At 40.8% G+C, this 67,500-nt stretch overlaps 1 protein-coding gene and 1 long non-coding RNA gene across 3 annotated transcripts; both read left to right on the forward strand.

Annotated features, from left to right (window-relative positions):
• Nucleotides 1-32,842: 32,842 nt before the first annotated feature.
• Nucleotides 32,843-48,958, forward strand: LOC144513519 (uncharacterized). 2 transcript variants are annotated; one of them, XM_078244619.1, is made up of 5 exons: nucleotides 32,843-32,973; nucleotides 35,121-35,273; nucleotides 38,291-38,664; nucleotides 38,980-39,154; nucleotides 44,317-48,958. In XM_078244619.1, exons 2-5 carry the CDS (start codon nucleotides 35,181-35,183, stop codon nucleotides 45,346-45,348), a joined length of 1,674 nt encoding a protein of 557 aa, XP_078100745.1. In that variant the 5' UTR covers nucleotides 32,843-32,973; nucleotides 35,121-35,180; the 3' UTR covers nucleotides 45,349-48,958. The 2 variants fall into 2 exon arrangements, with proteins under 2 accessions (XP_078100745.1, XP_078100744.1); XM_078244618.1 differs by having other exon boundaries at nucleotides 32,843-32,953.
• A 3,160-nt stretch (nucleotides 48,959-52,118) lies between these two features.
• On the forward strand, nucleotides 52,119-52,960 carry LOC144513522 (uncharacterized). The gene is made up of 3 exons (XR_013501142.1): nucleotides 52,119-52,192; nucleotides 52,421-52,456; nucleotides 52,886-52,960. It is a non-coding gene; the product is annotated as an uncharacterized LOC144513522 (long non-coding RNA).
• Nucleotides 52,961-67,500: the final 14,540 nt, after the last annotated feature.

The following is a 67,500-nucleotide window of genomic DNA, read 5'->3' on the forward strand; positions in this document are numbered from 1 at the left end:
ACTTCATTTTATATTACCTGTGGCTAGGGTTGGGTACCGTTCACATTTTTACCGGTGCCGGTACCGATACCTGAAATTATACCCAACGGTACCCTTTTTTTGGTACTTTACCTTTGTAATAACAAAAACATTTTATTTCAGTTGTAAAACTATTTTTCAAAGCTATTTATCCTAGAGTAACTTTGCTGTGCCCGCACCTTTGTGTGCGTGTGTGTGTGTGTGTGTGTGTGTGTGTGTGTGTGTGTGTGTGTGTGTGTGTGTGTGTGTGTGTGTAGCTGAGCCCTGCTCTCTGTCAACATGCAGATGGCGTTTCTTCTATCGGGGTGAAAATGTTCCACCTAAACAAGTTCCTTCCTGAGACTATTTAACAGAGCCAAAGTCGTTGCGTCCAGAGCTTAGCGCCGCCCAGGACTATTGTGATTGGTTTAAAGAAATGCAAACAAGCCAGAGAGTTTTATTTCTCCTATCCCAGAATGCCTGTGTGGAGGAGCCAGACCTTACTCCGCAGTGCTGTGGAGATAGGTCTGGCAATGTACAGTAACATGCAGTTGTTTGCCTTTAACTATACTGATATGGCTGTATGCACAACGACAGACAAACAAAGGAACAAAACCTGTATCAAATCCCTGATAAAAGAATAAACAAGCCTGCCTGCCTTTAACTTCTAACAAAATCCACACACAGACCAACAGTGGATTTAATAGCAAGTCCTAGCTAAATGATAGTACCAACCCCCCTGCAGGTCTAGAGAAGGGCCACAAGGCAGACATTAGATCTGAAATGGACTGGGCTGCTGCTAAAGTTACAGCTTTACAGCTGAATCAACACAGTTGTTCCTTTAAAATAAATGAGTAGCATCTGTCCTCTACAACAGGAGGGGGGTGGTGTCTGTGCAATAAACACTAAATATAAAATTTAAATAATAATATATTATAATAAATAAGAAAGTGCAAAACAACATTCAAAATGTGCAAAGGTGATCACAGTCACTGCTTCTGGCAGAGCTGACGTCTAGCATCACTACAGGCTATCCTTGGTTTTAAAAAGATCAATTCAAGGGCCCTTTGAATTGATGCTTATTTTCATTACAAACACCGTACAAACTATACAACACTATACAAATAGTTACAAATATTTGTCCTTAACAACTGAAACAATTTTAACAAACTAACAAACAATACAACACTAAAGTGCAAAACAACATTGTCAAAATGTGCAAAGGTGATCACAGTCACTGCTTCTGGCAGAGCTGACATCTAGCATCGCTACAGGCTATGTAAATAATGCACATAAAATACAAACGTGAGCAATATATCGAATCAACAGCCACGTGCAGCCTAGCTAGCAGGTGAAGAACTCAAACAACTAAATCACCAGCTACCTTACTTTACATTTGCAAGAACTATAGACTAATACAATAACAGGCTTAAATAAACCCAAAACATAAGTTACACGACTTACAGTTCTCACGGACACACACGCGCGATATCAACTGACTAGTTATCCTCCAGACAGCGACGGACCACGTCTCGTTTTCTTTCTCTCCTTTCGGCCGTGTGGCGCGCGTGCCCGCTCGCGGTGTGAAGCGCGTCCCACGCTATTGTCCGAGATGCACTTGAAGGGCTTTTGTGCAGCGGATTTTTTTATTTGTTTTTGACTAGTTCAGCTTAGGCGGGCCGTCCGAACTGCAAAGTGTTGCAGGGAAACCCTGTACACAATAACGTTATGACACGTTTCACTAGACAGAAGGTCTGGTCTAGTTGTTCCCAAGATCTTGAAAGGAGTCAGGACAAATCCATGCACATCTACAGATTTGAGGGCATACATCACTTGCTGGATGTCTATTTGCATATTAATAAAGATTTTTTGAATACAATGCACATTGAATTTGTAATTTTTCCAACTTTCATAGCACTTCAATTGTAAAAATTGTGAGCCTGACATATTACATTTATTATTATTAACACTCCATGTTCAAAGATGTACTAGGTGTCAGTTCATTTCTTATAAGCTGCTGCCATCTAGTGGTTGTTAGTTGTAACTCAAAGTCTGGGGAACTTCTTAATTAATGTCTGTTTAGTCATTCATATTTGATCCTTTATTTTCTTTCCAGAAGCCATGTTTGAGCACACACACATACATGTGTTTGTGTGGGGGCGCTACTCTGTGTGAGCGACTCCTGACATGGCTCAGCGTTTGCGTGTTTTACCGTGAAGTTTTACTCTTCTACTGTATGTCATCTTTCACGTTTTGTTCGTCGGGATGTTGAGGGAAACAGCTCTTTATCTGGCCTAAACATCTACAAGAAATCCTTCATCCCCTCTGCCATAGCCATACTGAACAGCACCAAATGAACACCAGTCAGCTGATACCTCAACACCCCCCATGTCTTGTTTTATATGTCTGGGTGAATGTCTCTTTGTGACTGGAGCCTAGTCAAAGAACATGTTCTGTAACACTTGTGTAACAGACAATAAAGTATTATCTTATATATGTCATGTTTTAGGCCTATTGGCAGACATCCATTTAAAATGTAGCCAATGACATATAAAGAGCCTTTTTCTCCATGTCTACTCAAGTTTCTCAGCTTGCTCTCTAGTAACATTTGGGTGGTCCAGGTCATTCACAAGGCTACTTTTACTTGTATACTTTAAGTACATTTCCAAGCCTGTACTTTGTTACTTTTACTTGAGTAAAGAAGTTAAATCAGTACTTCTACTTGAGTACAGGAAGTGAGTACTTTTGCCCTTTCTGCTGAACACTGACCTGAACATGGCTGCTATCAGAGTCCCAGTCTGCTGCTTGTCTTCTGGGGACCTCGTTGCTCCGCTGCTCCGGGTTCTGGTTGTCCTCCTCCATTCCTCTCTGGTCCTGAAATCCAGCAGAGCTCCACTGGGGCTGCTGGACTCACTCTGGATTCTGTTCAGTACAAATCCAAGCAGCAGAGATATTCAGGAGCTGCTGTCTCCTCTCGTTCTCCTCACATCCACACACAACTACAACAACAGTCTGAACACTCAAAGCAGCGGCTGAGAAACGGTTCCATTTCCTTCCTAGCTACAACATGAACTCAGAGTAGTTTGGAGAAAACAGCATTATATTAAACTGGGAATGAATCTAAAGGTAAAAACAAACACTACCATAACGCTGGCTGGTGTCTCCCTTCACAATAAAAGCCCAACTTAAATTCACTCAGAGCATTTCACTAACAGGAAACTCAATAAAAAGGGATTCTGCCGACACTAGATATCAAACTAAAGCTCCACACTATATCTTCTTAAAGTGCTGCGAGCTGTAAGTTCACCAAAGATGACATCATCTCGGAGACAGCTGTCTTCCTGTCTCCCCGGGGGTCCCGGTTCAGGTGAGAACGCGATCCGACCCAAACACAGGAAGTGGACCAAGAACAGAGCATTTACTAGCCTGCACTTTCAACCTTTCACACAGTTCACAGACTTAAATATCTGGTTTAAGGGATGAGAACTTTCAGATCCATCTGTAATGCGTGTGCAGGTTAGTTCCCCCCAACAAATGTCAACGTCTGAAACTCGTTTCTCAGCAGGAGATTTATCCAATTCATAGATTTAAAAAAACATTCATCTTTTCTAGAGTCAGCTTACAATAAGATTACAGTTACCTCAAAACAGTGGCCTAGGTTTTAACAGACACTCTGCTCCAACTCCTCTTTAACACGACAACTGAATAAGACATTTAATGATACAGCCAACACTGTCAGCTGCTCACATTGTTCACCTTCTTCTAAAATATCAGAAACACTAAAGCACATTAAAGCATACTTTATATTTGTATTGTTCTCTGAGCATATTTACTTTAATATAACACAAATGAAATGAGAAAATCTGGTAACAGCAAAAAACAGCAGAGAATACATGACAATAACATCCTATACAAAAGGTATTGAGTGTGCAAATGTTTCAGTTTTGAACATTTTGAATGGGGAAATTTTGTCCGGAAATCTTTTGAATATTTAGGATGACTGATCACTGAACAATTTTATGTTTGAATGAAGTTTCTATGTTGAAAAATGGGGAAGTAGTTTGGTGCAAAAGAAATGCAACGTGGGATTAATAAAGAATATTCTTTAGCAGAAGAACAGAAGTCTACAGTGGGAACACTTGGTAAACTGTGGTATAACGTAATAATAGTCAACACTGAAGACAAAGAATGGACCAAACCGGTATACTGAATTTCACCACTAGGTGTCCCATTTGTCTCCGCCGAGTTAGCGCCCTTTATATAGAGAGTGTGGCCAACTCAAATCATGGGCGCCATATTGGAGACCAACGTCAGATGACTCTACAGTGTAACCCTATGGGGGTGAATGTGCTATCTTGAAATAAATTGCTTATTTTCACCATAAACAGGCATATACATGTTATTATCAACGGTTGTCAATATGTAAAAGGCCCTTAAGGAATTATTCCAGTTCCATTTACCTTCTATATCGTAAATGGGCCTCTAAAGAATGCCCATTGTAGTGAGTGACCACGTTGCCTAATAAGTCTCTGAGCAGTGTTTACCTTTCTAATGTCTGCTAGCATACAGGCTAACTATAACATAACATCATGAGAGAGTGAGGACTCCAGTCCACATGGTGGCGGTAATGTGCCTCTAAGCCAGGACTTTTTTAACCTGCAGCGAGCCTCCTACTGTAACCTCGTTGGTTTAACACACACTCAGCTTCAAATCTCAAATGTTTCCATATCGGCGGTGCACTTGTAGTTTTCTTTGAGACTAACTCTGCCATATATCATCTTGTCACTACAGAAACACATGATACTACTTTGTAGTTAACAAACACAACTTGGGCCGTTTCCCCTCACACTGCTACGGTGGCTGAGACGGTTCAACACAAACACAAAAGATACAACACAAAAGATACAACACAAAAGATACAACACAAACACAAACGATACAACACAACACAAAAGATACAACACAAAAGATACAACACAAAAGATACAACACAAAAGATACAACACAAAAGATACAACACAACAGATACAACACAAAAGATACAACACAAACACAAACACAAAAGATACAACACAAACACAAAAGATACAACACCAACACAAAGATACAACACACAACACAAAGATACAACACAAACACAAACACAAAAGATACAACACAAAACACAAAGATACAACACAAAGATACAACAAAAGATACAACACAAACACACAAAGATACAACACACAAAAGATACAACACAGATACAACAAAAGATACAACACACAAAGATACAACACAAAGATACAACACAAACACAAAGATACAACACAAAGATACAACACAAACACAAAAAGATACAACACAAAGATACAACACAAAAGATACAACACACAAAGATACAACACAGAACACAAAGATACAACACAAAGATACAACACAAACACAAAGATACAACACAAAAGATACAACACAAACACAAAAGATACAACACAAAAGATACAACACAAAGATGCAACACAAAGATACAACACAAAAGATACAACACAAAAGATACAACACAAACACAAAGATACAACACAAAGATACAACACAAAGATACAACACAAAAGATACAACACAAACACAAAGATACAACACAAACACAAAGATACAGCCACAAAGATACACACAAAGATACAACACAAAGATACAGCACAAAGCTACAACTAGATGCAACACAAAGATACAGCACAAACATAAAGTACAACTCAAAAGATACAGCACAAACACAAAGCAGATACAACACAAAAGATACAACACAAAGATACAGCGCAAACACAAAGATACAGACACTTTCAACCTTTCACACAGTTCACAGACTTAAATATCTGGTTTAAGGGATGAGAACTTTCAGATCCATCTGTAATGCGTGTGCAGGTTAGTTCCCCCAACAAATGTCAACGTCTGAAACTCGTTTCTCAGCAGGAGATTTATCCAATTCATAGATTTAAAAAACATTCATCTTTTCTAGAGTCAGCTTACAATAAGATTACAGTTACCTCAAAACAGTGGCCTAGGTTTTAACAGACACTCTGCTCCAACTCCTCTTTAACACGACAACTGAATAAGACATTTAATGATACAGCCAACACTGTCAGCTGCTCACATTGTTCACCTTCTTCTAAAATATCAGAAACACTAAAGCACATTAAAGCATACTTTATATTTGTATTGTTCTCTGAGCATATTTACTTTAATATAACACAAATGAAATGAGAAAATCTGGTAACAGCAAAAAACAGCAGAGAATACATGACAAGAACATCCTATACAAAAGGTATTGAGTGTTCAAATGTTTCAGTTTTGAACATTTTGAATGGGGAAATTTTGTCCGGAAATCTTTTGAATATTTAGGATGACTGATCACTGAACAATTTTATGTTTGAATGAAGTTTCTATGTTGAAAAATGGGGAAGTAGTTTGGTGCAAAAGAAATGCAACGTGGGATTAATAAAGAATATTCTTTAGCAGAAGAACAGAAGTCTACAGTGGGGAAACACTTGGTAAACTGTGGTATAACGTAATAATAGTCAACACTGAAGACAAAGAATGGACCAAACCGGTATACTGAATTTCACCACTAGGTGTCCCATTTGTCTCCGCCGAGTTAGCGCCCTTTATATAGAGAGTGTGGCCAACTCAAATCATGGGCGCCATATTGGAGACCAATGTCAGATGACTCTACAGTGTAACCCTATGGGGTGAATGTGCTATCTTGAAATAAATTGCTTATTTTCACCATAAACAGGCATATACATGTTATTATCAACGGTTGTCAATATGTAAAAGGCCCTTAAGGAATTATTCCAGTTCCATTTACCTTCTATATCGTAAATGGGCCTCTAAAGAATGCCCATTGTAGTGAGTGACCACGTTGCCTAATAAGTCTCTGAGCAGTGTTTACCTTTCTAATGTCTGCTAGCATACAGGCTAACTATAACATAACATCATGAGAGAGTGAGGACTCCAGTCCACATGGTGGCGGTAATGTGCCTCTAAGCCAGGACTTTTTTAACCTGCAGCGAGCCTCCTACTGTAACCTCGTTGGTTTAACACACACTCAGCTTCAAATCTCAAATGTTTCCATATCGGCGGTGCACTTGTAGTTTTCTTTGAGACTAACTCTGCCATATATCATCTTGTCACTGCAGAAACACATGATACTACTTTGTAGTTAACAAACACAACTTGGGCCGTTTCCCCTCACACTGCTACGGTGGCTGAGACGGTTCAACACAAACACAAAAGATACAACACAAACACAAAAGATACAACACAAAAGATACAACACAAACACAAAAGATACAACACAAACACAAAAGATACAACACAAACACAAAAGATACAACACAAAAGATACAACACAAACACAAAAGATACAACACAAACACAAAAGATACAACACAAAGATACAACACAAAGATACAACACAAACACAAAAGATACAACACAAAGATACAACACAAACACAAGATACAACACAAAAGATACAACACAAAAGATACAACACAAACACAAAGATACAACACAAAAGATACAACACAAACACAAAAGATACAACACAAAGATACAACACAAAGATACAACACAAACACAAAAGATACAACACAAAGATACAACACAAACACAAAGATACAACACAAAGATACAACAAAACACAAAGATACAACACAAAGATACAACACAAACACAAAAGATACAACACAAAAGATACAACACAAACACAAAAGATACAACACAAAAGATACAACACAAACACAAAAGATACAACACAAAAGATACAACACAAACACAAGATACAACACAAAAGATACAACACAAAGATACAACACAAAAGATACAACACAAAGATACAACACAAAGATACAACACAAAAGATACAACACAAAAGATACAACACAAACACAAAAGATACAACACAAACACAAAAGATACAACACAAAAGATACAACACAAAAGATGCAACACAAACACAAAAGATACAACACAAACACAAAGATACAACACAAACACAAAGATACAACACAAAAGATACAACACAAAGATACAACACAAAAGATACAACACAAAAGATACAACACAAAAGATACAACACAAACACAAAAGATACAACACAAGATACAACACAAAGATACAACACAAACACAAAAGATACAACACAAAGATACAACACAAAGATGCAACACAAACACAAAAGATACAACACAAACACAAAGATACAACACAAAGATACAACACAAAGATACAACACAAAAGATACAACACAAACACAAAAGATACAACACAAAGATACAACACAAAGATACAACACAAAGATACAACACAAACACAAAGATACAACACAAACACAGATACAGCACAAAGATACAACACAAACACAAAGATACAACACAAAAGATACAACACAAACACAAAAGATACAACACAACAGATACAACACAAACACAACAGATACAACACAAAAGATACAACACAAACACAAGATACAACAAAAGATACAACACAAAGATACAACACAAAGATACAACACAAAAGATACAACACAAAAGATACAACACAAACACAAAGATACAACACAAAGATACAACACAAAAGATACAACACAAACACAAAAGATACAACACAAAAGATACAACACAAAAGATACAACACAAAAGATACAACACAAAAGATACAACACAAAAGATACAACACAAACACAAAAGATACAACACAAAAGATACAACACAAACACAAAAGATACAACACAAACACAAAAGATACAACACAAAAGATACAACACAAACACAAAAGATACAACACAAAAGATACAACACAAACACAAAAGATACAACACAAAAGATACAACACAAAAGATACAACACAAAAGATACAACACAAACACAAAAGATACAACACAAACACAAAAGATACAACACAAAAGATGCAACACAAACACAAAAGATACAACACAAACACAAAAGATGCAACACAAACACAAAAGATACAACACAAACACAAAAGCTACAACACTAATGATTCTTGTATGTTTGAGAAGTAGACTAAGTGAAACATGGTTCCTGGTTAATTCTGATTACTGTCACTATGTGATTGACACAAATAAGTAATGTTGTTCAATATCTTTGTACGTATGTATACTCTGCCATTTAGGCTACGAAGTGTGTGTGTGTGTGTGTGTGTGTGTGTGTGTGTGTGTGTGTGTGTGTGTGTGTCTATTTGTAGGGTAAGACTGAGGACATAGACTGTACCAATGCTAACATCCAGTCTATGAACAAACCCTTTTACATGGCTTTAAATACAGTGGAAATATTCAGTCCACCGTCTGAGTTTTGATGAGAGGGAAACTCGGCCACACTTCTGCTCTCAGAAATAATGAAGCTACACTACATTTAGAACGGCTTGGCTTTCTAATATTTTAGAAGAAGGTCAACAATGGGAGCAGCTGACAGACAGACACATACTAATACTTTCTATCTTTTTTCTCTTTGTTAGAGAGAGAGAGACAACTAACGAAGGAAGGTTTCCCTCCAAAACAAACAGGGGGTCCCGGTTCCAGGCGGGTTAGGGTCGATGCAACAAAACATGAATATCAGCTACTAGCTAGCCTGCTACATTACATTACATTACATGTCATTTAGCTGACGCTTTTATCCAAAGAGACTTCCAATGAAGTACTTTCAACCCTGGAGGTGAAAACTCCAGACAACAAGTAGTAAGAGCAAGTACATTAGCTTTAAATAAGCTAAACCACAAAGAGCCATATGAAAGAGCTAGCTAGCTTCTGCTCAGCTCCGTTAGCATTAAGCAGCCGAATGGGAAGCTAACGCATGCGCAGCTCTGTCTTCTATTCTCTGTGACTGCCGTGTAAAAGAGCAGTTCTTAAAGTGTTTACCTGAGTGTGTGCAGGTTTACCTGGAGCTCTGTCTTCTTAAAACTCACTAATAACAAACAACACAGCTATCCCGCCGCCGGACACACATCACAGTGAAGACACCACACTTCCTGTTTCCTCCCAGTCAGGGTTTTTCAGAATAAAAGTTTAAAATGAAAGAACGCTGCCGCCCGGAGGTCAGGAGGGAAACAACAGATACACATTCAGTTAATGAATCAGTTAGTGGTGGCCTGGAACTGAGTACATTTACTCAAGTACTGGACTCGAGGTACTTTTCATTCATTTTGAGCATTTTAATTTATTTCCACCAGACTAGCTTGAATTAAAAACATAAATGTTATTGTGAAGTCCTTGTACGTTATTCTCTGGCGCTACCCGAGCTGGCTATGTACTCCGGTAAGAGAGTCGCTGCAACCTTCACTTTTAGTTCAACAGATTTATTAACATCCAGATCCAGCAGTGAATAAAGTGTGTGTGTGTGTGTGTGTGTGTGTGTGTGTGTGTGTGTGTGTGTGTGTGTGTGTGTGTGGTTTTCTGTAAAATAAGGAAATACAGAAAATGTAAATATAACCTATACATAATAAATGCACATTTATACAGATTAAAGAGCAATAAGCAACAAATCACTCTGCAATATACATAATTATATGTTTTATACATTATTGCTATGCAATAAAAAAGTTACTGTGCAAACAACCAAATAATTCTGGATCATAATGGGAGTCAGTAGAACCCAATGTAGTAAAGAATAGAGGTTTCATTGTGTCCTCATATCTATTGGCCACTAGATGGCGCTCTAAGACCACAAATGGAACATAGCAGTAGCATTCAGGTCCAACAGTCATGTTGACCACACAAACAAAGATACATGCAACACCAGCATGGACATAAAACTGTGCACTTACATTCTCAATAACGCACACGGCAACACAACAGAAGCTTATACAAGTGACACCTTTAGGAGCAGCTGTACTCACGTCAGCAGCAAACTACAAAAGGAAATGGCAAAGTTGGGCATGTGCACAAATGCATGAGTCCAAGGAGTGACGTAGGCTCATCAGTCCAGCAGGGAGTTTTCCACAGTTATGATTATTAAACACACTTATTTCAAAGAGGACAGAAACTAAATCAAACTATCAAAAGCCGTCTTGGTTCATCTTTCCACTGTTCCAACAATCACCACTCTGGTTTGGTTGAAATAAACCCTTAATTCACCCATTTACATGTGGAGATATGCTGGCTCTATACACGCTAAAAGTACTGATTATTTACATGGAGTCTGGTGGAGATATGCTGGCTCTATACACGCTAAAAGTCCTGATTATTTACATGGAGTCTGGTGGAAATATGCTGGCTCTATACACGCTAAAAGTCCTGATTATTTACATGGAGTCTGGTGGAAATATGCTGGCTCTATACACGCTAAAAGTCCTGATTATTTACATGGAGTCTGGTGGAGATATGCTGGCTCTATACACACTAAAAGTCCTGATTATTTACATGGAGTCTGGTGGAGATATGCTGGCTCTATACACGCTGAAAGGACAGTATTAATCAGGTGATGGAGACCGTGATGAAGGACAGTATTAATGAGGTGATGGAGACCGTGATGAAGGACAGTATTTATTAGGTGATGGAGACCGTGATGAGGACAGTATTAATCAGGTGATGGAGACCGTGATGAAGGACAGTATTAATTAGGTGATGGAGACCGTGATGATGAGGACGTGTGTGATATTGTGTTATTATTCAGGTTTTAGAGCCATTCTTTAGACATGTAGACAGACTCTGGGTCTCAGTCAGCTTTTACTGCAGTTTGAGACAGTTTACGGTAGAGCTGTTACTACTTCATAATGTGGAAGTGTCAGGAAAAGTCCAATATTAATACAACTTATTTTGTTTGCATCGCTCTCTCACGCACACACACACACACACACACACACACACACACACACACACACACACACACACACACTCTCCTGTACAGTAGGGGGCGCTATGCTCCTACAAGGTGTCTGTAATCCGCCATTAAAGAAGAGAAGAGGAGGAAGAGGAGCCGCAGCAGCTCAGTGGAGCTCTGCTGGATTTCAGAGAGGAATGGAGGAGAGACAACCAGAACCCGGGCAGCGGAGCAACAGAGGTCCCCAGAAGACAAGCAGCAGACTGGGACTCTGATAGCAGCCATGTTCAGGTCAGTGTTCTCCTATCATATCACGTTACTGGCTTCACCGAGGTTTCTGCCGCTGTCGCACCAAATGCTTGCTCGTGTGAAATGGTTGTCTCTTTGTAAAGTCTATAGTGTGGTGGAGACCTTCTAGATGTGTCCTGGAGAGAACTCCTGTTGGGATTTGACTCTATAAAGTAAATGTCACTGAGCGGAGGTTGATTCTGAGCAGTGGCGACATAGAGAGAAACAAACAATGGAGCGTTTTCCCTCCAAAACTAACTAACGTAGTGAACACAGGAAACACACCGCGGATACGGAGAGAGAAAGTGGGGACTTTTCATTTAATAATCTTCAGACTCCATGTAAATAAACAGGTCTTTCAGCGTGTATAGAGCCAGCATATCTCCACCAGACTCCATGTAAATAATCAGTACTTTTAGCGTGTATAGAGCCAGCATATCTCCACCAGACTCCATGTAAATAATCAGGACTTTAGCGTGTATAGAGCCAGCATATCTCCACCAGACTCCATGTAAATAATCAGGACTTTTTAGCGTGTATAGAGCCAGCATATTTCCACCAGACTCCATGTAAATAATCAGGACTTTTTAGCGTGTATAGAGCCAGCATATTTCCACCAGACTCCATGTAAATAATCAGGACTTTTAGCGTGTATAGAGCCAGCATATCTCCACCAGACTCCATGTAAATAATCAGGACTTTTAGCGTGTATAGAGCCAGCATATTTCCACCAGACTCCATGTAAATAATCAGGACTTTTAGCGCGTATAGAGCCAGCGTATCTCCACCAGACTCCATGTAAATAATCAGGACTTTTAGCGTGTATAGAGCCAGCATATCTCCACCAGACTCCATGTAAATAATCAGGACTTTTAGCGTGTATAGAGCCAGCATATCTCCACCAGACTCCATGTAAATAATCAGGACTTTTAGCGTGTATAGAGCCAGCATATCTCCACCAGACTCCATGTAAATAATCAGGACTTTTAGCGCGTATAGAGCCAGCGTATCTCCACCAGACTCCATGTAAATAATCAGGACTTTTAGCGTGTATAGAGCCAGCATATCTCCACCAGACTCCATGTAAATAATCAGGACTTTTAGCGTGTATAGAGCCAGCATATCTCCACATGTAAATGGGTGAATTAAGGGTTTATTTCAACCAAACCAGAGTGGTGATTGTTGGAACAGTGGAAAGATGAACCAAGACGGCTTTTGATAGTTTGATTTAGTTTCTGTCCACTTTGAATGAAGTGTGTTTAATAATCATAACATTTCTGTTTTAATTAAATGGAGTCTGATAAAAATTTTAACAGAAGAGGACGTTGAAGGCTGACTGTCATCTTTTCTGCCATGGCGAGCCTGCTTCATGTGTCTGTCCATCGTCCCCGTGTTTTTGCTGTCAATGCACTCGACAAAGCCAACACATCTGGTGTCACTGCCCACGACTTTAGTTTTTAAACTGTAGTTTAAAATGGTTCCATACCTCCGACTTTCCTCCAAACTTGCTCAAAGGTAGGCTAATCTTCAAGCTCCATGTTGCACTTAAGCTGCATCATACAGCCCAGCAGGCCCTGGTGTGATGCTCCACCATACAGCCCAGCAGGCCCTGGTGTGATGCTCCACCATACAGCCCAGCAGGCCCGGTGTGATGCTCCACCATACAGCCCAGCAGGGCCCCGGTGTGATGCTCCACCATACAGCCCAGCAGGCCCTGGTGTGATGCTCCACCATACAGCCCAGCAGGCCCTGGTGTGATGCTCCACCATACAGCCCAGCAGGGCCCCGGTGTGATGCATGAGAGTGGAGGAGCTGGTGAGCATGATTATGGCATAGCTTTGTCCCCACCCAGTTAGGTTAATAAAGTAATGATTAAAAAAACACAAATGCTTGATCAAGGGCCCGGCCTGAGGATAGTGGCGGGAAATGTCGGCCCGTTCGTCCAGCTGGGGCTCGGGCAGAGAATCTAACCTCTAACGCTTATCAATATCACTTCCCTATCAGTCATGCACACGATCTGACCAGAATTAGGGCCCGAGGTGAAGGCTCTATTGGAACTGAAGGAATTATTATTATTATTATTATTATTATTATTATTATTATTACACCAAATGAATTGGCTTTTTGAGGGCTTATCATATTCAAAAACTCACCAAAATTGACGGTTGCATCAAGCCTGGTGAAGATTTACGTATTTTAAGGGTTTCGGGAATAGGCGCACAAAAATGTCTCTCTAGCGCCCCCTACAAAGTTAAAATAATTGAGCCCATGCAGTGCGTTTAACGTAGACTCACGAAAGTTGGTAGACATATGTAACATGTCAAGATGTACAAAAAACGTCATTGGAGCCATACCCTAAACCCAACAGGAAGTCCGCCATTTTGATTTCAAAGTTCGATATTAGTGGGAGTGTCGTAGTTTAACGAACTCCTCCTAGAGATTTCATCTGATCAACTTCTAATTTGGTCTGAACCATCTTAAGACGTTAAAGATGAAAAGTGATTAAAAGAAAAACTTTTCGTTGTAGGGCGTGGCCATTGCGGGGCAGCCATTTTGTGCTTTTCGCCATCAAAACAGGAAGTGGGTGTAACTTGAGTGTACATCGTCCAATTGGCTCGAACCTTTTCAGGATTCATAAGAGTCCAACCCTGAGGACAAATAAAGGCCGATATTTACTTAGTCATAGCGCCCCCTAGTGGCAACAGGAAGTAGGGCTAAAAGTCAAGGTGCTATACTTTAACGAACTCCTCCTAGAGATTTCATCTGATGGACTTCAAACTTGGTCTGCACCATCTCAACACCTTAAAGATGAAAAGTTATTAAAAGAAAAACTTTTCGTCAAACGGTGTGGGCGTGGCAGCCATTTTGAGCATTTAGTGATGAACGAGAAAGTGGCTGTAACTACAGTGTACGTTGTCATATCTGCTTGAAATTTCCCACAATCAACAACAGTCCAAGCCTGAGGACATCTACAGGCCAATATTGACTTTTGGTCATAGCGCCTCCCGCTGGCAACAGGAAATCTGCCTTATATGACAGACATCATCCGATTTACATGAAACTTAGAATGTGTGGTCTACATGTGACTTCATTGAACTCAGCAGAGACTTCCTTATTTATTGCTTACGTTTGACCCACCCCCTATGTTTAAGCCCCACCCCTTTTCATAACTGGTGAACCATTTAAGGTAGAGTCTTGTGTGAGGTGTCATTGAACTCAGCAGAGACTTCCTTATTCATTGGTCATGGTTTGGCCCGCCCCCCTATGCTTAAGCCACGCCCCTTTCATAACTGGTGACCTGTTTAAGGTAGTGTTATGTGAGGTATCATTGAACTCAGCAGAAACTTTGCCCCGCCCCCTATACTTTCACAGCTAATGAAATGTATGACGTAGAGTCTTGTGTGAGGTATCGTTGAACTCAGCAGAGAGTTCCCTTTTCATTGGTGATGATTTGCAGTGTCTGAGTGCCGTGCAAATGCATGGTCGCGCGGCGTCGGCCAGTAACCCTGACGCACGCAGAGGCGCGAGGGCCCGTCCATCGCTGCTTGCAGCTTTAATTACACTTGTGCTTTCCATAAGCTGTCGTTGCTTTAGCCTGTTATTTCAGTTGCAACCCTGGCAGAGGTAAGCAAGAAAATGAAAAATATAAAAACATAATTCACCGATGTGTGGCATTGGCAACACAACTCAACAAGCCGACAAACTATATTTTATAGTATATATTTTTCATAAAAATACCTATCAGGGAATGTTAACAGGGTTGTCGGTCTCTAAATGTTTTAACTTTTATGAGCGCACCTCTTCCTCTCCGCGCACCGAGCTCCACCTGATCTTCTGATCGTACAGATCCACATGGCCGTGCGACACTTCTGTCACGCCGCTCTCCACTTTATTCCTATGGGTGACATCAAGTCACTTTAATGTGCCCTCAAAGCATCCTGGGAAGGCGGCGCTGCATTTGAAAAAAATGCTGCGCGTAAAAAAAGCTGGTCGATGCCCATCTTTATCTAATGGCAGTCTTTCACAGGTCCTCTCAAAATCTGACAAATCTTTCAAACTGACCTTTGTTGATTTGAAACGAAGACAGATTCAGCAACTGCACGGCCTATTTGTCACTTCAAATGTTTTCAGAAACACGTTTCAGTGAACATTTTTTGTAAAATACGAGATCGTATTCTGACCATCATGGTTGCTTGTGAAATGCAACAACAAACGCGACAGTCGTGAAAATGGATCTCCACCATAAGAACGGTGACGCTGTTATCAATTGAGGATTAATTGGTCAGTGGGCGGTGCTTTAACTCCGGTTGATCTCTAATCTCCAATTTAACCTGCTCCCGACCAGGTGAGGTGTTCAGCATAAATTATGTAACATAAACATGTAGGAGGCGATATTTCAATCCGCTCGGTCTGCACAGTCCACTCTTGGCCACGCAAACACAGCTCTATTCTACACAAACAAGCATTTTCCACCAATCAGGACGCTGCATACTACAACGATGTTTCAATAATCACAGACTTTAACCATCACTCCTCAGTGAACTGCCTCCTAATCTGAGATCATTTTCTAGTTAAAGAGCCAGTTATCATTAGGGAGTTTCCATGTTTTTTTAGGAGTTTGCTCACACTAATACATGTAAAAAATATAGCATAACTTCAGTTAGAAAGTGAAAATATTGAACAAGAATAGGTGTTTTAGGTATAAATACATTTTATTTTATTTAATTGGAAGTCCGCCCCGGAGTGTCTGCTTAGAATCTTAGGATCTGCTCTAAGGGGGAGTGAGTTAAGGCACAAGTTGTTTAGGCGTACTGGTTCCCTATGCGGGATTATCAAGGCACCCCTGTCTGGTAAAAAGTCACTGTGGCAGGTGGATTTAAAACTTCAGGCCCTGCCACTGGCACTAATGTTTGTAATGTAAGTATTGTTTTTAACTATGAAATGACTGAAAGGTTACTAAACACTTTGTTAAAGCACTTTTTTATTCTGAATGTATGGTATATTTTTGTAATATTTGTCTGTATGTATACAGCATAGTTACCTTCTATGTTGCATCTTCAAAAGTGCAATAAAATGTGACACAGAATTTGAAACAGCACATTGTAATTCTATTCTATTATATCTATTCTATCTATTATCAAAGTATTTATCAGTAATACAATGGAAATTAGTAGAAATGTGAACATTTGGTTAGCATGTTGATTTACGGTGTGTGCCCCTACATTTTCTGGTTGCGCCCCTAAAATTTTCAGTTTAGGGCCACTGTGCTCCTAGTGAGAACAGTTAGTCTGGAGCTCTGAGGAGTCAATTGTCATTTGCACAAACAGCTGTACTCTTTGCCTTAAAAGCTAGCAGTGAGAGTTAATATGTTGCTTAGGAAATGTATATTTTAGCCCATACGAGAGAGAAGAGACCGAGTGAGAGAGAGGTATGTAGGCTACGCATCATATTCTAGCGTTGTAGATAAGTGGTTGTAATTGATCTTCATGGTCAATTTCCTGAGTAACATTATCTTCTGCTCACCTTTTTAAGGCAAAGAGTAGGCTACAACTGTTAGACTACTAATCATATGCACAAACTAACTCCTTGAATGGTATGATTATGATGGTTTCAGAACAGTGGTCAGTAAATGTATATTTTTAGGCTGCTTACGCATTCATTACACTGTTTCATTACAGCGTTACAGTTGTTTCACAGGGATTAAAGTTCTCTGTCGCTATGACGGATTTCCGTCAATTTGAGTTTAGAAATGCCATATCTTATTGATCCAGCTCCAATGAGGGGAAAATTTTTTTTTTTCTTTTTGTAAGGCAACTACAAATATTAGGTCCATTGAATGAATTTGAATTTTGTGTCTCAATCAGTGACAGCTCAAGAAGATGCGTCAGCCATGAATTTCACAATGCCAAGCTACATGCTTGTCTACTTAGTTTGCTTAAAAAAACACACGACCATGGAGTACGCGCAGACGCGGGATGTGCAACACATGGATGTAGCTAGGCTATAGCAATAATAACGGCCGCAACATGGTGTTTTATCTTAAATCTGTGGACATGGTGAGAACGCTCTGGCCCTAAACATCCAAGCTCGGGAACAAATCAATCAGTTGTCAGGAAAGAAAACAAAACGTCTCACACCATGCTACTAACAAGCTAATGCTAGCTCGTCTGTTAGAATCATAGGTTAGAATGGCCAAGTGTCTGAAGGTCTGGCCAGATCTGCGGACAAGGCTGAGAGCAATGTGGCTGAGGTTAGCACAACAAGCGGATCGACGTGCGCGTCAGTCTAGCGCTAATGAAACGGGGGAGCTGGAAGACCCGCCTGCTGGTTCCTGATCAGCTAGCAACGGAGTGAGGGTTGTCAATAAGACGATGACGGTGTCGGCGGGGCTCCACCTTTGGTAGGGTATGTTTGAAACGCAGCCAACATGCTAACGGTATCACCCAGATGTGCCGATCACCAGGGTAAGAAAAAAAAACCCTGAGACCAACTCTTTATTCCCGCTGCTATTAAGCAGCCTTTAGACGCATAAGCAGAACGGGATGAAACAATCACTGAAGCAATTGGCATTTACATTGGCATATTATACTACATTATATATTATCTTATCTAGCCAAGGTGGAACAAATTGTGACGCCTCCATAATGCACTCGTTTTTATTTTTTATCATCATATCATCCATATGACTTGGCCTGAAAAAAGGTTTAGTCAAAAGATTTTTTTTCACATAACTTATAAAGATTATGAAGAGTACATTTTCTTCCATAATAACATATCTGCAACCGGCACGTATTTTCCTTCATTTTGTCATAAATTATTTTATAAAGAGTTAAAATTTAGAGTGAGAGCAAGTCTAGGGTTTAAAGAAGGTTGTTCACTAACTCTCTCTCTTTCTTTTTGTCTGTTGCTATAGAAACGGAGAGGCTTGGGACCCAAATGTCACTACTGTCAACACTGTGACAAATCCTTCACATCATCACAATATTTAAAGATTCATCAGAGAGTTCACACTGGAGAGAAGCCATACAGCTGTGATCAATGTGGGGCAGCTTTCACACGAAAGAGTTACCTAAAAGACCATCAACGCCTTCACACTGGACAGAATCTTCACAGCTGTGATCAATGTGGAGCAGCTTTCACACACAAAAGTAAACTAAAAATACATCAACTCATTCACACTGGAGAGAAGCCGTACAGCTGTGATCAATGTGGGGCAGCTTTCACTCTACAGAGTACCCTAAAAACCCATCAACGCATTCACACTGGAGAGAAGCCGTACAGCTGTGATCAATGTGGGGCAGCTTTCACACTACAGAGTACCTTAAAAAACCATCAACGCATTCACACTGGAGAGAAGCCGTACAGCTGTGATCAATGTGGGAAAACGTTTTCTCATGGTGGTAACCTTAAATCTCACCAGCGCATTCATACTGTAGAGAAGCCGTACAGCTGTGATCAATGTGGGAAAACTTTTTCTCATGGTAGTAACCTTAAAACCCATCAACGCATTCACACTGTAGAGAAACCGTACAGCTGTGATCAATGTGGGGCAGCTTTCACACTACAGAGTACCCTAAAAAGACATCAAAGCATTCACACTGGAAAGAAGCCGTACTGGTGTGAACAATGTGGGGAAACTTTTTCTCAGAGTAGTAACCTTAAAACCCACCAGCGCATTCACACTGGAGAAAAGCCGTACAGCTGTGATCAATGTGGGAAAACTTTTACTCAGAATAGTAACCTAGAAAGACACCGACGTGTTCACACTGGAGAGAAGCCGTACAGGTGTGATCAATGTGGGAAAACTTTTTCTAATAGTAGTAACCTTAAAAAACACCAGCGCATTCACACTGCCTCGTAGTGAACATAGCCAAGCTGTTTCCTCCTGCCTCCTCCTCATGCCCTGATCGGCTGAGTTGTTATATTCTGATCCCCTCACTGTTTACTAAGGTGACGTCAAATTGCTGAAATATTTAGTCTGTTGTCCCTTAAGACGAACAAAAGAAGCAAACATTCATAACTGGGAAGTTTTAATCAGAACATGTCTGCTGCTTAAAAAATGACTTGAACAGTTAATGTGTTTAAACTGGGTCATCTTGAGACAGACAACTGATCTTAAAGACTCAGAAAAAGATTTTTGTACCTCTTTTGGATGTTCATGTAAAAGAAATGCTAAACAAAGCAACATGGAATAACATTTCACAGATGAAAAAGATGTTTTACAATATTTAACTATTACGAAAGCTTTGAATTCAATATCACAAAAGTAACATTAATCCTTCTTTTAAAGGGATATTTCACTACTGGAAAGAGGAATATGTATTAAATTGCGTCATTCATGTTGTAGAAATGTGAAACAATTTTAGAAGTTGGTGCTTTCTAGACCGAGAAAAGCCAGAAAATTTAGTTTTGGCTCATGTGGATGAAAGACAACTCCCAGAATGCACTGTCTTCGCTTCCCGACGAGTCTACTCCCAAGCTACGCCTACTGTTTACAGACATAGACAGAGGCAGTCAACTCAAATGGGTTTTATTGTCATTTCAACCATATACACGAAACAGCGTTTCACAGAGGCTCAAGTGGTGTTACACATTTAAAATATAAAAACATATAAAAACGAGTGCTTGGTTGGATGTAGCTAAACACGAGTATAAACACATCCGTGAATTTGCATAGAATGGTCGGCGTTTAACAATCCCAAATTCCACCAGCGGTGAGCAGATACCAGCAGTAACGGCTATTTAAGTTTAGGAAAAAGATGGTTGTTGTAAGTGTTTGGATTAAAACACTACCAAAGAACACACTTTCTTCTTCTTCTTTGGATTAGGTAGACTAGTGACGGAAATAGCGTATTGCTGCCCTCTACTGTTTGTTACCGACATTGTCTTAAATTATTTTTTTATTATAAAGTCCACAACTGCCTATACTACAACACTATCTTTTCAACTCAGATCCAAAAATGTATCCGATCTGTGACTCCAAACCGTGATCCTGACTGGAGTTTTGTGATCCCTTGCACCCCTAGCTGTTACCATGGTATCTTATCTTATTTGTGTAAGATTAACGAGTAAAGGAACATATGGAAACTAGAAAATTTCTGAAAAAGTTGAGGTGGTGAATGCCAGAATCTTTGTGAAAACTGCGTAAGATGGGTTTAAAAACACATTAGTTCTTAAGAACGTTTAGTGAACGAGGCCCATCGTTCTCATCTTTAGAAACATATTACATATTTTTTATTTGTTTTACTTTTTTTGCCTGACAGGAAGTCAGTATACTTTTCAATTTATGAATACATGTTTAAGGACTTTAGGATGAACAGAAACTCAACATTTTGCAGCAATGTTTAAAATAGTAATTCTCCGGGCTGCTTTCTCATTGTCTAGAGTAACGCTGCACAATATGTTTTTTTTATTGTCATCACGATATCAACTAGGGCAAGTTACACATCGCAGAGGCTGTGATTTTGTACACTAATTTTTATTCTGTGAACACGTTTAAGGACTTTAGGGTGCACAAAAACTCTCAAACCTGTGCAGCCTTGTTCAAACAAGTAACTCTAACAGTGTTTCCTACAGGTGGTGGTGGGTGGAGCAGGATGTGAAGGCACGGTGCGTGATGGCTGGGTTCAGTAATAAACTAGTCAAACCAAGGTGAAAACAATGACTACATACCATCAGATCATTTAGAAATAAATATTTACATATTAAACAAATTAGACTAAACGATGATACAGATAGAAATGAAAATATTGCGACACTATGCAGCATGAGACACAATTTCAGGGTAGTTGTTAGGACGACATGATATGAGGAACATATGCGATATGCCCCAACGTTGTTGAATACCGCGATAAACATATTAAAATGTACTCAGTTCTGCCTTTCTGCTGCTTAGTATTCTGTTGAAATACAACAACTTGCTCGTTGAATTTAAAACAAATGAAAGGAAAGTGGAGCCATGGTGTGTTTTGTCAATTAAATTTTTTTGCCAAATGCTAACGGTTCAGCAGATAAAATACCCATAATACTATACTCCACTCCATACAGAAAACTACATGTTATTATTAATCTCAACACTGTTTCCTTCTATCTCCTGTTAAATCACATAAAACTAGGGTCTATCTAAAGTAAATTCTTGTTCATTGTGTTTGTTAGAGTAGAAATATTACTATTATTTAGACGTGTTATTCTCAGTATTAAAGTTCATATTATATAGTGCTGCTCATTGCTATGAGTTGTGTGTAGTCTTGAGACATTGGTCACTATTCTCTGTACGACGAATAGGCTCGGACGCACAGATGGGTTTAGTTTAAGCTTTAATTACAGTTTATTATCAGTTTAGGAATGTGAATGTATGTTAGAAACCGTGTAGTATCAGACAGAGAAGTAGAATAACAGGAAGTAGCTGGTGTGTGTGTGTTCGGGCGAGGAGAAAAGGTTATGAGGACAAGAAGAGGAAGTCACAACAGACAGAAGACTCACACCTGGCTGTGGTGTATGAAGATAGCAGCACACACACACACACACACACACACATATTCTGCCTGGCAACGAAGAAGACACCACCCTGAAAGGAGATGATCAGAAGAGAGGGACAGTTAGATTCGGGGCTCACAATTTGGAGAGAGACTTTGCTGACCTGAGCTCCGTACACTTGTGTCTGAAGTTAGGGAAAACTTCTCTTTTGTGAACCCACATGTGTTTGTAGACTTAACTGCTGGACTTAGTAAACTTTGCTTGACTTGAATCTATCGCCTCAGATTTGATCCTTGAGTTTTGGTATTCATAAGTGCCATCCCATAATATACTCACAAACTCAAATCAAAACCATGAAAACCTGTGAGCAATACGAGACTGGAGGGAGTTGTTTAATTCGTGTTTAGTGCCCTGTAATGGGTGGAAGGCCTTCATTTGGACACAGCTGCTCTGATATTCACGTACATTGGTACACACATTGCTTTCATTATTATGGACATATTTCCAATTTACTTTTAATAGCTCCACCCAACTGGAAGTTGGCCATTTTTAATTGTATGCTCTGAAGTTATTGTTGTTTTGTATTTTACCGTCATATTATCTTCCTTTGTGGACTTTCATTTAATAATCTTTGTCTGACATTTCATATTCACTGTTTGTATTTTCTGAGACTGAATGTGGTTTTAAATCTGTTGAGGTTTGTTCAGACTGAAAATAAAGACTCTGATGATGATGTCTTCCAGCCAACACTAAAGAATGATGGAGCAGCAGGGAACAGACCAAGTCAAATAGAAAACAGCTGATTTATTCATCTGACTTGTAAATTAATGTCAATTATTTCATTTTCAACTTCTTGAAATTTGAAACAAATGAATGCTTACTCATGCAAAGAAGCTTGTGCTCGGTCCTGGACGTAGCAGCAGCCCTGCAGGGATTTCTGGACCTCTTCAGTTCTCTGAACAGAATAAATGAAATAAAACGAGGCCTCATGCTGATTATTTGGGACTTGAGTTGGTGGATTTCTCCTTCCTGCCGTTTCTGTGTTTAAACTCCTTGATAAGAAAACGTTTCCATCCACTAAAAGTGCTGACAGACCAGAGATGTTCACAAGTCATTTTTTGCAAGTCCAAGTCAAGTCTCAAGTCTTTGAGCTCGAGTCCAAGTCAAGTCTCAAGTCTCTGGCCGTCTGATCTGTCCCTAACACTGTATTGTTAAATCTTATGAATTCATAGCATGTCCTGTAGCTCCATCCAGACAGTCCAGTATCATAGCATGTCCTGTAGCTCCATCCATACAGTCCAGTATCATAGCATGTCCTGTAGCTACTATCAGACAGTCCAGTATCATAGCATGTCCTGTAGCTCCATCCATACAGTCCAGTATCATAGCATGTCCTGTAGCTACCATCCATACAGTCCAGTATCATAGCATGTCCTGTAGCTACCATCCAGACAGTCCAGTATCATAGCATGTCCTGTAGCTCCATCCATACAGTCCAGTATCATAGCATGTCCTGTAGCTCCATCCAGACAGTCCAGTATCATAGCATGTCCTGTAGCTCCATCCATACAGTCCAGTATCATAGCATGTCCTGTAGCTACTATCAGACAGTCCAGTATCATAGCATGTCCTGTAGCTACATCCAGACAGTCCAGTATCATAGCATGTCCTGTAGCTACTATCAGACAGTCCAGTATCATAGCATGTCCTGTAGCTCCATCCATACAGTCCAGTATCATAGCATGTCCTGTAGCTACCATCAGACAGTCCAGTATCATAGCATGTCCTGTAGCTCCATCCATACAGTCCAGTATCAACATCAGTTGTAGGATAACGTTATGGGGTCTAACACGTCCCTCTAGCCCTCTGACCTGGTGAAATATTAACCGAAGGCTGTCACATCATATGGATACAACTATAAAGATACAATTTGCATGTTCCCAGCATTAGCACAACACTTTGCGATGGTTAGCTTGTTACCTGTGATTATATATGCTAAATGTAACGTCTTGTAGTATCTGAAGAGCCTATAAGGTTAAAGTTTGTATAAAGCTCAAATGTGCTGAGACATAATGAGCTCTGTGTTAGTGAAGTAAGTTTAATGATTTTCCTCTCAGTGGAGTGATGTGTTGAAGAGGATGTTTTATGTGATTCTGTGATTGGGGGATCAATGATTTTATGTGTAGTGTTGGAGCCCCCCAAAAAGACTCTGACCTCAAAGGGACTCAGACCTTTACTTGCCAACTCACATCTATTTACTTTATCTAACATGTTACCTAAACGTACCCCTTATAAGCCATGTTCTTGCTGCAGCACGACAGAGTGTTTATTGGCTTTGTACTCTCTGGGTTCTGCAGGATCCGTCATGATGCTGAAATCCTTGTTGTAATAAACCTTTTTATAATCAAGAACAGTGTCAACGAAGTTCCTTTTCCACACATCGGCAACGCAGTGCTGCAACTAAATATACAACAAACCTGGCGTCACGTGATTCGGCTTTATCGGCCACGGACGCATCGCTTGTGGGGCTTCGGTGTGCGACTTCTGCTTCAAAGGAGGGTGAGTGTTCCTCACATTTTTGGGGTGGCAGTCGTTCATGGGTGTCGTACACTAGGTGTGATTTCGGGGTCCACTCTTGGAATATGTAGCTTCCAAGACGCTGGGAGTTTGTAGAATTATATTCAGTGTATGCACTTACATGATTGACGAATCATGTCGGTGGCCTTACATTGGAATCTACATCTCAAAGGTAGCAAACATTTAGGAAATAATATAGGAAAAAGGAATAAGGAACAAAGAATACGGCGGAAAGCATGCTCTTTTTATGAATTGTAGAATGAATGATGTCGACTTTTTGCGTGTATGAGAGAGTGTGTGTGAACAGCGGTGTTTTTGATGTGTGTGATAGGCTGTACATGTGTGATTTATGTCGTGAGGATTTCCTATATTAGATATATGTATATATACATATGTTTTGGTTGAAAACAGGAGTTTTGGTTATCTATAAAGATATTCTGTTCATTATGACTAAAGAGTCTCATTTGAACGGAACGTTTTCAAATTGCTAAAAACTTATGAGCCCCCTTTGGAGGACGTGAAAACAGATTAGACGATAGTAAAATTAAGAAGCTTCAAATTAGAGTTTGTGTTTTATGTTTTGTGTTGGTTTGTTCATTTTGTTCCATGTCGTTGTTTTATAAATGTGGTCTGTTGGGAAAAATGGAGAGACAGCTGTTCTGTCTGCTGAGGATCATTAAGATGTCTTTGTGATCGCTTCAACTACTTTGTGATAGTGTATCGTTGTTTGTAATATCTGCCGTTTTGAAACGGGTAAGACTAAGAGATTCTATGCCGAAGTGGGCTTGGATTAGTCTTTAGTTATTGGTTGGTTAGTTGTGTGCTTCAGTGCTGTGGAGCTCTGCTCTCGACAGAATCACATTGGTGTATGGACTGCGCATGTCTAAGAATCCTAGGAACAGAAAGTTTAGGCTACTCCTTGCCTGCACTTGGGTGCAGAGGCAGAATGGTGAAAAAAGGAAGGGGGAGTTTTTGAGTGCAGCCCAGTAAAATATTCAGTGACTGTTGCTTGACTGTGAATTAAGATCCATTAAAAAATAAAGAGTTATGTTAACAGATAAATAAGAAAAATGTTATTATAGTGATTAAACGTGTTCTCGAGTTAAGTTGATTGATTATTTCCTAAGTTTGAAAGTAAACACAGGTATGTTTAAAAAGATAGGAAAATATATTGTGATTACTCAAATAGTTAACAATTTTTTTTTTTTTAAAGATATGGTTACATCTTAGTTGATGATATAGATAATTAATCAATATGCAAGGTTGAATAAGTTTGTATGAAGCAAGTGTGTTCAACAAGACATTGAATCTTTATTCTTTCATTTCTATCTGTACGTGAGTACTAAAGAGGCAGTTGGAACTGAGTCTGTGTAGTTCCTGAGGAGAACTGGTGTAGTTGCATAATAAAATCCTATAAGAGGTGATGGGAGTTTACAAGCCTATGTTGAAGTCAAATGAGGTGTTGAAACGTTTAAGGTTCTGCTGAAACCATTGAAGGAAAGGAAAAAGATAAAAGAAGAATAAAATAAAAAGAAAAGAGAACGATTAAAATAGGGACAATATATACACAAAAAGGATAACTAGAAATGTGGACTAAATATAAAAGAAGTAACTAAGAAAAGAATGCAAACTATATATTGGGTATACTATAAGAGTGTGCTGCTGGGGGCAGTAGGTGTCATAAAAGCCACCTGGCTGATCTGAAACACCCAAAGGATTTATGTGTATGATAAGATCAGACCATACTTGGTATGGAAGATCCGTGAGATTGGGAGTGGTGTGTTAACAATAAGTCTGTTGAAGTTAAAGGCAAACCAGTTCAAGTGAGTTTATGGTAGAAATAGGGATCAAATTGGAGAAATGAAATTACTTACTTTATTCTCTTAAAGACATTGCTGAAAGTTCAGAAGAAGTTAGAAACAATGTTGAATGATGGTGATTACATTTGATATTGTGTAATTAGATTAGTGTTATCTATCATAGACACACATAGAAGGGATTGTTTAAAGATGGTGTAAAGTAGTATTTGAAAGAGAGGATAAAAGTAGGATAAACAAGGCTCAGGCCTGAAGAAGAAAAAAATAATAACTAAATAAATGAAAAGGAAGGAAAGGAAAGAGATTAAAATCTGGCATAGGTGATTTGCTGGAACCCATACAGTGATTGATCACCCTGGATTAAGAAAAATCCAGCCTCTATACCTCTATTGAAAGTAAGAGATGAGAGGACTGATTGATGGGCTTCAGGATTGTCACCTCTGCCATTCTAAAATGTTGGACTACTTGTTTTGAGTGGCGAGGCATCTCTCAAAATTTTGTAATTTTATAAGGTTTTTGACTTTGCTAAGGTGCCCCACTGTCACATGTGGTCACGTCATTGTGTCAAGGAAATGAGTGACATTTGTGAAGGTGGGGGAAACCAAACGAATGAACAGCAAATTAATTCAATATAATAAAACAGACTGAGTTAATTCATATACGTTGTATATTAAATGGGTAACAATTGTTACAAAAGATAGTCAGGAAAGCTGAGAGAAGATTTTATGAGACAATGGGAAGAAAGAAAAAAAGGTATAACTTTAAGGGAAAGTTAAGTGTACAAGAATGTACTAAGTTGGTTAAAGACAGAAAGAGAGTGTTAAGTGACAGAAAGACAAAGAAAGATAAATGTACTTTTGAATTAGGATAATGGAGTTCATATTAATATTGTTGTTACAGAGACAACTGTAGCACTTGGGCTCCAATCTACAGGAGAGTAAACGTAGTAGTAAATAGTATACATAGAATAGTATATAGAATAGAACTGCTATACCACAAGCACCAAAACTTAGGAAAAAGAGACAAATTATGTAATTTTCAGGAATGACTAATGGTAATTTCCAAGATGAATTGCTTTTAGATATTATTGTGATCTGACATATAAATAAAAAAAATAAAAAATGAATTAGGATTTGTGTAGAATAAACATATGTTTATGAAATATGATGTTTTATTGTTGTTAAACTGCCCAACAAATATATAGGCCTACAAGTTTGGTTGAAATGATTAGCTGCTTAAATACTTAGTTGATTGATAGAACTACTGTGATCATTTCCAGTTTAAAATGTGGGGACTTTTCTGTGTTGTTACTTTTAGTATTTGAAGTACATAGTTTATGATATTTCCTTACTTATGTAATATTTTTGTATGGTTAAAGTACAAGTAATGCTTCTCGAAGGAGTTGTGTTTTGTGTTTATTCAGTGTGCCTCGATGGATGTCAGAGCGGACCTGTCTCACTCCCCTACCAGCTGATTCAGTGTTCCATTCTGTGGGCAACTTTGGCCCCATCCTACACACCTACACCGGAAACGCATCTGGAGCTGGAGCAGTCAGTTTTGCTAACCAAACTGCAGAAGGGGATGCCCCAACCAGTAAGGAGTAAGCTAGCAGAAGTGGTTGGACTTGGAAGCATGGAAAAAACTGTCTATACAGATCATATAGTCCATCAAGTGAAGCTATATAGAAATGAGCAGAAAGAACAAGACCGAGAAACTACCAGAAAACTCAATCAAATACGAGTGGAGAATAAGAAGAAGGAGAAAAAACAGGCTTTGGTTATGCAAAATCAGTGTTCACCAAATCAACAACCACCACCACAACTGCAGCCAAATCAGGTCCAACCTCAAGTGTCCCAATCACCATTAGTGATTCCAGTTGTTTTATATCCACAGCCAGTTTTTGGACAGATACAGAATTGGAGAAGAAGAGGAAGATTTGATCCATACTTTATGCAATCTCCACAAGCGTGTTATAATTGTGGACAGGATGGACACTTCGCCTGTAGTTGTAATAGGCCAGGAGGGAACTCCAGAGGAAATTACAGAGGAGGATACAGGGGCCAGTCGAGGTCGTCTGGAGGACTGGTGAACCCTTAGAGGAGCCTGGAGCCAGGATTCTAGAGGTGCCCAGAAGATCTGAAAGGGGGGTGTCAGCAGGTGTCATCAGGGCCGGAAAGAGATCAAGGACAAGGACAGTCACAAGTTGGTACAGATCTCCATAGATGAGTGTTGACATCAGCAGACTGACCAGAGAAGGAGGGGGGAGTGAGAAACCGGATTTGCTCTGACGCATCGACGCATTGACGCATAAAACGAGGTAATGCTCCGACAAACACACATTTTGAAAATACACAGACTCTAAAGAAGTAATTATTTCTACTTTTGAAATAGAGATACTCCTATGTGAACACACCTATATGAAGGGTTAAGACATGTCTCTAAATTAAGCAACTTGGTATGAAAACCTTACATTTAGTCAGTATTTGGTGATATACATTCTGTTAAATGTGTAATGACTTTCCTGTGATAGCTTCTAACAAGACTAGTGACAAATATGTTACTTTAGTTGGTGTGTCAGGAAATGTTAAACGAACATTTCACTGTTTTATTTTTGTGCTCCAATGACATAGGTAACTTTTGAAGATGTTTCTATTATTTGAGTGCTGCTCAGATAATTTATTGGGAAGTGATTTTATGTATGAATTTGAATTGGATTGATGTAAAGTTGTTACAAACAGCAGATTGAGAGTACTCTTCTCAGAATTTTGTTAAAAATAAGCTTAGAACAATTGGGTGACTATAAGTAAAATAGCCTGACATTAACATTAGTAAACTATTCTTGGATGTAATTTGTAAATGCACCTTTTATCTTTAACAAAAAAAGCAGGGCAAGGTGTATCATGAGTGTCATTAGGACCATATGGAATGCATGGAAACAGTAGCAGTGATAATGTGAGAAAAGATATGACAGATTTATTGTTTATAATGTACCATTCATCTGTTCATGACTTCTCTCTAAGTATAGATTTGCGAATGGAAATCAGTTATTACAGCCCAATGATGGATCAGCATCTTTTTTCATTTAGAAATCTGATTTGAATTTCACTACTCTGTATAAGTTGCAGTGGTGGTACTGAAGCCTGTAGGATTAGAAGGTAAAAACTTACAAAGACAGAGTGAAGCTGTACAATTCATTGAATTTTGATAGTGATTACAATTTTGGCCTATTAACTACAGAAACAGTAGTAGACAACAGTCTCTTTCACTCCAAAAAATGTCTAATGTTGAAGTGGAAATCAAGAGAATAGTGTCAGCGCCACACCAGTTACAGAACAACATGCATCTCAGGGTCAGTCCACATTACGCACAATAAGCAGTATGAACTCACTGATGTAATGCCATTTATTTATTTTCTAAGTGTTAGTAGGCTCAGTGAGACTGAGTCCAGCGTGAGGGAGACCCGACTCAGAGGAGGAGAGGTTAGTGAGGCCAGCGTCTCCACGGCAGGTGATCTGCTGCCACGCATGGATGAAATAATGAAATAGTAAACAGGACTACAGCAACAGAAATATGTGCCGAATGAAGACAGTGAAGACGGCCCAGTGTTTGGTGGACCGGGTACACCTTGTTCACTTAATAGCCTACAAATCATCCACGGGATCAATTACGCATCACATGAGTTTGCCCCCCCAACACAGCGTTTGTTCCTGGGGAGATGGATCCGTGCGTTCCGCCTCCTGTGCACCATGGATTTCTGAGCCTCAGCAACCACTAACTATAAGATACAATGATCCTGTTCCCAGCATTAGCACAACACTTAGCGATGGTTAGCTTGTTACCTGTGACGATATATGCTAAATGTAACGTCTCTTTCACATTAGTGTGTGTGTGTGACTGACCTATCAGGGTGCGTTTTGAGATGCCTGATGAAGTCCGACGAAGGTTGATCCGGCATCATTTATCTTGGTGCCACACACTTTGCATGTAGCTGTTAGCTTACTGCCACTGTTTACCAAGTTATTGAAAGCAAAACTAATGACAAAAAGGCCCAACTCCAGGAGGACTTGGTGTCGCCATTGGCAATGCATTTTTTTATATGTGAGTGTGTGCACATAGGCACATGTGTTACGTTGCACATTATGGCAAAGGGCCGGGGACAAACAGCTCCTCATACGTTCCCCCGACGAGTCTCGAAGCTCGAGTCTGAGTCAAGTCTGAAGTCAGCTGTTTGTGCGACTCGAGTCCAAGTCTCAGACTCGAGTCCCCGTCTCTGTGACAGACTCAGATTATTATTCTAAGTGTCTGACAACATTACCTACAGAGATAGAGCTTTTAGTTAAAGAGGAAGATCCTTTTAGTTTAACATGAAACAGCCCTGAAATCACCATCACCAAACTACACCAGACTCCATGTAAATAATCAGGACTTTTAGCGTGTATAGAGCCAGCATATTTCCACCAGACTCCATGTAAATAATCAGGACTTTTAGCGTGTATAGAGCCAGCATATCTCCACCAGACTCCATGTAAATAATCAGGACTTTTAGCGTGTATAGAGCCAGCATATCTCCACCAGACTCCATGTAAATAATCAGGACTTTTAGCGTGTATAGAGCCAGCATATCTCCACCAGACTCCATGTAAATAATCAGGACTTTTAGCGTGTATATAGCCAGCATATTTCCACCAGACTCCATGTAAATAATCAGGACTTTTAGCGTGTATAGAGCCAGCATATCTCCACATGTAAATGGGTGAATTAAGGGTTTATTTCAGCCAAACCAGAGTGGTGATTGTTGGAACAGTGGAAAGATGAACCAAGACGGCTTTTGATAGTTTTATTTAGTTTCTGTCCTCTTTGAAATAAGTGTGTTTAATAATCATAACTGTGGAAAACTCCCTGCTGGACTGATGAGCCTACGTCACTCCTTGGACTCATGCATTTGTGCACATGCCCAACTTTGCCATTTCCTTTTGTAGTTTGCTGCTGACGTGAGTACAGCTGCTCCTAAAGGTGTCACTTGTATAAGCTTCTGTTGTGTTGCCGTGTGCGTTATTGAGAATGTAAGTGCACAGTTTTATGTCCATGCTGGTGTTGCATGTATCTTTGTTTGTGTGGTCAACATGACTGTTGGACCTGAATGCTACTGCTATGTTCCATTTGTGGTCTTAGAGCGCCATCTAGTGGCCAATAGATATGAGGACACAATGAAACCTCTATTCTTTACTACATTGGGTTCTACTGACTCCCATTACGATCCAGAATTATTTGGTTGTTTGCACAGTAACTTTTTATTGCATAGCAATAATGTATAAAACATATAATTACGTATATTGCAGAGTGATTTGTTGCTTATTGCTCTTTAATCTGTATAAATGTGCATTCATTATGTATAGGTTATATTTACATATTCTGTATTTCCTTATTTTACAGAAAACCACACACACACACACACACACACACACACACACACACACACACACACACACACACACACATATGCCCAAACATACTATTGCAAGCAACAACCACTTTATTCACTGCTGGATCTGGATGTTAATAAATCTGTTGAACTAAAAGTGAAGGTTGCAGCGACTCTCTTACCGGAGTACATAGCCAGCTCGGGTAGCGCCAGAGAATAACGTACAAGGACTTCACAATAACATTTATGTTTTAATTCAAGCTAGTCTGGTGGAAATAAATTAAAATGCTCAAAATGAATGAAAAGTACCTCGAGTTAAGTCCAGTACTTGAGTAAATGTACTCAGTTCCAGGCCACCACTAACTGATTCATTAACTGAATGTGTATCTGTTGTTTCCCCTCCTGACCTCCGGGCGGCAGCGTTCTTTCATTTTAAACTTTTATTCTGAAAAACCCTGACTGGGAGGAAACAGGAAGTGTGGTGTCTTCACTGTGATGTGTGTCCGGCGGCGGGATAGCTGTGTTGTTTGTTATTAGTGAGTTTTAAGAAGACAGAGCTCCAGGTAAACCCGCACACACTCAGGTAAACACTTTAAGAACTGCTCTTTTACACGGCAGTCACAGAGAATAGAAGACAGAGCTGCGCATGCGTTAGCTTCCCATTCGGCTGCTTAATGCTAACGGAGCTGAGCAGAAGCTAGCTAGCTCTTTCATATGGCTCTTTGTGGTTTAGCTTATTTAAAGCTAATGTACTTGCTCTTACTACTTGTTGTCTGGAGTTTTCACCTCCAGGGTTGAAAGTACTTCATTGGAAGTCTCTTTGGATAAAAGCGTCAGCTAAATGACATGTAATGTAATGTAATGTAGCAGGCTAGCTAGTAGCTGATATTCATGTTTTGTTGCATCGACCCTAACCCGCCTGAACCGGGACCCCCGTTTGTTTTGGAGGGAAACGTTCCTTCGTTAGTTGTTCTCTCTCTCTCAAACAAAGAGAAAAAAGATAGAAAGTATTAGTATGTGTCTGTCTGTCAGCTGCTCCCATTGTTGACCTTCTTCTAAAATATTAGAAAGCCAAGCCGTTCTAAATGTAGTGTAGCTTCATTATTTCTGAGAGCAGAAGTGTGGCCGAGTTTCCCTCTCATCAAAACTCAGACGGTGGACTGAATATTTCCACTGTATTTAAAGCCATGTAAAAGGGTTTGTTCATAGACTGGATGTTAGCATTGGTACAGTCTATGTCCTCAGTCTTACCCTACAAATAGACACACACACACACACACACACACACACACACACTTCGTAGCCTAAATGGCAGAGTATACATACATATGAAAATACAAAGATATTGAACAACATTACTTATTTGTGTCAATCACATAGTGACAGTAATCAGAATTAACCAGGAACCATGTTTCACTTAGTCTACTTCTCAAACATACAAGAATCATTAGTGTTGTATCTTTTGTGTTTGTGTTGTATCTTTTTGTGTTTGTGTTGTATCTTTTGTATTTGTGTTGAACCGTCTCAGCCACCGTAGCACTGTGAGGGGAAACGGCCCAAGTTGTGTTTGTTAACTACAAAGTAGTATCATGTGTTTCTGCAGTGACAAGATGATATATGGCAGAGTTAGTCTCAAAGAAAACTACAAGTGCACCGCCGATATGGAAACATTTGAGATTTGAAGCTGAGTGTGTGTTAAACCAACGAGGTTACAGTAGGAGGCTCGCTGCAGGTTAAAAAAGTCCTGGCTTAGAGGCACATTACCGCCACCATGTGGACTGGAGTCCTCACTCTCTCATTATGGACATTTTTCACCAGTCTCACTTGGCTGAGACAAGTGGGACACCTAGTGGTGAAATTCAGTGTACCGGTTTGGTCCATTCTTTGGCTTAAAGGTGTCCTGCACACAAAACCGGTTTTTACTTTCATTTTTTAAAATATGTTAGGTCCATATGTGTTTGCGTTATGTCGTGAATGGGAAAATGAACTCCTACCTCCTCTGTCAGCTGATACTGGTAGCCAGGCTCTCATTGGCTAGCTGTTAGCCAATGAGAGGTAGGCCTAATCTTACTGTAAGCTGACTCTCTACAATAGAAAATGCATTTTAAAGCTATGAATTGAATAATTTGCCTGCTGAGAAACGAGTTTCAGACGTTGACATTTGTTGGGGGAACTAACCTGCACACGCATTACAGATGGATCTGAAAGTTCTCATCCCTTAAACCAGATATTTAAGTCTGTAAACTGTGTGAAATAGGGTTGTGCCGATGGACGATATCATCAAGTGCGTCGGTCTTAAACTAGCAAAGACTCTTGCATCGGGCTTTGCGCTGTGCTGCACAGGGAGCAAGATAGGGTCCCTGAAGTGGAAGCTACTTTTTCCCCTTACGTGCAACCTATTAGTGAAAAAGACCATCACTTTGAGCAGACTGGACTGGCTGTAGTGATACAGTCTCTCCCTCCCTGTCAGGTGTAGCTCGCTCTACCTGCTAGTAACATTGGACACAGCAGTCTCATTGGACTAAGTTTGTGGACACTACTGTGTTTGTGTGTATTTGCAGAGGGCATTTAAATGCATGTCTGATCCTTTCTATGTTAACTGTTAGCCCATAGTAGTAGAAAGAAATATTTATGCAAAGAATTATAGTAAAATAAAAAGTGCTTACCCCCAAAAACGAGAGGAGACAGCAGCTCCTGAATATCTCTGCTGCTTGGATTTGTACTGAACAGAATCCAGACTGAGTCCAGCAGCCCCAGTGGAGCTCTGCTGGATTTCAGGACCAGAGAGGAATGGAGGAGGACAACCAGAACCCGGAGCAGCGGAGCAACGAGGTCCCCAGAAGACAAGCAGCAGACTGGGACTCTGATAGCAGCCATGTTCAGGTCAGTGTTCAGCAGAAAGGGCAAAAGTACTCACTTCCTGTACTCAAGTAGAAGTACTGATTTAACTTCTTTACTCAAGTAAAAGTAACAAAGTACAGGCTTGGAAATGTACTTAAAGTATACAAGTAAAAGTAGCCTTGTGAATGACCTGGACCACCCAAATGTTACTAGAGAGCAAGCTGAGAAACTTGAGTAGACATGGAGAAAAGGCTCTTTATATGTCATTGGCTACATTTTAAATGGATGTCTGCCAATAGGCCTAAAACATGACATATATAAGATAATACTTTATTGTCTGTTACACAAGGGTTACAGAACATGTTCTTTGACTAGGCTCCAGTCACAAAGAGACATTCACCCAGACATATAAAACAAGACATGGGGGTGTTGAGGTATCAGCTGACTGGTGTTCATTTGGTGCTGTTCAGTATGGCTATGGCAGAGGGGATGAAGGATTTCTTGTAGATGTTTAGGCCAGATAAAGAGCTGTTTCCCTCAACATCCCGACGAACAAAACGTGAAAGATGACATACAGTAGAAGAGTAAAACTTCACGGTAAAACACGCAAACGCTGAGCCATGTCAGGAGTCGCTCACACAGAGTAGCGCCCCCACACAAACACATGTATGTGTGTGTGCTCAAACATGGCTTCTGGAAAGAAAATAAAGGATCAAATATGAATTACTAAACAGACATTAATTAAGAAGTTCCCCAGACTTAACACAGTTAACCACTAGATGGCAGCAGCTTATAAGAAATGAACTGACACCTAGTACATCTTTGAACATGGAGTGTTAATAATAATAAATGTAATATGTCAGGCTCACAATTTTTACAATTGAAGTGCTATGAAAGTTGGAAAAATTACAAATTCAATGTGCATTGTATTCAAAAAATCTTTATTAATATGCAAATAGACATCCAGCAAGTGATGTATGCCCTCAAATCTGTAGATGTGCATGGATTTGTCCTGACTCCCTTCAAGATCTTGGGAACAACTAGACCAGACCTTCTGTCTAGTGTAACGGGTCATAACGTTATTGTGTACAGGGTTTCCCGCAACACTTTGCAGTTCGGACGGCCCACCTAAGCTGAACTAGGTCGTCAAAAACAAATAAAAAATCCGCTGCACAAAAGCCCGTCAAGTGCATCTCGGACAATAGCGTGGACGCGCTTCACACCGCGAGCGGGCACGCGCGCCACACGGCCGAAAGGAGAGAAAGAAAACGAGACGTGGTCCGTCGCTGTCTGGAGGATAACTAGTCAGTTGATATCGCGCGCGTGTGTCCGTGAGAACTGTAAGTCGTGTAACTTATGTTTTGGGTTTATTTAAGCCTGTTATTGTATTAGTCTATAGTTCTTGCAAATGTAAAGTAAGGTAGCTGGTGATTTAGTTGTTTGAGTTCTTCACCTGCTAGCTAGGCTGCACGTGGCTGTTGATTCGATATATTGCTCACGTTTGTATTTTATGTGCATTATTTACATAGCCTGTAGCGATGCTAGATGTCAGCTCTGCCAGAAGCAGTGACTGTGAATGTTGTTTTGCACTTTCTTATTTATTATAATATATTATTATTTAAATTTTATATTTAGTGTTTATTGCACAGACACCACCCCCCCCCTCCTGTTGTAGAGGACAGATGCTACTCATTTATTTTAAAGGGACAACTGTCCAGTCCATTTCAGATCTAATGTCTGCCTTGTGGCCCTTCTCTAGACCTGCAGGGGGGTTGGTACTATCATTCAGCTAGTACTTGCTATTAAATCCACTGTTGGTCTGTGTGTGGATTTTGTTAGAAGTTAAAGGCAGGCAGGCTTGTTTATTCTTTTTTTTAATTTTTTTATCAGGGATTTGATACAGGTTTTGTCCCTTTGTTTGTCTGTCGTTGTGCATACAGCCATATCAGTATAGTTAAAGGCAAACAACTGCATGTTACTGTACATGTAGTCTCACATTGCCAGACCTATCTCCACAGCACTGCGGAGTAAGGTCTGGCACCTCCACACAGGCATTCTGGGATAGGAGAAATAAAACTCTCTGGCTTGTTTGCATTTCTTTAAACCAATCACAATAGTCCTGGGCGGCGCTAAGCTCTGGACGCAACGACTTTGGCTCTGTTAAATAGTCTCTAGGTGGAACATTTTCACCCCGATAGAAGAAACGCCATCTGCATGTTGACAGAGAGCAGGGCTCAGCTTACACACACACACACACACACACACACACACACACACACACACACACACACAGAGGTGCGGACGGAGCGAAGTTACTCTAGGATAAATAACTTTGAAAATAGTTTTACAACAGAAATACCGGGAAAGCACCGAAAAAAAAGGCACCGTTGGGTACCGGAACCAAATTTCAGGTATCGGTACCGTCACCGGTAAAAATGTGAACGGTACCCAACCCTAGCCACAGGTAATATAAAATGAAGTTAACTGTTGACACAATACGGTAAAGTGAGCTGTTTAAATGAGCTGCATACATGGCTAAACGTCATTAGCTCTTACCAGTGTATCACCCTGTGTAACATTACTTCGTCTGCAGCAATCCTGCCACAATCGCTCCCAAAACATCCCAGTTAGATATAAAATGGTGTAACGTTAAACGTATTCTTTATAAATCTTTACAATTATTCCCTGAAAGAACCAACCAGGCCTGCCTTGTTGCAACATCAAAACGTTTTTCAAAACTTTCCATTTTCAGCGTGTAGCTCACGAGGAACATCTGGTGATTTTCTGGTAAATGAACTGTCGTTGGTTGAGGCTACTGTGCATGTAGCTTGTAGCTCCAGTTAATGACTTTTGTGTTGTTTCAGTTTTGATGCAGGAGATACTTCTCACTCTGAAGTCCTATGGATTGGTCACCTCATCAGCCCTGGCATTTTCTCCATTCAAACAGAACATTTTAATATAGTAAAACATGGTAAACTATAAGTCACTCCCACCTCCCATTAGTTCTTCTAACCCTTGTATCATTATCTCTGCATGTTTCCCCCTTGGGTCTACCAAAGGAGCCCTCAGCAGACGTCAAGCTGGCGACCGTAGCAGGAAAGAAGGGCAAGAAGGCCGAGGAGGAGCAGCCTACAGCACCTCCTGCAGCAGTGAAGGAGGAAGAGGAGGAGGAGCAGCCTGCAGCAGTGAAGGAGGAGGAAGAGGAGGAGCAGCCTGCAGCAGTGAAGGAGGAGGAAGAGGAGGAGCAGCCTGCAGCAGTGAAGGAGGAGGAGGAGGAGGAGCAGCCTGCAGCAACTCCTGCAGCAGTGAAGGAGGAAGAGGAGGAGGAGGAGGAAAAGGAGGAGGAGGAGGAGTATGTGGTGGAGAAGGTTTTGGACCGCAGAGTGATGAAGGGAAGAGTAGAGTTTCTGCTGAAATGGAAGGGGTTCTCAGAGTAAGTATGAGTCTATAATATTAATACTTGGTGTTCTTGTTCCTGAGAGATATACTGTATAGATATATATATATATATAATTTTTTATCTTGTTCATTTACAAATTGCAAATAATCTACAGCATAAATGTCTGCATTGTATCATGCCCTCAAAGTTGAAGGTTTGGTATTTTGACACTAAGTTGCAGACCTGCCATTAACCTTACAAAATGGCAATAAAAAAAGGAATAATATGAATTAACAATCAGAGTGAGAATGTATTGCCTAAAAAACAAAGCCTGAGGAGATTTTCTTCTGTCTACACTCACCTTTCCAGTGAGGATAACACATGGGAGCCACAAGACAACCTGGACTGCCCCGACCTTATCACCGAGTACATGCAGAAACACAAGGAGAAGGAGGAGAAAAAGAAGGAGGGCAAGAGGAAAGTTGTCAGTGAGGCCTCGGGAGACTCAGAGGAGCGAGGGAGCAAGAGGAGGAAGAAGGAGGAGGTGAGTGAAGGAAAGAGGTTACTCCAGAGTCCCAGAAATCTATCTATCTATCTATCTATTGTTGATGAACAGCGCGAGGCCCCCACCTTTCCGCTTGCCACTTAGCTTGGGGTCCCGGTCCACTCTGACGATACTGGAGCTGGGTAACTCCACGTTAGCATCTGTGATATTCCGACTAAGCCAGGTCTCAGTGAAACACATGAGGCTGCACTCCCTAACCTAACATTCTTCACTAGGGCACCCAGCTCATCCGTCTTGTTGGCCAGTGAGTTTACATTCCCCATCACACACGAAGGAATAGACGGCTTAAACCTCCACCTCTTCCTCAGTAGCCTAGCCTTCACGCTAGCTCTGGCTCTGCATCCGCGTTAGTAACGCCTCAATTCCTCTGGGATGGGGTGCACAATGCCGGCGTGTCCCATTGTCCTCAGTCTGAACAGTTGTTTCCTTGAATAAACAAGGTTTTTACTGCTGTGATCCAGTTTAATCGTAGCCATATCTATAGGATAGAAGATATATACGCAAGGCCTGTAAATGATTTTAAAAAAGCTAGAAGAGAAAAAAGACAATAACAGACGAGCTACAGAGAAGGCTGATAAAGCTTGAAATGTGTTTTAAATGAAGTCACTGATGAAGGATAATATATATATATATATATAATCTTATATACGTGTTTCTATAATGGTTCTAACAACGGCAGACTGGTCAGAGACAATACATCTTTTTAGATGATTTATTAGGGCCCGAGCGCTGACAGCGGCGAAGGCCCTATTGAAACTGAAGGAATTATTATTATTATTATTATTATTATTACACCAAATGAATTGGCTTATCATATTCAAAAAGCTCACCAAAATTGACGGTCGCATCAAGTCTGGTGAAGATTTACATATTTTAAGGGTTTCGGGAATAGGTGCACAAAAATGGCTCGCTAGCGCCCCCTACAAAGTTAAATAAATTGAGCCCTTGCAGTGCGTTTAACGTAGACTCACGAAAGTTGGTACACATATGTAACATGTCAAGATGTACAACAAACGTCATTGGAGCCATACCCTAAACCCAACAGGAAGCCCACCATTTTGATTTTTGAAGAAGATTTTGGCCATTTCCACATGTTGTACTTTAACGAACTCCTCCTAGAGATTTCATCCGATGGACTTCAAACTTGGTCTGTACCACCTCAACACCTTAAAGATGAAAAGTTATTAAAAGAAAAACTTTTCATCAAACAGCTGTAGGCTTGTACCGTTAATGTTCTGTGCATTGTCGGACACATGCAGCAACTTTCCTGAAAGCACTTGCGAGACTGACAAGTCCACAGCAGCCCGTGGCGTGTATGTCCGAGCCTGTCTCCACCGCCTCCACCTGCAGGTTGTCAACTGTGTGCTTTGAAATGAAAGGGAGAAAACAGGACGCCGAGTAACACGGCGGATATCGCTCATACTTCTTTTTTTTGACTGCGCCTTAACTGCAAAGTGCTGTGGGAAGCCCCGCTCTAACAATAAGCATTTTCTCTGTCTCTCTGTCTCTCCGCCAGCAGTCCCACCTCCCTTCACAAAGACCATGCGACTGACAAGAGGGTTCACTCCTCGTTACGCTAAGGAACCGAGAGTGGTCCTCCAGTCTCTTTGGTAGAGAGAGAGAGAGACAAGGAAAACAAAAAAACATGCAAATGGAATTAATTGATTTATTGACTATCGCGACAGGCCTAGACTACACAGCCTAGTTCCCCCAAGTTAGCTTACAGTCTACATATCCATGCCTGCACCATATGTAGGACCCTCCTCCATCTCCTGCTGGTGTATTTTCACTTTTTTGGCTGTGCTTATACTTTTATGGCTCTGCTTTGCACTGGCGGAATGGACAGTATTGGCTTTTGAGATCCTAACCATGTCGTCATCCTTCATTGCATTGACAGTCACGACTGTGCTCTGAAGCCACAATTTCTCCATCACAGCCAGCATGGCAGAGGCACCCTCATTAAATATAGAAATAGCCATACTGGCTGCAGTCTCAACCCTGCTATTCCCCACAAAGACTGTTTTTGGACATCAGGCCCATATGACCGAGTTGAGGCATGCGTTGGCATTCTGAGTGCCTCCATGCTGCATGTGCTTGAGCAGGCTGTCACTGGACATCCGTTGATACACAGGGATGAGCTTCTTATGAATCACTCAGATGACCAATATTTAGAACATTGGAGAAAGCAAACAAAGTAGACAAAATAGTTATTTGACAGATTATCTGCACACTGTCAGAGATACGAAGAAGAGACGGATCCTGACTAAATACAGGCTCAGTGGCCACCAGCTGGGTCAGACAGAGATGAACATCCTCCTCCACTGTGAAATAGTATCGGTAACACTTTATAATAACCATCATTAATAGATGGTAAATTGATAGTTAATTAATCTTTAGTAAACTGTCATTTTACTGTTAACAAACAATAACATTATAATTAATAATGTTTACTAATTATTAGTAGTGCTGTAAATTAACAGTTTATTGTTACACACATATCCCTCATATACTATATTAGGTATCGCGTAATGATTAAAATATTTTAACTTTTAAGGGTTACTAGTTGGTTTGTAAACCATAAACAGTGTCTAGATACATTTTTTGCTCTTCGTTAAATTATATAAATAAAAATATCTATTTATATTATCTATCTATATATACAAGGGCTGTCAATCGATCTATCTATCTATCTATCTATCTAATTAATTACGTACTCTGTGATTAATTAATCTAAATTAATCGCATACATCATTTTTGCCCGGTGCCTTAACCGATACTTTTTAAGAAAGTTAAGAAGAAAAAAAGAAGGGCACGTAGCACTTGTTTATTGCTAAGGCCATATGGTCAAAATTAAATGATTTAATAATAATGTAATAACTATAACAATAACTTATTTCACTAGTAAATTGCTGTTGAATGAGAAAAACAACCACCAGATGGGAAAAGGGCATTTAACAATAACTTTGAATGCACCATGAGGCTGTAGGTTATCAGTTTCATTGAACTGAATGTCTGTGTTTTTCCAACAACCAGTGTATCTTGACTGGGAATCAAACGAATGCAAAGAAAGTGACTTTGTGAACTTGATTTTAAGATTTGTATTTGTTTTATATATTTAATCTAGTCACACATTTGAATTTAACAACTTTGAATGCACCACGAGGCTGTAAATTACCAGTCTGTGTTTTTCCGACAACAGCAGCTGCAGATTGTTACATCCCGGTGTTGGAATCCTCTACAGTGAAATACAGTCAAACTTTACACCGTTTAGCGTTAGCTGTCAGCATTCTTACCGTGTTTAATCCAGCTACTAGCTAGCGGTAGGCTAACGCTAGTAGTGTTAACTAGCGTCAAGTGCAGCAATGTTTCTGTTTCCTGTAAAGTCTGTTTCAGAGCATCAGAGAGAAGCACAGATATATCAGTTGCACCGAAATGAGGCGCCGAAATCAGTGTTGCTATTTGGTCTGGTAGATACCGGTCGTGAAGGCACCGGTGCCGTATTAGCACCGGATTTCGGTACCCAACCCTATTCAGGAAGAAGATTTTTATAAGTAAATGTTCCAATTAATGATCCAGGCAGAACATTCTCGTCTCCTCCTTCATTTTACAGTCCAATGGGGCTAGAGCGGCTCCGGGTCAAACGTCAATATGGAATGGATTAATCTGCCTTATTTTTTTTTATGAGTTATTTTTTCTCAGATTAATTAATCGAAATGAACGCGTTATTTTGACACCCCTAATATATACATATATATGTATATAGATGATTTTTTTAATATAATTTAATGAAGGGCAAAACATTTATCATTGCTTTACAAAGCACTTACTATGAATAATAGTAATAATAGTAATAATCATAAAATAATAATAATTATTATCAAAAACAGACGCAACTTTACAATAGCCATCCAGATAATGTTTATAGATGGTTTACGAAGTATTTATTAACTATTTCACAAAGTATTATAGTCACAACTTTATAAATACCATCCAGACACTATTTATGGTTTACAAACCAACTAGTAACCCTTAACAAAGTGTTAGGAATATCTGGCCGATCTATCAATGTCATGTTTATAGATGTTTTAAAATTGGTTTCTTAAAAGTTTCCAATTTTTTTTAAATCATTAGGATTTGGTACTGTTTGAATTTTTACGATTCTGATGCCGTACCGGTACTTTTAAAACGATTCCGATGCCGAACCGATTCTTGAAAAACATACATCAAAGAAAGGCTCTTTTATGGAGGTTTTTTTTTTTTTTGAAAATTATTTAAATTTAACAATATATTAATGTTTTAAAGTACTATAATACTATAATATATAATAAGTAAACCTAAGTCACCTTACAAATAACTACAATAATTTGATAAATTACAGTTACACTATTAATAAGTAACAACAAAATAAATGTTGAGTTTGTATGCCAACCAGCTTCAAACTTTAGCAGTTCTTTTGCAGAAAAATTACCATATTTGCTTTCTCTGGAGAGATACGACACCTCTCCTGACTTATGGCATGTCCTGCACAGGAGAAGACTCTCTCAGATGGTGTCCGAGAGGCCTGTACACACAGTAGTTTGAAAGGGCAGACAATTATCTTGTAAGGGTCTTGTCCTGAACGATAGCCTAGCAGAGCAAGTGTAATATGTTTACTAGCGATCATGTGCAGTGAATGGTTTATATGCCTTCACGTCCGTTTTGGTGAGCCCAGAGGGAAAATATGGCATTTTAAAAGCAGCCTTCATTTACGGTAGCTAGCTAACCGTAGACTACAGAGAAAGTGTGATATTTTCACGTCCGTTTCAGAGCGTGTACAAAAAGCCATCCATCAGCTGTGATAGTAGAGTGCACGTCCAAGAATAGCGTAGACGCGTGCTTCACACCGCAAGCGGGCACGTGCGCCACTCAGCAGAAATGCATTTGAATGGGGAAACTTGCTTGAAAATTTTAGAATATTTAGGAAATTATAAAAGTTATGAAGAGTACATTTGTTTCCATAATAACATGTCTACAGCCGGCACACATTTTCCTTCATTTTGTCATAAATGATGGTATGAAGAGTCAAAATTGGGAGTGAGAGCAAGTCCAGGGTTTAAAGAAGGTTGTTCACTAACTCTCTCTGTATTTGTTTGTTGCTATAGAAACGGAGAGGAGAGGGACCCAAACGTCACCACTGTCAGCACTGTGACAAATCCTTCAAAACATCAAAATATTTGAAGATTCATCAGAGAGTTCACACTGGAGAGAAGCCGTACAGCTGTGATCAATGTGGGGCAGCTTTCACACAACAGGGTAACCTAAAACTCCATCAACGCATTCACACTGGAGAGAAGCCATACAGCTGTGATCAATGTGGGGCAGCTTTCACAACTCAGGGTAGCCTTAAAATCCATCAACGCATTCACACTGGAGAGAAGCCGTACAGCTGTGATCAATGTGGGGCAGCTTTCACACGACAGGATGCCCTAAAACACCATCAACGCATTCACACTGGAGAGAAGCCGTACAGCTGTGATCAATGTGGGGCAACTTTCACACGACAGGATGCCCTAAAAAATCATCAACACATTCACACTGGAGAGAATCTACACAGCTGTGATCAATGTGGGGCAGCTTTCACAACTCAGGTTAACCTTAAACTCCATCAACACATTCACACTGGAGAGAAGCCGCACAGCTGTGATCAATGTGGGGCAGCTTTCACACAAAAGGGAACCCTAAAAAGCCATCAACGCATTCACACTGGGGAGAAGCCGTACAGCTGTGATCAATGTGGGGCAACTTTCGCACGACAGGATAGCCTAAAAATCCATCAACGCATTCACACTGGAGAGAAGCCGTACAGCTGTGATCAATGTGGAAAAACATTTAGTCGGAGTGGTAGCCTAGAAAGCCACCGACGTGTTCACACTGGAGAGAAGCCGTACTGGTGTGAACATTGTGGGAAAACTTTTTCTCGAAGTGCTAACCTTAAATCTCACCAGCGCATTCACAATGGAGATAAACCTCACAGCTGTGATATATGTGAGAAAACGTTCACCACTCCAGGAGAAGTTCTAAGCCACCGACATGTTCACACTGGAGAGAAACCGTACTGGTGCGAACAATGTGGGAAAACCTTTTCTCAGAGTGGTCCCCTTAAATCTCACCAGCGCCTTCACACTGCCTCGTAGTGAAGATGTTTCAGAGCCAAGCTGTTTCCTGCTGCCTCCTCCTCATGCCCTGATAGCTGAGTTGTTATATTCTGATCTTCTCTCCACATTGAAGGCTGACCAGCAGTAACTTCAGCTTCTTAACAGCGTGGATGTTATCTTGGTTACGACTCCATATTACGCTCCCTCCCTTTGAAGGGATTAATTCCGCTCAAAATTAGCGTTATTTAGAGTTCAGGTTTTAACTGCTAGCGCTATTTAACTAATGTTGCTTTAATCACAACAGTCTGCTGCTGCTGCTTAAAAAATGACTTGAACAGTTGATGTGTTTAAACTGCGTCTGTGCTGCCGCCATCTTGGGACAGACAGCTGATCTTAAAGACTCAGAAAAAGATTTTTGTACTCCTTTTGGATGTTGATGTAAAAGAAATGCTAACCAAAACGACATGGAATAACATTTCACAGATGAAAAATGTGTTTTACAATATGTAACTATTATGAAAGTGTTGAATTTAATATCACAAAAGGTAACATTAATCCTTCTTTTAAGTTAACCGAAAGCTAAATTACTGTCCTGATACTGAATTAAAGGGATATTTCACCGTTGGAAAGATGAATATATCTATAAATCAGAAATGTAATTATATTTTTAGAAATTGGTCCCTTCTAGGGCGAGAAATGCCAGAAAATGTGTTTTTGCCTCATGTTGATGAAAGACACCAAATCCCAGAATGCACTTGCTTCGCTGCTTTATGAGGCCACTCCCAAGCCACGCCTACCGCTTACAGACAGACAGACAGACAGACAGACAGACAGTCAACTCAACTAGAGTGTGTTTTATTGTCATTTCAACTATATACACAAAACGTTTCACCGTGGCTCAAGTGGTGTTACACATTTAAATTATATTAAAACATTCTATAAAAACGACATATGAAACAGGCTACATTTAGTGCACACACATAGGCTCCGTAAAGTTCAGCTAACACATACTAGCATTAGCGCTTGGTGGGCTGTAAACACAGTATTGACACAGCCGTAAATTTGTGTGGAATGTAGAATGGTCGGCATTTAACAGTCACAAACTCCTCCAGCAGTTAGCAGTTAGTTGGATACCAGCACCAGTCCGTGTTAACACAGCCCTCCTCCACTAGTCTTACCCGGTGACAGAGCAGTAGGCCTGGTAGCTGGGTAGTCCGGTACACTGTTGTTCAGCCATGTTTCCACAACAACAAAAACACAGCAGTCTCTGAACTCACGTTGGATGTAGTCCAGTTTGTTGTCTAATGAGCGGACACTTGCCAGCAGGGATTGAGGGAACAGGTGGCCGGCTATTGTTAGCTTTCCACCTAACTCGAACTCCTAGCTCGTTTCTGCTTTCACGCACACCGCTGAGGATGTCCCCTTACCGGCTAGCGGCATAGAACGAGACCGCAAGCTGAGGTGCTGGTCTCCGTAGCAGTCGAAGCTCGCGTAGTGTGTCGAGTATTCCGTCTGTAATAAAGTTTCCTGCATATTCTCCGATCTGTACCAATGTATCCCGGTGGTACACATGTGCGGTAGTGTGAATACACATAATTGTTGTAAAAGTTTGCTGCTGAAAAGACAGAGCCTGTTTATCGAAGCTCCAAGATGGCTGACACTCGGCTTGCTTCAGCAAGCTTCGGGTATAGACGACAGTCCCACCCCCTATGGGCGGGTTGAAAACATGCAGAACTAGCTGGCTGTAGTCCACAGACTCTGGGCAAAAAATGCCTCGGATGACGCTTTGTGTGTCATCGGAGGCTTTTTTTCCAGACCCTCGATACACTATGGGCCCTATCTTACACCCAGCGCAATTGACTTTGTACACCGACGCATGTATCATTCCTATTTTGCACCCGAAGCACAGCGGACTTTTCCCTCCACAGACGCACGTCGGTAAATTAGGGAATGAACTTGCGCTCCTGGGGGCGGTTCAGCAAAAAGAGGAGGCGTGTTCCGGCGCAAACGTTCCCTAGTGCTATTTTGTTTTTTCAGAAAAGAATTCCGCCACAGACCAGGAAAAGACCTAGTCTAAAGTCAGTGGCGCATTATTCAGATGCTATTTTAGGGGCGCATGCTTGGCCATAATGTAGCATGTGCACAACGCACATACACTTTGCTTCTCTCATCTACACGGACGCAGAAGTTCCCATTTTTGCAAACCATACATAATTACAAGGAAAAACATTACTGAAAATGCGCTTCAGGTGTTTGTATAGGTCAGGAGGCACTTTACAGTACAGTCCTCAAAAAGTCGCAGGATTCTTTGTGGCTTTTTGTGTTTTACACAACAAGCCACAAACATTTCCATACACAACATTTCCATAAATCATGGATGTGTTGACATAAATGAGGAAATAGGAGACCTGATGTTGAACTACGGCAGGATTGGACACTCCGGCAGGATCTGGGAGTGGCATTGCGCGATGTGCTCCTGGTGGAGCGGGTGGACGGAGATGGAGTGGGGGGAGGAGGAAGGGGCACAACAGGAGCAGGTGGTGCGTTTGGAGGCCTACGCTGCATGGCTGCAGCAATCCTCTCCAGACTTGAGGAGATGCGCCCGAGAGGCCGCAGCAACATCGACAACAGAATCAACACAGAGTCATTTATCCCACAGGTATAATAGAAACGGCGCCGGAGAGCCGCCCATAAAGCTACTTGCGTTTCGCGTTTTCAGATCATTAAAATAGGGCCCTATAGCTACAAAATATTTTGAACAAAAACTTTTGTAAGAAAACCCACATTTTAATTTAACCAAGTATCCTGTATTATGAATACATGTCTGGCTTTGTAGTGAACCGTAAGAAATGATGATTTGAATTGTGGATAGACCTTCTGCCTCCATAGACACACATGCATTAGGAGGAGCACAGTGTTGGTTAGGAAATGGCCCCCCTGTCAACATATCGCTCCTGGTATCCCACAGGGTTCTAAAGTGGATTAAACACATGAGAACAGCTAGTTGTATTCGGGGGGGAGATTGCGATCTTTTGGCTAATTCTGTCATTTAACCCATGTATAATCATTTGTTTTATTAATTTACTCTGTCCTCTTCTTAATAAACTGAATAGAATTGAACTTTAACATTAAGTTTCTTAATTTTTTACAGGCGTATTCTTCTTTATGACACTCTTATGACTCCATATCATCCTTCAGTTTATCACAAACATTCAACATCAGCACACATCTGGAGATACATGGTTTTTATTGGACAGGAAGGGACAAACTGTCTTTTGAAAAGTAAGTAGAGAGGCATTTCCTGCAGAAAAGGCTTGTGAATGCTGAAAAGCTAAATAGCTAAAGCTTAAAGGTCCGATGTGTAGGAATTTCTCCCATCTAGTGTTGAGATCATATATTGCAATCAACTCTTGCAACACGCAGTTCAAAGTACGTATTACAGCATAAGTCACCCAACATTTTTTAGTCTGGGGGGTCACCCAACTTTTGTACCCTATTCATGAAAACAGCAACATTTCAAAGTGGCTTGTTTGGTGCATATTTTTCCATGTAGCGCTCAGTCTCGGCCCCCGCTACCAGATGGGTCTGACCCATACGGGGAGTTTGCTGAGGGACGGGGAGCACTGCCGGGGGGGCTGAAACGGGTAATTGCATTGTTTAAAAAAATGAGTGAAATAATTACGTCTGGCTTGACCAGATATTTTATAAATATTTTAAATACCACAAAACAACTAAATGGTGGTAGGTTATACATCTGATTTCATATACTGATTTAGTAAAAAAATGATTACCTGGCTGATGATAGAAAAAATTAAACTTACTGTTGCACTAATCTGGACATCTTGCCGTGCCAACGTTGGAATAAAGGTTTCCTAAATGCTGTGTATATAAATGTGATGTCAGCTTACTAATTGTGTGTTTTGTGTAGATTTGGACTTTTCTACGTTTATTCCACTTTGTTTAAACGGCGAAGTGGAGAGGCCTCGGTCACCTGTTTGGAGCTGATGGTGAATGGGACGCACCTTAACGTTTCATGGTGTGATTGTGCTTGGTTTCTGTGTTTTGGAGAGGCATCTCAACAGACTGGAGGTCCAACACTAATTGGTCACTGTTACATTTTAGTATGTAAGTGTCGGTGCATCCCGTCACCGTCTGTCTGTTGCGTTCAAAGACAGCCGTGCCGCGATCGGATTTCATAAGGGCGACTTGTTACATTGTTACAACGTAATTTAAAATCTGCTTTAAAAATAAACCTACATGTTTATTTAGCATGTTTGTTTTGTCCATATGTGCTCGTGCTGTGTTCCCCAAGTGGTAGGCGGTCTCAGCTGCTACAATGAGCTTTTTTCTTTTTTTGCCTCCTCTGGCTGAATGCCAAACTCGGCCTATGCCTCTAGAGGACACTAGCAAAGATTCTAGAGCAAATGTGATTTCTAGCGCCAATACGTAGTATACTCTTCAAATATCCTTTTGGTCCCGGTGATTTGAAATTACCCAGTGTGCTTTGTTGAATGGTCTCAATTACACATATTGTTTTATTTCATGTGAATACTGGTTTACTAGAGGAGTAACTTAGTATTTGAAGTAATGCAGGAAGTGTGCATTTAGTTTCCATGCTTATTGTGTTTTCACAACAATGTTAGAGAGTAAATCTACTGAAATGGCCCCCCCACCATAACAGAGGAGTGGGATGTATAAGATGAGAAAGCAGAGGTTAACTCCTGTATGTCATGGCTGTATAAAAACAATGGGCTGCACATGTTTGCCAAGCACGAACCAGTACAGAAGGATTCAATAGACTGGTGGGGAGGGTCATAGAAAATGTATTGCTGGCAAAGGGAGAGTCAAGTCTGTTTTGACTAAAGATCCCAAAAATCCTCCGGTGGGCCCTTAATTAAATAACGAACAGTCTCTAATGTTAAATAAAAATGTAAAAAAACGTATTATTTTAAAAATTATAAATAGCAGAAAACAATTGACCCATCATGTGCTTAAAGAGCTGAATATTTTGATATTTGAATTAGGGCTGTCAGCATTAACGCGTTAATAGCGATGCAATTAAGGGTCGAGCATAATGCGTTCATTTTTTTTAATTGTATTAATCGCATGCCGCCATTTATTAATTTATTTTCACTTCAGTCGGCTTTGCGTCGTGCCTAACAGGATACTATTTTGCCGTACTTCCTCCTAACACATCCTGCTGCTGCAGGAATAGCAACGCGGATTTCAGTGCCTCATTCTGGTGCCACTGATATGTCTGCTCTTCTCTCTGATGCTGCATACCGCTAGCTAGTTAACACAATACTCGACAGCAGCTAACGTTAGCCTACCGCTAGCTAGTTAACACTATACTCAACAGCAGCTAACGTTAGCCTACCGCTAGCTAGTTAACACAATACTCAACAGCAGCTAACATTAGCCTACCGCTAGCTAGTTAACACAATACTCGACAGCAGCTAACGTTAGCCTACCGCTAGCTAGTTAACACTATACTCAACAGCAGCTAACGTTAGCCTACCGCTAGCTAGTTAACACTATACTCAACAACAGCTAACGTTAGCCTACCACTAGCTAGTAGCTGGATTAAACAGGGTTAAAATGCTGACAGCTAACACTAAACGGTGTAAAGTGTGACTGTGTTTTACTGTAGAGGATTCAACACCGGGATGTAACAATCTGCAGCTGCCGTCGGAGAAACAACACAGACGGTGCGTTCAATGAAACTGGTAAACTACAGCCTCGTGGTGCATTTGAAGTTATTGTTAAATTCAAATGTGTGACTAGATTAAATATATAATAAACAAATACAAATCTTGTATTCATTTGATTCCCAATCAAGATCCTCTGGTAAGAACGGCTTCCCATTGTTAATATGGACTTAAAAACAGTTCTGAAATGCAAAATAATAGAATTTAAATCATGTGATAAAACATGCGATTAATCGCGATTAAAAAAATGTAATCGTTTGACAGCCCTAGTTTGAATGCTTTTTTGTAGCTGAAAGTATGCAGAAGTTAGAGGCGTTCAAAGAGAAGTTGAAGAATAACGAATGTGAACAATACTGTGACTGCTCCTGAATCAGCAGAACTAAAGCTGTCAGATAAATGTAGTGGAGTAAAAAGAGCAATATTTCCCTCTGAGATGTAGTGGGGAAAATACTTGAGTTAAGTCCAGTACTTGAGTAAATGTACTCAGTTCCAGGCCACCACTAACTGATTCATTAACTGAATGTGTATCTGTTGTTTCCCCTCCTGACCTCCGGGGGGCAGCGTTCTTTCATTTTAAACTTTTATTCTGAAAAACCCTGACTGGGAGGAAACAGGAAGTGTGGTGTCTTCACTGTGATGTGTGTCTGGCGGCGGGATAGTTCTGTTGTTTGTTAGCTGCCGAGCCTTTTGGTGCGTTTTAGGGGACAGAGCTCCAGGTAAACCTGCAACACTACCTGCTTAATGCAGACCTGATTCTTGATTCTGGTGTAGTTTTATACTGTGCAGCTACACAGTATCTTCCTTTGAGTCTCTTTCTGAGCACATTTCTGTGGTTAAACAAAGGCGAGCTGTCAGAGACGCAGGTACAAAACCACTCCCGGTTCACTTCCTCTCAACTAAACCGTGGCCATCTACAGGAAGATACAGCTTGAACATCATCATCAAGTCATTTACTAATGAATATATGACAAATTCAAATCAACATTGTGTATCTGTGTGAAAAGATAACCTTCACCTCAGGCATTAAAACAATGACCACACACACACACACACACACACATACACACACACACACACACACACACACACACACACTATTACTTAATGACACATTTCAATAAGTCTCACTTCCCAAAGTCTCAGGATGGAGGAAACATCTCTACTGTGGCTGCTCTGTAAGTAAACTGTGTTAGTTTTTAAAAACTTAATAATGCTCCTGAACGTAAACATAACATTTTATGAGAACAACAGTTTATGAGAAGGAATTATGCAAGTAATCTTGAAAGGTTGTGTAAATGTAAATGCTTTTGCTGCCAGTTTTTAGTGTTCTTTTCATTTATTATTTAAACTTTGAATGTCTCGTATCACCAACTCAAACTAACCCAAGGTTGATTTCTCTTCAGTTCTGATCTCACTGCTGAGCTGCACAACAAACCAAGGTCAGTACACTTGTTTTTCAAGATAGAACAGTTGGGCCCTAGGCGTGTTTAAGTGGCGTGGGGCAGTTTGCCCTTTCGTTTTTCAGGAGCAGCATGAGTTGAAAAAACTGGTGGTTCTGTTGTTGACTAGCAAGAATGACAAAAATACACAACTGATCTGATCGGGGCGTCTTTAACAAAACAGATGGTGAACTGTGCACACAAACTCCCCCAGAATACAAAGATGGTTAACCACATCCGAACTGGTTGAAACTCTGAGTAGCTTTGATGTAGAGATACTTGTTTTATATTAAGGTAGAAAACGAGAAAGATGAAAACATCATATACAATAATGTAAAGATACTGGAGCGTCCTGGGAGCAAGCATAAATTACTGCAAGTGGGAATTGAAAATGTAAATTTTTTAACCACCAAATCCTCCTCCCTCCAGCCTCTCTGACTGTGAGTCTCAGCAGCTCTCAGCTGTTTGAAGGACAGTCTGTCTCTCTGAGCTGTGAGGAGGACAAAGTGCATTGAACAAATCAACAATTGGATGTGCCAAAACTTTCTTAAATTAAACGGAGACCAAACTGAGATAGTGGTTTTTGGATTAAAAGTCAGCGAAGCTTCAATCTTCTTTGTTCTACTTTGGCTTGTAGATGTAGGGTGTTGGTGGATCGTTGTTTAGATTCTGCTGTGAATTCTTCTATGTTTGTTTAGATGTCAACTTTTTAATATCATCAGATCAAATAACATTTTAAGCATATTTATCTCTTTGTTTAGTTCACTATGTTTCCTTCTAGTTGACACTGATTCAAGTTTTAACCCTCCTGTTGTCCTTTTTACTTTTACCAAAACTTTCTATATCAGAACTATGACAAAAGAACATTGAAAAAAGTGACAAATGTTGGAAAAAGCTACAAAAATGCAGAAAAAGAATCGATAAAAACTTTTCTTAAATGCTGAAAAAAGTGACCAAATAAATTGGAAAAAGTGACAAAAAGAAACATCAAAAACATTGCCAAAGGTGAACTGAGGAGTCTGACTTTTACAAGTTCCGAGTCAGACTTTTTAACTGGAACGGCCCCTAAAGTCTGATTTCTGAGTTGGAAAGTCAGGACAACCTCACCAACCCCGACATCACAATCCAAGAATGCTGCTTAGAGCATTAACAGTACTGAAAGCTATATGAATATACTGTTTATTAGCACTTCTGTTTAATCATGGTTGGTTGCTGTCTCGTTAAGTGACATTTTTCAGCTGAAGGCCCAGGAGGCCCCTGACATTTTGGGCCCCTAAGCCGTTGCCCTGTAGGCCTGTTCAGCAATATGTACCTAGACTTGTCAAATCTGGACTAAATTATCCTAGAGAGGCTAAAGATTCTTAAAAACACAGTTTCAGATTTGTGGAAGCTTTATTCTATTTGTGAAAGTGCAATAGAGGGGGATTTCACAGTTGTTTTCTGGTCCAATGTGGTTTACATATTACAAAGAACAGGGAAATCCCCATTGATGATGATGGGGGGGTATGGTGAAGGGTATGTGATGATGTGGGGGTATGGTGAAGGGGATGTGATGATGTGGGGGCCAAGGGAACTTCCACATCCACATTCCATGAAATAACGGCCTTTCAAAATAAAAGTCTGCTTGCCTCTATGGGAATCTAACATAGGGGTGAACTGACTGATGCCCCCTGTATTTGAAGGAAGAACATTTATTTATTTACGATACATTATTCATTCACAAAGAAAATTGGTGTCCTTAAAGATTGGATGGAGGGACACACCTGTAGAGAACTGTTGAAATAACATGACTTTTTATTATTAATAGTAGGTTTTTATTGTTTTTCAGACCAACCTGTGGTAACGCCCTGGATAGGATGCCATTCTGCCGTGTCAGGCTGCTGATTCCTCCATCAGAGCTGTGGAGTGGAGCAGATCTGACCTGAGGCCAGGTAACGTCCTCTTATACAGAGATGGACACTTCGATACAGACAACCAGCATCCATCCTTTAAGGACAGGGTGGAGCTGGTGGACAGAGATCTGAAGGACGGAGACGTGTCTTTAATTCTGAAGAATGTGAGAAGCATCGACGTTGGAACATACAAGTGTCGAGTTGCAATAGGTGGTTCAAGATGTAAAAAGAGAGCCATCATTGACTCTAAGCCAATCAGAACCATCCGTCTGCAGGTTACAGAGCCAGGTGAGTGAGTCTCTCTCAGTGAGTTTTTCTGAGTATCAGGTTGTAGCTGCAGTTTCTAACATCAGAGAGGATGAAGAGCTGCTCCACTATCACACATTTACTGACTCATATGTTTATTCATCTTCAGGTTCTAAGGATGGATATATAAGTTATCTAACTTGGCCTGCAGGCTGATGATGCTTTTATCAACATCAGATATTAGATATTTATTGCCATTAGCACAGGTACAGAGCCATACAGGTGCTTTGGAATTCATGTGCGTTTTATCAGAAATACAATAGAAAATACAATGAAAATATAAAGCTACATAAATATATATGAATACAGTCTTACTACAGCAATCACTTATGTCCTGCACTAATTAGACTTCATACGCTCTGTTGTCTTTATTTACATTTTATAAAAACTCCCTTAGCTTAAATTAAAAATATTCCCATCTACTACAACTACTGATACCCATCATTCCTTATTCAATCTCTAATAGTTTAAACATACCCATAATCTCTTAGAACATCTGCAGTAAAACTTCAATAATCTTATTTTATTTTTAGTCCTATTTTCTTTCCTGGGTAAAATCATATTTAGTTTTAGTAAGATTTACATAAGGTAGATTATGGCGGGACATCCCCTCACCTTGGTAAAAAACCAAAACACACCTTTACCTCTTTTCTTGGTAAAGAAGGTAACAGTTCAGCTCAACAGTCAGCTCTCATGGATACACATTTATCAAGAGCAATTTTTGACTGGGAACAAATAATAACAGTCAATATTGTACTTGTATATGTTATGTGTAGTTTCTCCAAATCCTCGATTCGATTACATTTTCGATTCTAAAGTCACGGTTCGATTTGATTCTTGATTTTTACATTATTATTTATTTTTAGACTAGACTTTATGCAATATAATATCTGACCTTTGTATGTAAATACAATACAATACAAATAAAATACAATGTACCACACTACAATGTCAAATTTAAAACAATTATTAACAACATAATGTAACAATAACATATCTTCAGTCAATTGGAAACTTGACAATCAATGAAGTAAAAAATAAAAATAAAATAAAAAGTTTGCCGACAATGCCAGGGCAGACGCTCGCAGCACATATATCAATAGTCAATATAAGCTTCTGTGTTTAGGCTACAAAACGTTCATGCAGGCTGAAATTCAACTATCACACATTTACTGACTCATATGTTTATTCATCTTCAGGTTCTGAGAATAGAAACTCCTCTCCTGGAGGCCGATACCTTGGACTGGCAGCAGCTGTTCTGCTTCTTGTAACTGCTGCAGTGGTTGGTGTCCTGAAATATAAAAGATTTAACGACAGGAGATCAGGAGGACCGCCTGCTAAAATGGACCTTTAGAGAACTAAAAGTACTTTTATTATGAATTAATTGTTCTTAAGTAAAAAAAAACAAAGTTGGGGTACTTATTTGATACCTGAAAATTGTGCTCACATAAAAGTCAGTCAAAATGTTCTTTAAGAGCCGACACAGAGATGTTCAGACAATATAAACTCAGCAGCAGTACACAGAAATACTTTGCTCCATTAAATGAACAAATGTAATCCATTCCTTCAGCCCAGCTGTACTCATAGCTGATATATTACAGCAAGCTTTAAACAGGAAATTATGTTTCTTTAGTTGTAAATATCAGCAGATGGAGCAGCCCCCAAATATCTTCTAATCAGGTGTAGAGAGCTCTTCAACAGGTCTTCTGTTTGGTAATAATCCATTTGATATGGAGGGAATATTAAATGATTGTTTTCTGCTCGGCCGTATGAAGCCTCATGATGCTAAATGTTATATTTCCAGCTGATGATTATATATGAACTCAGCTTGAATGGTTTAAACTCAGGAGTTGATTACATTGTGAATATTGTTATTGTTATACAATCATCTGATGCAGCTCAGAATATCTCAGGAGGACATAGAGGACGAGTCTCTAAATAAGACCTTCAACTGGATTATTATCTACTAAGTATATTTACATGATGTTTGTTAAAGGAAATGTTATGAAATGTGAACTATACCAAAGTGATGATCTGTGAAATCAGCTGATAATTATTGAATATGGATGAAATAATAATAATGATCAGAGACATGATGGAAGTTCATAACTCAGGTTTAACATTCAGATACCTTAATGCGCCTTAAACTTTTACTCTATAAATACTTTATTTTTCTACATTTGGAGTAACAAGTTGTTACTTTTATATATTTATTGCTGTGCACTTTTCTTACTTTGAACACAAATAAAGCCGCTCCAAATATCAACCTCATATTGTGTGTGTGTTATATTAATATATTAATATTGTAACTGTGTTGAGGAGGAGCAGAGACTGGGGGAAGGATGTGATCCTGAGAGACTAAGATCTGAATCTGATGGAGGGTCTCTGGTCTCAGCTGAAGAGACCTTTGTCCAACATGTCCAGGATTTCACGAACACACACACTTATTTCATGCTTCTTGCAGTCAGAGTGGTCGGGGCGATGAGGTCGGGGTGATGTGGACGGAGATATATCCCAACCTCGGCCTGGGCGGCTGTTTGCGGAGAGTCTGCAAGATTTTGTCACAACGCTCAAAGTACTTTTACTTTAAATACATAAAACAAAATGACTCCATATTTGCTACTTCAGATAAAAGTCAAATGTAAGTCTGTTAAAACGTTCTTTAATTAAAAAAAGTCAGATTGTTTTAATGTCGACACAAGTTTTTATGTTTGACATGGATGTTAATCTTGTGAGTCTGTGATTCATATTTATTAGAACAAATAGCAATACATATACACATATAAACTCACCTAAAGGATTATTAGGAACACCCTACTAATAGCGTGTTTGACCCCCTTTCGCCATCAGAACTGCCTTAATTCTTCATGGCATTGATTGAACAAGGTGCTGGAAGCATTCTCTAGAAATGTTGGCCCATATTGATAGGACAGCATCTTGCAGTTGATGGAGACTTGTGGGATGCACATCCAGGGCACGAAGCTCCCGTTCCACCACATCCCAAAGATGTTCTATTGGGTTGAGATCTGGTGACTGTGGGGGCCATGTTAGTACAGTGAACTCATTCAAGAAACCAATTAGAAATGATTGGAGCTTTGTGACATGGTGCATTATCCTGCTGGAAGTAGCCATCAGAGGATGGGTACATGGTCGTCATAAAGAGATGGACATGGTCAGAACAATGCTCAGGTAGGCTGTGGCATTTAAACGATGCCCAATTGGTACTAAGGGGCCTAAAGTGTGCCAAGAAAACATTCCCCACACCATTACACCCCCACCACCAGCCTGCCCAGTGGTAACAAGGCATGATGGATCCATGTTCTCATTCTGTTTACACCAAATTCTGACTCTACCATCTGAATGTCTCAACAGAAATCGAGACTCATCAGCCCAGGTAATATTTTTTCAGTCTTCAACTGTCCAATTTTGGTGAGCTCGTGCAAATTGTAGCCTCATGTTCCTATTTATAGTGGAGATGAGTGGTACCCGGTGGGGTCTTCTGCTGGTGTACCCCAGCCGCCTCAAGGTTGTGCGTGTTGTGGCTTCACAAATGCTTTGCTGCATACCTGGGTTGTAACGAGTGGTTATTTTAGTCAAAGTTGATCTTCTATCAGCTGGAATCAGTCGGCCCATTCTCCTCTGACCTCTAGCATCAACAAGGCATTTCCGCCCCCCAAGACTGCAGCATACTGGATGTTTTTCCTTTTTCAGACCATTCTTTGTAAACCCTAGAAATGGTTGTGCGTGAAAATCCCAGTAACTGAGCAGATTGTGAAATACTCAGACCAGCCCGTCTGGCACCAACAACCATGCCACGCTCAAAGTTGCTTAGATCACCTTTCTTTCCCATTCTGACATTCAGTTTGGAGTTCAGGAGATTGTCTAGACCTGGACCACCCCCCTAAATGCATTGAAGCAGCTGTCATGTGATTGGTTGATTAGATAATTGCATTAACAAGAAATCTTACAGGTGTTCCTAATAATCCTTTAGGTGAGTGTATACTGTATGTGCATTCATATACATTTAATATACACAACATATTGTAATCATGCAATATGTGGTTTATGTCAAAGTTTAGTCAGGAGACAGTTTTAAAATCATTTAAATATGTTCATAAAATTGAATAAAACACTCAAAATTTAATAAAGTAATCATTAATTTTACATGCAAAGATCGTTGTATGGGTTCCATACAACATGCATCCATGTTATTCTTGGGCATTTTGGTTCAAAGAAACCCATATTTATGATATAAAAACTTTGAAAATGGGTAAAAAAAAAGTCTGACTCAACTGATATGATGCTGTCATCCAAACAGAGGTTTACAATCAGCATCTTATTGAAAAAGATAAGAATATGTATATAAAGGGTCTGATTTGAATGTGAACATTAGTGCAGGAATGTGCAGTTATTGTCCAGGGAGTATAACAACTATTTAACAGTTTAAATCCAAACATCTGTGTAGTAGTGAAGATAGTAAGGATGGGGGGGGGCCTGGCTGTGTCCCGTGGCTTCAGATGGAGGTAGAACTAACAGACTTGTTGCTGCCCTTCAGCTCTCAGTTGGCTTTGACTTCATGTATTAACTTCTAGCTGTGTTCTCATCAACGTCACCATCTGCTAGAAGAATTGGGATGTATCCATGGAAGTGGGGGGGCCGTCTGATGCCTTGAATGTTATGAAAAGTTGCCGGTGAAAAACACATCTAAAGAATGTAAATGTGACCTCAATGTGAGTAGTTTGTCTCTTTGTAGCTGCATGAGGCTCACTTAGCTTTAATAAGATGAATGTAGCGAGGTGTGAGGGTCTCTGGGGACCAGTGATTGGCCAGCTGGACTCCACTGGTTGGATGGTGTTCAGGTCTACCTCAATGAGGAGTAGAGGACCTCTGGCTCTGCTGGAGGCTCTGACTTACTTTATTATTAGACATCTCATACATGTGTAGCCAAGCAGTTCATTTATATTTTCATTAGCCTACAGCCTAGGTGGAATGTTGTTTGTTTTTTCTTCGGACTGAGGACAAAGAATCTGAGTATTTTGTGCATGTAAACATAGTCAGTGTTTTGTCCTTTTGTAGTTATACCTTTTTAAAGGAATAGCTCATTATATTTCCACATTTGGAGAAATCTTCTTATTCTCTTTCTTTCAGTCTCATTTTCCATAAGTACATGTGTGCATGTAAAAGTAGTCACTGTTGTTTGGGTAGTGTGTACACTGTGTACCGTGTATAACACCAGTGTGTAACAGGGACGTGTAGAGCGACTGTCTGCAGTCATGCGCAGTCGTTTGCAGAAGTAGTACGATGCATGCTGTCATGCAGTGTCTTGTCTTGACCAGAGCACGTTCAGTAAACATCATTGATAATGAAAGGTCAGTTGTCTGTGTACTGTTTGTATATGAAACGTCCCAATGTTCCTTCATCACCATGAAGTGATGGAGACAAAGAAGAGCAGCCGTACCTCTCTCTTTCTTTCTTTCTTCTTAACACTTGTTGCTGCTGTGAGAGCTGAAAAAAACCCAATTCATGTGAAATGGACTTCACACCCACAGAGCTGCTACAGTAGAAGCAGACTTGTTAACTGAAAGAGGAACAAGTCACGATGTGAACATGTCAGGGTGTCACACAGACCATTCATTATTAACAATTACAATATAAATGTGAATCAAAATGTAGATGGCAATGCTAAGATTCAAAAAATGTAAAATGTTGGTCACAACATGGAAACCAAATCAATAACAGTATGTTTACAGCCCAGTTCAGACCAAAGAACATTCAGGAAGTGATCACCGTGCTTGAAGCCAGCTGTAAAGCTACCGACGTCAGGCCCGCCTGAAATTACATCTAACGCCAAAGCTGCCTCTAGAAACAACTTAACTCAAATCTTACAGACAATAACTGCAAATATTTTGCACATATTCTTATTTTGACCGTAACACACTAAAACACAAAGGCAAATGACTTTATTGTGAAAACCTACTTAGCATTCGTGGCCTTCTTGATATGTAGATAGATAGACTAGATAGATAGACAGTTTATTTGAGTCTCTTTTGTTCCCCTTTTCAACTAAACCGCAGCCACCTACATAGACAGATTAGACAAGATTATTAGAAGCTGCCTTGGCCAAAATGTAGTACTTGCACAACATACTTACACTCATATAACCTCATGCTCAAAAACCAGCTCACATTACGCATGCATGTGTAAGTATGTATCTCTATGCATGAGAGTATGTCTGCATGCATGAATGTAACACTGCCAGTCACAGAGGAAGGAAGAAGAGTTTTACTTGATGCGGATATACACTGAAAAACAAGTCAAGACATCATTTCACCAACTGTCAGGATGGAGGACACATCTCTACTCTGGCTGCTCTGTAAGTAAACCATTTCTGAAAAATATCAGCGGAAAGAAATAGGGATCGACTGATACTAGTTTAACAAGGCCAATACCGATTACTAGTCGTTAATGTAACCGATATTTGGAACTGATTTGCATTTACAGTTAAAATGTCAGCAGACCATGACACCAAAGCAACTTTCAATTGCTACATATGTCAGAGGTTGCACATCTCTGGAGCAACTAGGGGTTAAGTGTCTTGCTCAGGGACACATTGGTTGATGTATCACAGTGGGAATCAAACCCAGATCTCCCACACCAAAGGGCTGTGTCATATCCACTACGCCATCACCACCCTCCCAAATATATCTATAGTCTGGTTTTTACAGTTTACAATTATGATAATGTCATTTTGAAAGATTGTGTAAATGATTTAAAGCCTGTTTTTAGCGTGTTCTTTTCATTTATTATTAAACTTTGAACCAAACTCCAACTAACCAAAGTGTCTTATCTCTTCAGTTCTGACCTCACTGCTGAGCTGCCCAACAAACCAAGGTCAGTACACTGTTTTCTTGTTTAGAGTACTTTTAGAATGTGTAGAGGACTATTGTGAGTGTTCAAGTTCAATAGCATTTATTGCCAGGCGTCCATGCTTACGCAAGGTAACGTTACCCCATTAGTTCAGGTCCTATCTCCTGACCAATTGGCTATCCTAACCTTAACCCCTCGAGGTCAGATGCCTAACCCCAACCAATCGAGCTGCTTTGTAGGGTGGGTCTTGGCGTGGCCATAGTGGGGGCTGCGGACTAGTGGGCTGTAGGACCAAAGGGAATTTTTTGGGTTATTGAGAGGTCGGAACAATGGAGCATCGGAGAAATGGGCAGTCCCCAAGTAGAATACGAGAAAGATGAAAAACATCACACTCAATGAGGTTAAGATATTGGAGCGTCCTGGGAGCAAACACGAAGGAAGGTTTCCCAGCTTAGATCAATTATGTGTAAAGAAATGAGCTGATTCCTTGAGTTTCCTTGATAATTCATGTGAAGTATCAGAGGCCCAGTCACAGTTTGTCACAGTAGCTTTGATATGATATATTTTTTATTAACCTGTCATGCCACTAAGTGGCCCATCCCACACAGAGTTACATGACACCCATATAAAAGTAATTTCATTCACAGCTTCCGGTCCAGTGTCCAAACACAACATACTCTACTCTTCAGATCAAATAAAATAAAAGGATGAGCATCTTTTCTCTCTGTGCTTTGTTCCAATGTGATCATAACTTCACTTCTCTCATATCCAACAGCTTGTTTCCTTGTAGCTGACATGTGACATAGTTGTATATAAAGAAGAAGGAGGAGGCTTTTACTGGCTGTCCAACTGTTGTTGGTCCTCACCAAAAGAAGAACCTCACCAACTCCAACATCACAATTCAACATGGCTACTACGAGCATCAACAGTAGTGAAAGCTGTGTGAATGTACTGTTTACTAGCACTTCTGTTTTATATCATGGTTGGTTGGTGCCTTGTTGAGTGACATTTTGCAGGTGAAGGCCCAGGAGGGACATGACATTTTGGGCGCCTGTGCCTTTCCCCGGTAGCCTGTTCAGTAATCCATGCCCACTGTTTAAGTGTTTAGACATTAATATTCACAACTAATACTAGACTTTCCTATGAAACAACCTTTAATATCTGCATTCATACAAAGAGTTACTCACAGCTACAGTATAAGTTTAACTGAGGGCTAGAAAGTAGTAAAGCCAGGAGCACAGGTGTCCTTTCATGAACTTGTAACCTTGGAACTAACAGAGACACTGCCAATACAAAACGTGTCCTTTTCACAAGACGCCACAAGATGGCGCCCTGGTGTAACGGGAGGAACCTGATGTTTACTAGTGACACTCCAACAGTGGAACAAGAAAATAATGTTCACTGAATACAATATAAATGTAACTGAGAGTTTCTTATGTTGTCTAGACTCAGGTTTGGCTGTAAAATAGAGACTTCCAATGCTGGAACCCAGACGGCACTGAACGTCTCACTTTATTCAACCCCAACACAGACCAAACCAAACACATACCACACTTTATCCACTTCCGTTGTCCCCATCACAATAAAAGCTCCATGTTTACTCTAACTTCCTATTAACCTTCAACTGAGAGGTTACACAATACAATACCAGACATAAATAAAACAATATGTATATAAAAGTAGTTTAGGATTCAAATGTAACAAAATATTTATTTTTCCCCACAATATTACCGACAGTTTTAGGCACATTATTATGTAGGGAAGTGATCACCTTCCATCATGTTTCTGTTCATTATTATATTACATTACATAAGTTCATTTCTTTTATTTAACCAGCACACTCATTATCTTTGTGTGATGTCTTCCTATAAAGACGTGAGACAGATTAGCACGTAGCAGAAGGCGGCTTTACTTTTCACCGTGTTTGACATCCAACCGGTATCCCAGCATTCTTAGCGATCAGGTACTACATCAGAACTAATGCTGCATTTGATTATTTATCCGAGTCGGAGTTCCAACTAGAAAGACAGACATTGCCTAGCAACACGCACCAACACACCCCCTTTCCTCGAATTTCCGAGCTCGGAGCTTGGACAACCCGTGAGGACACCGAGCAAGACTTCCGATATGTAATCCAAGATGGCTGCACCCTGTGTGACTTGAAGTATGAATTGTTTTCATTGTTTTTGGACTGATTTGGTTGTTTAAATGTCGATTTCAATCACTCGTATTACTGCAATACCTTACTGCGTCCATATCACTGCCTGTGGGTATGGGAAGCGGTCTGTTGTTGTGAGTGCAATATTGAATGAAGACACTCAAACAGGAGTTGCTAAACGTGGCTGTTAACAGTGGCTTTTAAAACTTCAAATGGCTGCGTTTTGATAAGATGGGGTAATAGTCACAATCATAATCAAAAAATGTAATGTAAGTGCTAGAAGCTTGTAGGATTGGCCTGGTACTCGGCCAGTGCTACTGCAACAACAGCTTTCCGGGTGGCGTCCATGTTTTTCTCCAACTCGGACGAGCAAAACATACCAGAACGCTTGAAGTGTGGAAGAGACGTCATATCCGAGGTCCGAGTCGGTTCGTTAACAATAATAGAACACTGCATAAGTTGCAAAAATAATAAACTCAAATGTTTAATACATCACGTCACTTTCCCTTTTAGACTGAAGGTAGTATTCTGATGACATAACACCTAAGACCTGAAACAAGGAGTACCTTATTCTTAATATGACCAGCCTGTAACGGATAGCCTACGACAACAAACAAAGAAGTATAAGACATTAGTATAGAACTTCTTATTTATTCCCAGGAGGAATTAACGGAATCAATGTATCAACAATCCACGCAACTAACTTTATAATGTGTGTGTGTGTGTGTGTGTGTGTGTGTGTGTGTGTGTGTGTGTGTGTGTGTGAGAGTAGTAAAAGTAGAATATATAAATCCAGGATAACTGATAAAGCGAGGCTTGACCTAGTCTAATCTGTGCAGCCTGGCTAGTTGCGTTTCACGAAGGCCATGCCAGACTGAGGAGGAGAGACTAGGTCAGGCTGAGGAGGAGAGACTAGGTCAGGCTGAGGAGGAGAGACTAGGTCAGACTGAGGAGGAGAGACTAGGTCAGGCTGAGGAGGAGAGACTAGGTCGAGTCAGGCTGAGGAGGAGAGACTAGGTCAGGCTGAGGAGGAGAGACTAGGGGGAGTCAGGCTGAGGAGGAGCGCCTAGGTCGAGTCAGGCTGAGGAGGAGAGACTAGGTCGAGTCAGACTGAGGAGGAGAGACTAGGTCAGGCTGAGGAGGAGAGACTAGGTCAGGCTGAGGAGGAGAGACTAGGTCAGGCTGAGGAGGAGAGACTAGGTCAGACTGAGGAGGAGAGACTAGGTCAGGCTGAGGAGGAGAGACTAGGTCAGGCTGAGGAGGAGAGACTAGGTCAGGCTGAGGAGGAGAGACTAGGTCAGACGGAGGAGGAGAGACTAGGTCAGGCTGAGGAGGAGAGACTAGGTCGAGTCAGGCTGAGGAGGAGAGACTAGGTCAGGCTGAGGAGGAGAGACTAGGTCAGGCTGAGGAGGAGAGACTAGGTCGAGTCAGGCTGAGGAGGAGAGACTAGGTCGAGTCAGGCTGAGGAGGAGAGACTAGGTCAGGCTGAGGAGGAGAGACTAGGTCAGGCTGAGGAGGAGAGACTAGGTCGAGTCAGGCTGAGGAGGAGAGACTAGGTCAGGCTGAGGAGGAGAGACTAGGTCGAGTCAGGCTGAGGAGGAGAGACTAGGTCGAGTCAGGCTGAGGAGGAGAGACTAGTCGAGTCAGGCTGAGGAGGAGAGACTAGGTCGAGTCAGGCTGAGGAGGAGAGACTAGGTCAGGCTGAGGAGGAGAGACTAGGTCGAGTCAGGCTGAGGAGGAGAGACTAGGTCAGGCTGAGGAGGAGAGACTAGGTCGAGTCAGGCTGAGGAGGAGAGACTAGGTCAGGCTGAGGAGGAGAGACTAGGTCGAGTCAGGCTGAGGAGGAGAGACTAGGTCAGGCTGAGGAGGAGAGACTAGGTCGAGTCAGGCTGAGGAGGAGAGACTAGGTCAGGCTGAGGAGGAGAGACTAGGTCGAGTCAGGCTGAGGAGGAGAGACTAGGTCAGGCTGAGGAGGAGAGACTAGGTCGAGTCAGGCTGAGGAGGAGAGACTAGGTCGAGTCAGGCTGAGGAGGAGAGACTAGGTCAGGCTGAGGAGGAGAGACTAGGTCAGGCTGAGGAGGAGAGACTAGGTCGAGTCAGGCTGAGGAGGAGAGACTAGGTCGAGTCAGGCTGAGGAGGAGAGACTAGGTCAGGCTGAGGAGGAGAGACTAGGTCGAGTCAGGCTGAGGAGGAGAGACTAGGTCAGGCTGAGGAGGAGAGACTAGGTCGAGTCAGGCTGAGGAGGAGAGACTAGGTCGAGTCAGGCTGAGGAGGAGAGACTAGGTCAGGCTGAGGAGGAGAGACTAGGTCGAGTCAGGCTGAGGAGGAGAGACTAGGTCAGGCTGAGGAGGAGAGACTAGGTCGAGTCAGGCTGAGGAGGAGAGACTAGGTCGAGTCAGGCTGAGGAGGAGAGACTAGGTCAGGCTGAGGAGGAGAGACTAGGTCAGGCTGAGGAGGAGAGACTAGGTCGAGTCAGGCTGAGGAGGAGAGACTAGGTCGAGTCAGGCTGAGGAGGAGAGACTAGGTCAGGCTGAGGAGGAGAGACTAGGTCGAGTCAGGCTGAGGAGGAGAGACTAGGTCAGGCTGAGGAGGAGAGACTAGGTCGAGTCAGGCTGAGGAGGAGAGACTAGGTCGAGTCAGGCTGAGGAGGAGAGACTAGGTCAGTCAGGCTGAGGAGGAGAGACTAGGTCGAGTCAGGCTGAGGAGGAGAGACTAGGTCGAGTCAGGCTGAGGAGGAGAGACTAGGTCGAGTCAGGCTGAGGAGGAGAGACTAGGTCAGGCTGAGGAGGAGAGACTAGGTCGAGTCAGGCTGAGGAGGAGAGACTAGGTCGAGTCAGGCTGAGGAGGAGAGACTAGGTCGAGTCAGGCTGAGGAGGAGAGACTAGGTCGAGTCAGGCTGAGGAGGAGAGACTAGGTCGAGTCAGGCTGAGGAGGAGAGACTAGGTGAGTCAGGCTGAGGAGGAGAGACTAGGTCGAGTCAGGCTGAGGAGGAGAGACTAGGTCAGGCTGAGGAGGAGAGACTAGGTCGAGTCAGGCTGAGGAGGAGAGACTAGGTCGAGTCAGGCTGAGGAGGAGAGACTAGGTCGAGTCAGGCTGAGGAGGAGAGACTAGGTCAGGCTGAGGAGGAGAGACTAGGTCAGGCTGAGGAGGAGAGACTAGGTCGAGTCAGGCTGAGGAGGAGAGACTAGGTCAGGCTGAGGAGGAGAGACTAGGTCAGGCTGAGGAGGAGAGACTAGGTCGAGTCAGGCTGAGGAGGAGAGACTAGGTTGAGTATGCAATGTAAATGTGGAGTATGTGCATGCGTTCTTGATATATGGCCTAAATTGCCCCTCATAGTAGATGGTGGAGGTAATTCACCAAGAAGAAGAAGACACCTGCTGCCATGTTACTTCACTAACCGGTGCATGCTGGTTGTGGCTAACATGCTAAATGCTAACATACTGGTGGATGATCCTCCACTTCACGTTCAGACAGGAGAGTTCAACAACACGCTCTCTGGGATGGATGGTACTGTTCACTGGCTGTCATGTCGTCTGATGGCTTGTATGTTTTGAAAAATGAAAAGCAGTCTGAGTGTAACAGTGAATATGTCTGGTGTGGAAGAACAACATGAATATCTGCTCATTAAAGATCATCAGACTGGAATCATGAGCTGGTTTCTGTGACTTTTAAACTTAAGAAAGTCGACTGACCCTTCACCGACTACAGAATCACACCTCAGACGCTCGGCTCTGTAGCTGTTTGTGATTGGTGTAAAGTTTCCAACTGCTGGCTGATGGTGCAGCTGTTTATAGTCTGCGGTGTGTTTGTTCTCTGTTCTC

This window comes from Sander vitreus, unplaced genomic scaffold (assembly GCF_031162955.1).
Source record: "Sander vitreus isolate 19-12246 unplaced genomic scaffold, sanVit1 ctg268_2, whole genome shotgun sequence".
Lineage (NCBI taxonomy): Eukaryota > Metazoa > Chordata > Actinopteri > Perciformes > Percidae > Sander > Sander vitreus.

What these genes read in the sequence shown, in the direction of transcription:
- LOC144513519 (XM_078244619.1), top strand. Translation starts at nt 35,181, where the DNA reads ATGGAGGAGGACAACCAGAACCCGGAGCAGCGGAGCAACGAGGTCCCC. An exon ending in AAATGGAAGGGGTTCTCAGA is followed by an intron (nt 38,665 to 38,979) that starts GTAAGTATGAGT and finishes TCACCTTTCCAG; the next exon opens with TGAGGATAACACATGGGAGC. An exon ending in AGAGGAGGAAGAAGGAGGAG is followed by an intron (nt 39,155 to 44,316) that starts GTGAGTGAAGGA and finishes TTGTTGCTATAG; the next exon opens with AAACGGAGAGGAGAGGGACC.